General features: G+C 35.8%; 4 protein-coding genes across 4 annotated transcripts; 2 read left to right on the top strand and 2 right to left on the bottom strand.

Annotated features, from left to right (window-relative positions):
- Positions 1–3846: 3846 nt before the first annotated feature.
- On the bottom strand, positions 3847–6256 carry LOC109799270 (transposon Ty3-I Gag-Pol polyprotein). Its single transcript, XM_083067408.1, has 2 exons — positions 5828–6256; positions 3847–5733 (listed from the first exon to the last, which is right to left on the bottom strand). The coding sequence occupies exons 1-2, from the start codon at positions 6254–6256 to the stop codon at positions 3847–3849; spliced, it is 2316 nt and encodes a 771-aa protein (XP_082923534.1).
- A 35845-nt stretch (positions 6257–42101) lies between these two features.
- LOC109806281 (F-box/FBD/LRR-repeat protein At1g13570) lies at positions 42102–44251 on the top strand. The gene is made up of 3 exons (XM_020368654.2): positions 42102–42917; positions 43707–43862; positions 43952–44251. The coding sequence occupies exons 1-3, from the start codon at positions 42102–42104 to the stop codon at positions 44249–44251; spliced, it is 1272 nt and encodes a 423-aa protein (XP_020224243.2).
- Positions 44252–48289: 4038 nt separating this feature from the next.
- On the bottom strand, positions 48290–51390 carry LOC109806732 (F-box/FBD/LRR-repeat protein At1g13570). The gene is made up of 4 exons (XM_020369227.2): positions 51330–51390; positions 49335–50167; positions 48701–48862; positions 48290–48617 (listed from the first exon to the last, which is right to left on the bottom strand). Exons 2-4 carry the CDS (start codon positions 50154–50156, stop codon positions 48324–48326), a joined length of 1278 nt encoding a protein of 425 aa, XP_020224816.1. The 5' UTR covers positions 50157–50167; positions 51330–51390; the 3' UTR covers positions 48290–48323.
- A 14751-nt stretch (positions 51391–66141) lies between these two features.
- LOC145953450 (uncharacterized) lies at positions 66142–67092 on the top strand. Its single transcript, XM_083067407.1, has one exon. The coding sequence runs from the start codon at positions 66142–66144 to the stop codon at positions 67090–67092; it is 951 nt and encodes a 316-aa protein (XP_082923533.1).
- The last annotated feature ends 4997 nt before the right edge of the window (positions 67093–72089 follow it).

Here is a 72089-nt window from a genome sequence, read left to right as displayed (position 1 = left end):
CATCTGAAGAAAAAAGATTTGTTTGAGCAAGTTGCTACTTGTCTCTTTCTACAACTGTCTTGAAGAAGCCTCGAAAAGCTTGTTTCGAGAAACTGGCCCTCGAAACCTTACAAGGCCACTTTGGCTTTTGCAATTATGGCTTAATGCCATTTTCGAGAAGAAACTGAAGCTTCTTCCTCTTCAAGCCTCCATTCGATATTCTCTCGAAGGCGCTCGCTTGACTGCCTTGACTCCCAAGAAAAGATCTGTTGATGGTTTTGCCCGTTATGTCCAAGCAATTCTTGAATTCGAGGAGTTCTCGAATGATTTGGCTCCTTTCATCCGCGCTGATTTGGCAGGGCCTTCCTGGTTAATCGGTAATAATCAGGTAGGACAGATTTCCCAGGAGATGGTCGAAATCTGGATGGGATTCCTATCTTGGGATCTCATCTTCACTGGGATGAAACAAAGGGATGTAAGAGTTTATCCCTATCCGACTCAAATCTTTTCCCGTCAATTCGGGCTTTGTCAGATTAGACCGACACCTCTTTTCCCAAAGGATAGAATTGATTCTGATGTTTGTGTAGAAGATGTTGATTATGATGGCTTTTTGAAGTTTATCCTGACGCCTTCCACCCAATTGAACCTTACCCCTTGTTCTTTTCTTCCCGCATTCTTGGTGTCCAATTGCTACCTTCGATGGTGGTGTAGTTATTACACCGACAAGATGTTCTCCTTCGAGGAATTTTCTCAGAAACTTACGAATTCTCCCTTTTCCCTGCAGGGCCTGAAGATTTCAGGTATTTATGATAATTGCAACATTATTTTCCAGTTCGAACTATATTACAGAGTTTGTTATCGCCCCGAAAATATGTTTCGAACTATTTTCGATGCTACTTTATCCCTGACTAGAATGGTACAATAGAACATCCGTCGAAATAAAGTCATTGATCCTCAGGGTCAAACTACTTTTGCAAAGTTTTGTCCTAAGGACATACCTCCTCTTCCTAATGCCCTTTTCGGCCTTGCGAAACGTCTTGATTATCCTCCTTGGGTGAAAACCCTTGATCCCTCGTATGAGGATAGTAAGAACATTCCTGTTAAGGATCGAGTGACGAGTACGAGATGTTCAGTGTATGATTTTCCCAGGGATAAACAATGGCCTTTATGCTGGGTTGACAATACTGTTGTCTATCTTGGTAATTAAACTTTGCCTTTTCTTTTTATGTTGGCTTTTAATTTCACATCTCTACTCATTTTCCCTTTTCTTCTCGTATAACTACTGTTGCCCAAAAAGTTTCTCAGCATCCCGAGGATACTCAACAACGGGAGACAGCTTCAGAGGATGACGAAGATGATACTTCGTTGAAGCCTCGAAAACGAAAGACCCTTTCTGACCGACTTCGGTCTCGCTCGAAGGTAATATGTTCCTTCTTCCGGAATTGCACTGAATTTATGGCCGCTCATGACTTTGCATTTTGTTCTTGTAGGAGGTTGAAGTTCCTAAGAAAAAACTTCGTTCAGACTCTCAAAGTGGGCAATCTGTAAGTTATCTTTCTGAGCACACTCGAAATTGTCACTCAAATGCCATACTGATCTCTTTGCTCTCTTAACATTTTTCAGGTTTCCACTACTCGAAGATCCTCTCGAGACAAAGGGAAACAAAAAGCAATTTCGACTAGGTCTGTCCCCAGACCTAAAGTTCCCACTGAGAAGCTTATGAAGGATGCGATGAAATCCCCTGTCCAGGTAATATGCTAATTTTCTGGACCTTCCTTACTCTTCTCTTTGATTTGATTTTATCCTCTGTAATGTTTTCTCCTTTTTCCAGAAAAAGGTTGATTCAGAGGCGTCTGAGTCGTCCTCTAAGAGCCCTCGAAGTGCCCCCACTTCTCCTACTGCTGCTCCATCTTCTCGAGATGTTATCAAAATTCGTGAATCGGCCTCTCCTCCTGAACGTCCCGAGGTATGTTCTGTTGACTCTCGATTTCTCACTTTTCTGGCCGCTCTCAAACTTGTGCATTGTTACACTGCTTTTTCACCATAGGTGGTTTCTTCCAATGTTCTTACGGCCACTATTCCTATCACCAAGCCAAATACGGAACCTTCCCCTCCTGGTCCTGTGTAAGGTGGTGCACCTTCCTTCAATTTCGACACAGGGGTGTCCTCTAGACAAGGTAGGTAGTTATTTCTTGGACATCATGGTATTCCACCAAAGAATATTTCATTTCACAAAAATATCCTTTTCGTGCAGGTCTAGAAGTAACTTCTGAGGACAAACAAGCTCCTCCTTCCGGTCAACCTGCGAGTTCTACTGATATTCTCCCTTCCGACACTCTGCTATCTTCTATTCCTCCAAATGACATAGACCTCATAAGCTTTTTTGACGACGAAGCTGCCCAGGATGACATTTTCGAGGTCTTGGAGAATTGGACTAGCGGGACTTCGGCTTCGGGGAAGACCCAGGAAACCGTTGCGAGCTTTCAACCGCTATTATCCTCCTTTCATTCGAAGGCTTATGTGGATCATCTTGACCAAACTCTCATGGACCCTCAATTCAAACTAGAGATTGAGCGGATGGTTGATGATCTAAATGCATATCCCGATCTTCCTCCGGAGGTAACCACAGAGCTGAATGAATATGTGCATACCTTTGCTGTAGCCTCCGAGTTGCATACGAAGTGGTCTACTTCGAATCAGGAGATGGTTCAGATTGAGGCTGATACGGAAGAGGATCGAACTAAATTGGAAAAGCTCAAGACTGAACTTCTTTCGATCAAGGACTCCACTTCTCAGATAGTTCCCGAACGGATGAAGATCAAGCAATCTGAGGACGATGCGGAGCGTACCCTTGCTGCCCTGCAACGAGAACTTGGCTCGATCAAGTCCAAACATGCTGCTTTGAAGCTTCAAAGCCAAGAGATTATGTTGAAGCAAAAAGGTTTGCGGGATGAAGGGAAAGGCATATCTCTTTGACTTTCAAAGTCGTTGGATCAAAAAAGAAGATTGGAGGTATTATGTGCTTCGCGGAAGCAAAGTCTCGACCAAGCCTACCAGGCATATGAAGCACTCAAATCCAAATTCTGCAAATGATCGAGAACCTACGAGATACCTATTTATAATTTAATGTTTATCTGCTTGTACCTTTATTGCTTATCTCTTTGAACACTCTTCTCAGTACATGCTACTTTCATGGAATTTCTTCAAGTATTTTCCGTTGATCACTTTACTTGCATTTCTCGAATTTAACTCTTTGATCAAGTATGCATTGTTCGAGTAGATTCTTTCGATAATGAATGGTCCTTCCCAATTATAGGTCCACTTACCCCGATCTCGAGATTTTTGGTCCATTGGGAGGATAACTTTTAGGACTAAGTCTCCACTCGAAAATTGTTTGCTCTTGACCTTTTTGTTATAAACTCGAGCTATTTTTTCTTTTTGGTGAATGACATTTTGCATGGCTATCATTCTTTCGTCATCCAGTCAAATTAGTTCATCATACATTAAATTCCAATAATCCTCGACTGGTAACTCATTTTTCCTTTGCACGTGAATGGATTGCAAATTAATATCAATAGGCAAAATTGCTTCGTGACCATATACCAACTTGTATGGCGTAGTTTGAGTGGCATTCCTGGGTGAATTTCTGTAAGCCCACAATATTTGCAGCAATGTTTCATGCCAATTTTGAGGTTTCCCCGAAATATGTTTTTTGATCAAAGTTATGATCACTTTGTTAGCAGCCTCGACTTGGACGTTAGCTTGTGCATAGTAGGGTGTCGAAGTAATCATTTTGATTCCTCTCGACTGGGCATACTGGACCACTTTTCGACCTGTGAACACCGTTCCTTGATCTGTAGTTATTGTCTAGGGTATTCCGAATCGAAATATAATATAGTCTTCAATAAAATTTATCACTTCTTTCTGGTCAACCTCTTTTACAGGAATTGCTTCCACCCATTTCGTAAAATAATTGATGGCCACGATTATGTACTTGTGGTTTTTTGCTGACGGAGGATGAATCTGGCCAATTACGTCAATTTCCCAACCTCGAAAAGGCCACGGTTTAACAATCGCATGCAACTCGGTTGCTGGTACTCTATGTATTGGGCCATGTTTCTGGCACTCTTCGCAACCTTTTGCAAATTCGATACAATCTTTGAACATGCTTGGCCAAAAATATCCTTTTCTGGACAAAGTCCATTTCATTTTCTCCCCCGCTTGATGGGCACCACAAATCCCTTCATGTACCTCTGCCATGTCTATGTAGCTCTCATGATTTCCAAGACACTTAAACGAAACTCCATCGAAACCTCTCTTGAATAGTTCATCATTCAATATCACATAATTGAGAGCTCGATATTTAAATTTTCTTTCAGCTTGCGAATTTGGACTTTGCAGATATTCGATTAGCTCTTTCCTCCAGTCTTGAATGGTTGAGGTGTCAATGGTGAGGCATTCGTGCTCATCACTCAACTCATTCCTTATACAAATAAGAGATTCGAGACATTCCCTGCTTATCTTGTACCCGGATGTAATCTGAGCTAGTTCATTCGCAATTTCGTTCTCGTTACGAGAAATATGTTCTAATTGGACCTCATCGAATGAATTTAATAAAGTTGTAGCTCGAGAATTGCATTCGAGTAACTTTTCATTCATGCATTTATATTCTCGAGTTAACTGTTTAATCATGAGTTGCGAGTCACCTCGAATGATTATGTTCCTTGCCCCCAAGTCCTTAAGCAATTTTAGCCCAGTAATCAATGCTTCGTATTCAGTTTCATTATTCGAGCATTTAGATTTCGTTCTCAATAAGAATTTGGTGGGAATCCCACCCGGTGAAATAATCAATAATCCAATTCCTGCTCCTAACTCGTGTTTCGATCCATCGAAAAATAATTCCCATGATTTCGTAGTTAAACAATTAACCTGTTCATTTAAATTCGAGTGATCCACGAGAAAATCAGCGGTTACTTGTCCTTTTGTGGCTTTGAGGGGAACAAACGTTAACGAATACTCGGTCAATGTAAGAGCCCATTTCCCAACTCGAGAGTGCAGGATAGGTTTAGATAACATATATTTAATCACATTATTTCGACAGAACACGAATACATCATAAGGTTTAATATAATGCTTCAGCTTTGTACAAGCATAATACAAACTCAGACATAACTTCTCCAAAGGAGTGTATCTGATTTTTGCCTCGACTAACATCCTACTGATGTAATAAATGGCTCTCTCGATGCCATTTTCATCATCTTGCGACAGCATGCCCGCAATAGTTGAATCATTGGCCGAAACATACAATTTTAGCTTTCCTCCTTCAGAAGGTGGCAACATCACTGGAGGGTTGATCAAATAATTCTTGATCTCCTCGAATGCCTTTTGATGATTTTCGTCCCATCGAAATTCTTCCTCCTTTTTCAATCGTAACAAAGGGGAAAACACCTTAGTCTTTCCTGATAAATTCGAAATAAATCTTCGAAGGAAATTTATCTTACCTAACAAAGACTGCAACTCCTTCTTATTTGAAGGAGGCTTAGTTTCCATGATGGCTCGAGTCTTGTTCTTATCTATTTCAATGCCTTTCTGGTGTACGACGAACCCTAGGAAATCCCCCGCTGAAACACCGAAAGCACATTTCAATGGATTCATTTTCAGCCCATGTTTCCTCATTCTCTCGAAAGACAATTTCAGGTGTTGTATGTGATCTATTTTTCGTTTCGATCCAATCACTATGTCATCAATATAAACCTGCATGAATTTTTCGATCAAGTCATGAAAAAATTAAGTTCATTGCTCTTTGATATGTTGCACCAGCATTTTTCAAGCCAAAAGGCATTACTACCCATTCGTAAGTTCCCAAGGCACCTGGGAACCTAAAGGCAGTTTTCGACACATCATTTTTAGCAATATAAATCTGGTTGTACCCAGAATATCCATCTAATAAACTTAAAATTTCATTACCTGCGACGGCATCAATCATTGTTTCCGCAATAGGCATGGGATATGCATCCTTAGGCATGGCTGCATTCAAATCTCGAAAATCGATACATACCCTCATTTTTTCATTCTTTTTTATAACAGGCACAATGTTTGATACCCAATCAGCGTACCTCGAAGTACGAATGAATTTGGCCTTCAGTAGCCTCTCGATTTCTTCTTTGATTTTTTCGATCACCTGCGGAGCAAACCTTCGTGGGTTTTGTTTCACTAGTTTCTTCCCCAAAATCATAGGAAACCTATGTTCTACCAAATTTCGATCCAAACCAGGCATTTCTTCATAGTCCCAAGCGAATCATTCTTTATATTCGTGCAGGACCTGCACAATTCGCTCTTTAACACTCTTCTCCGCTAGTTTGCTAACATAGGTGATTCTCCTCTTTTCGATTGTACCCAGATTGACTTCCTCGAGAGGATCCTGAGATTCCACTTTAAGCCCATCATTTTCCATTTTCTCGAATCCTAGAGGAGCATCGTCAAAGACACAATCAAGTCTTTCTTCGATTCCTTCCGAATCCATGTTCTGCTCATCCTCGAGTCTTACTCTGGGCGACTCTTTTGCAACTATTTCGATTACCTCTTTTTGGTTTTTTTCTTTTTTGTCGGCCCACAGAGCCGTTATAATTTTGATATTCATCGAATGCGTGCCCCCTTGGGCTCTTTCGACTTCACTACCTTCCTCGGCCTCATTGGCTGTTCTCTCTGCCATGTAGGCCAAAATTTGAGCTAAGAAGCTCGAACAAGGTTCTTGTCTCATCATTCTCGCACTTGAGCCGATTCAATTTCGGCTCTGTGGATAACAAATCCTCTTCGAACATCCCAACAGAATGTCTTCTTAACACCCTCTTCAGCCTCCAAGACATCTGGGTCTGTGGCATCGAAAGGCTTAGTTCTCGCGAATGCAGTAATTTGTTGATCCGCGAAATACATTCCCGTCTCATACTCTTTCTGATCTACATCCAACACTTCCAATTGTTCGTCATCATTCCAGAAAAATATTTTATGGTGCACTACCGAAGGTACTGCTCCCATTCCATGGATCCATTCTCTTCCTAATAGCACATTAAAGTTAGCTTTCGAGGGAGTGACAATAAACATGGTGGTCCTTCTCACACTACCAATTTGCACATTTAACAATATCATCCCTTCTGGTTGAGAAGATTTTCCAGCATAATCAGAAATAAGGATATTGTGAGGTTTCAGATCTTCCAAAGTCTTCCCAAAACGTTTCAGCAATGTCTGTGGGAGTATGTTTATAGCAGCACCTCCATCCACTAGGACTTTGTTGACTTCAATTCCTTCGATCATAAGGGTCAACAATAAAGGTTTCAGATGGTCCTTCATTTCTGGGGTAGGTGAATCGAACACTACTGAATTTAACTTTAGAATGACTCGAGATATTTGATTCACTCATACTATTTTTGACCCATAGTTGGGGTCACCGAAAAAGTCTTCACGGTGTATGTCTTCCTGTTCATTCACAGATTCCATTGCTTCAGCATATTCGGAAGGTAAGATTGATACCACTCCGCAAATATCTTCGAGAGAGTCCTCGAAACCACTTTCAAAACATTCTGTGATCAAATCTTCCTCATCCTCTACGAATTTCTTAGATACCCCACTTTCGTAAGGTACAGGAATCAAAAATTGATTACCTTTGTGTCCCTCAAAATTTGCCTTTCTCATTCTCTGTTGCCTTCTCCATTGAGTCTTGGTAAGGCCATTAAAAGGATATTTAATTCCTCTTCCAGAACCTCCTTGCATGTTTGACCCGAATCGGGGTCCTCCAGAAAATGGATTTTTTGAGTAGTTCACAATTTGCTTTCCTCGACCCATTCCAACATTGGGCCTTTGTGGAGAAGTCCACTTACCAATGGGAACATGCGCATTTAGCAGGTATGTATTACCAACTCGGGAGGAGTTGTACATCTCCATCTTTCCGATGGGAGCCATAGGAGCATTGCCTTGTGGCATGTGAACTTGATGCATCACTATGCCAGTGTTCACTTTCGACTTTCCTCGAGCCTTCTCAGCTTTATAATTTTTCATAATTTCAGATTCCTCGAAAGCCTTAGCCGCTGATCTATCGAACACAGTGCTACATCTCGAGCAAAGCATAACTTCCCGATCATCATCTTTCTTCTTCGAAAGGAAATCAAGCAAACTGTCCCCCTCTTTCGGATAAATGGGCTCCTGTTCTTTCGCGAACTCCTCTAAGAGCTCCTCCAGCTTTTCATCCGTAATAGGTTTGACAACTTCCTCTTCGTTCACAACCAGGTCAACCATATTAATTTCAAGCACATTGATCTCCATAGGGAGAGGTTCCACATATCCTGCTTGTGCAGCGAATGTATCAGTATCAACTTTCATTTCTTTCTCCTCGAAAGCCAAGCGACCATCAGTAATCTCCTTCTCGATTATGACCCTGAAACGTACACAGTTGTTAGTCCAATGACCATACATGTTGTGATACTTACAAAAAAATTTCCCTTTTCTTTGTTCAAAAGGAGGAATTTTGTGATTTTCTGGAAGTATAATTTGCTTATCTTTCAGTAAAATATCGAATATTCTATCAGCTTTCATTATATCGAAACTATATTTTCTATTCGATCCGGCCTCCTCTAGATTATTTTCCCCAGGTTTTAATAATTGGCATTGATAGGTTGGCCCGGGTTGCAATTCAGCTAAGTTCACTTCCATTTCTTCATTTAGATATTCGAAGTTATCATCGTTGAAGTCCATATTGTCTAAATATGCCACTTTTTCTTTTCGAACGAACTTGTCAAATTTTCTCAACCTTTCTTTCTCTACTCGAATTTGTTCGATTCGTCTTACTTTCTCTGCTAGTTGAGCCATGTCTCTCAATTTTTCATTTACAAGTTTCTTTTGAATCAAAAAATCCAACCCAGTGGCTGCAATTTTTACCAACTCATGCTCTGGAATATTCGTGTAACATCGAGACTTTAATTGTCTAAATCTATTCAAATATTCGTCCAACGTCTTATGATGTTGTCTCTTTATATTCATCAAATCAACTATGCTCACCTTGGTTTCCTTTCGAAAAAAGTTTTCGTGGAAACTCCTTTCTAGTTGTGCCCAAGTAATAATCAAATTAGGTGGCAAAGTCGTAAACCACGTAAAAGCATGTTTGGTTAGTGAACTTGGAAAATATTTCATTTTCAAATATTCATTATCCACTAGGTCTCCACACTCGACTAGATATCTCGCTATGTGTTCTACGGTGGATTCACCTAACTCTCCTGAAAATTTTGAGAATTTTGGGACTTTCATCCCCCTGAGTAGCTTGGATTGGGTAATATAGTCAGGAAAGGCAGATACAAAGTATGGGTGCTCATTTTGCCCCGTTTCAAATCTGTGCCTGATCAGTACCCTCTCAACTATATGATCCAAATTTTCCTCGACATTTCTCAGAGGTCCCCCTTGATTGAGATTGATACGATTTCTAATCTCTCGAATATTCGTCTCATTGACGGTTGGATTTTCGAGGCCGTTCAGATTTACACTCGTATCTCTCGAGAGCCGATTATCATTAATTTTATCTCCTATTTTGCCCATCAGCTCGTATAGGGGTGTAAGTATGTTGTGCATTTGTGTAGACAACAAATTCACCATATCGTGGTTACTATGATCCATTTGTTGTCGAAGGGCTATCATGGCTTCATTGATTATACCCGTGGGTATATAATTACTTTGTCGAACCAACGACCCTTCTTGGCTTGTGCCAACATGCTGGTGAGAATCGTGCATGATAAAGCCCATCCCATTTGGGGCTGCATTATACCCATATGATGATATTTGCATTTGAGGATTGTGCCCAGAATATGGTATTGGCATTTCTACGCTCATGGGCTGGGTACTTCTCCAATTCGGAGGCATCCCCATGGGTATTTGCGGGTAGCGTTCACCATTTCTTGTGACGCATTCAGAAATCCCGCGGAGTTTGGAATATTTACAGGAGGTGGAGACATTGCCCCCTGGTCTCATTTGGCACATTTTCTTGATTTGTATTCCAATTTTCTCCATTACCCTGTTCTTCATTAAGCGCATCTCTTCTTCTGGATGTAGACATAGTTCTCCCACTTCTAAGTCTCATAAAAATTAAACACACACAAAACTAGTTCACTTACGAGTCCCACTGGGCGTGCCAATTTGTTTGTGGAGGATTTTGTTCGTAGGTTCTTTTTGTTCGAACTAGCACGAGTTCACGTTTCAATTTATGCGTGTTCGTGACATGACAGAATCGAAGACTTTCCGTGAAAGAATAAATTCGTTCAAGCAACGAATAGAGTTAAATTAGGGAGTTGTTACAGCACGTCAGAAGATCTATGCTCATTGTTTCGAGCACTTCAGAAGATCTATGCTGGTTTGGCACATCAGAAGATCTATGCTCACTATTTCGAGCACGTCAGAAGATCTATGCCAGTTTTAGCACTTCAGAAGATCTATGCTTGTTTCAGCACATCAGAAGATCTATGCTAATTGTAAAATCAAATTCATGCATGTAATAATTTACGTGAATTGAACAGATGACATGTATATTGACTGCAGAAATCATATCCTTCATTAAATGGTAACAGAATTACAATTCGTAAGGATAACGAAACATGTTCAGAATAACTACACTACACTAGGCTAGGCTATGCTACGCTACTCCTAAAAAAGGAAAAGAAAAGTGGTCGAGAAATCGTACCCAAAGTTGTCTCGTATGCACAGTATGCCTTATGCGCAAGCTGCGGAGTGCGTGTGAGGTATTGTGGGAATTAGATTTCTGACCCTTTGCTACGAGCATGGCTTGTTTAATTTATAGACAAAGATTTGGGAAAAAAAATAAGTGTTTCTGACGCACCCCGGAAATGCATAACCGTTCTAAACATCCACGTAGTGGCCTACTCCCGGGCCCGTCTCTGGATAATTCTTGGAATTGCTCGTTAACTTCCCCAAACCGTTCTGCAGCCTTTGACACTTATCCCATGTTACTTCAACCGCTCCTAATTCGTGTCTCCTTTAAGTTCTCCATTCTGAGAGGTTATGAAGTGTATTCGTATATGTCCGGATTCTTGGGATTTCGAGTAACCAACGAAAACTATACTTGAATGTTTCCTGATTCTGCTTGTACTTTGAGAGGTTGCTAGGCTGTGAACCCTTTTCTTGAGCAGCACCCTTCCTGGTTGGAAGATTTCGAGAGTTTCACGAAAACTGTCTTCGCGTATCTCCTAACTCTCTTCAAGCTTCGTATACCTTCTTTAGAAACTTCTCTCGATCATCTAGGATTTTCGAGCACCCTTGTGTTTCGAGTGTCTCCGAATTCATTTTCTGGTACTAACAGAGTTGCTTGAAGAAGAGAGAGAATTGTTTCCTCAAGCAACTGTTCCTTACCAGATTTCAAAAAGATCTTATTGAACATATTCGGGAACGTTTCAGAAATAATAATGATGAAAATTAATTTCGTATAATGTCTATGTATTTACTATTATTTTATTTTATTTTTAATATCTACTTATTGTTTATTTTTTCTCGTAATTTATTTTATTTTATTGTAGTGCAATTATCTTTTTTAATAAATATTTAAAATTGGTTCATAAATGATTAGAAAAAAATTCTAAAAGTTGAATTTCTTAAAGTTTTTTATCATTGGAGTAAATTTGTGTTTGAGTTGCTTAATACTGACATGACACACTGGGAACCACTTTTTTCATTTTTCAATGTATGAAGCAATTCAAATGAGTTGCTTCCATTGAAGATGCCCTTATAGTCTAGAAAATATTAACCTAATAACTTTCCTAATATAAATCCATAATTTAAGGAATATTACAAGAAAAAGAAACGTCACATATGATAATATATATAAAATATCATTATAGATATAATATATATAAGTAAAAATTTATTTAACATATAATTTTAATATTAATTTTAAATGGGATTTAATAATATATATTATGTATCACTATAGTTTATACTTATATTATTTTTTATTAATATTCTAATATATATTGTATTTATAATATAAGTAAAAGTAATTTTTAGTATAGTTTGTAATTGAATGACACATAATACCGAACATGATATGGTGGAACATAATTAGGGATAAAACTTTGGTCCTGCATGATTGCATCCCTATAAATTTCAGTACGCATGCCATCCTACACGAAGCCAACAAAATGAGAAGGTAATTAAAATAATGGACTTCGAAGTCAGTGTAACGTTAGTTTAAAGAGGCTAATGATGTTGTGGTTGCTTTTGGTCACAAATAAGGGTTTGTATGTGGAGGGAGAATGTGTTATTTCATCCTTTGGTTTTTATGATTTCTAAAGAGAAGAGGTTGACTAGAACCTGCAATCACAATTTTATGAAATGTGGGAGAAGTAGATTAAGAGTAAGAGAGACATATAAGTAAGATATGTGAGATTTTGAAACAAATTTTTTTTTATATTATTTATACCCCAAGTAACCATACAAATTAAGTAAGAGAATATAAAATTGTTAAAGGTTAAAACAATATTAAAAATTGTGAAGACATATTCGAAGTATTCCTTTGAATATATATATATATATATATATATATATATATATATATATATATATATATTTATTTATTTATTTGGTGCCTCAAGTAAAAATATTTGTTCATATGAGAATAATTAATGACAACTCTTAAATTAAAATAAATAGCTTATATTAAAAGATTATAAATAAAATTATCATATACTACTACATCATTATTTTTTTTATCACCAAATTACTTCATTGCAACTTTTGTCACTATTGTAACGTCTAATAGTATAAATATTAACCCCAATTTTATACGTTTATATATTTGCAGATAATTTATATATATATATATATATATATATATATATATATATTTATTTATTTATTTATTTTTAGATTGAGAACACAAATAAGTAATAAAAGAAAATTTTCAAACTCACTTACACATAATTAACTTATAATGACCTTAAAATATTTGCAATAATATATACATAATTATAAACTACTCATATCTTACATTATTATTTCTAATATTTACATTACATATTATTCTACTATTATTTAGAGTACATGCCTTACATATTATTTTTTTTCTACTACTACTACGATAGTATTTACATTGGTGGTGAAAATAAGTTTACAATAGGATTTGCATGATTTGCTGGTGGTAAAAAGAAAGTCACTATAATAGGTCCATCTATAACAGTAGAATTTTCTTGATTGGGAAAGAAATCGAACAAAGACAGTCCTATGCCTTATAACGTGACTGAGTTGGAGATAACGTCTACACTCAAATTACCCCCGAGAAAAATGACAGTGATAACTACTATAAAAGGACTTGGAATGGCCGGTAGATCCATCTATTTTATGATATATTAAATTTTTCACAAAAAGAAATAAGGAGTGAGAACACTTATCAAATAAATACAATTAATTAAATAAAGAACAAGATTGTCTATAGTAAACATAAAAATTAAATTTTTATTGTTATAATAAAATTTGAATTATTTTAATAGTGACTAGTCAGGATAAATGAGCATTATCGTAATATCAATCAAATATCAAACAGGATATTTCACCATAAATGCTTACTCATTTAAATCTCCCAAGGTCGAACCTCCAACTACAAATAATTCAAACTTTATCTTCTATGGCCATAGAACAATATTTATCTTCATAAATACGTGAAGAAATAACAACAAGACGAGTCCAAGATATCACAACAATATCATAGTTGATTATAAATATATTTACAATAAATATATTTACGTAAAAAGAATATATCACTACAAGAAAAAGTTAAATTTTCCACGGATAATTTCCCATGGACAAAAATCCGTCGGAAATTTCCCACGGATTTAGATTCGTGGGAAATTTTCGACGGAATTTTCGACGGATTTAAATACGTCTGAAATTTCCGACGAAGTTTCCCACGGATTTAAATCCGTCTGAAATTTCTGAGAGAATTTCCCACGGATTTAAATCCGTCTGAAATTTTTGAACAGAATTTCCCACGGATTTAAATCCGTCTGAAATTATTAAGCCATTTATTTTTCAAATACAACCAATCCTAATCGCATCGATACACACAACAATGCACTATATAATATTTTCATTATTATATGGGTGTTTTCAAAATATAAATAAGATAAATATAAATCAAAGTGTGTGAGGTATGACTTATATTATATTACCTATATATAATTATATGTTTAGGTTATTATAAATTATAAACTAATTAGCATAAATGTGTTTGTTTTACTTAAAATACCAACACATGATGTCCAAATTTAAGAATACCATATCTTTTCTTTAATTATTAAAAATCACTCATCTCTTTGAAAATAACGTTATTAATTAAATAAGGGGAGAAAAAGTTAAATTATGTTCTGCAAATATGATATATATGTATCTATCATTTATTTCTAAATTACACCCAATACTATGCATGTCATTTTCATGAAAATTTTCATTGATCTTCAATTTTGAAAATAAGATTTTTTTCAATTCATTTTCAAAATTATTACTTAAATTTAATATATTTTTTAAATCACAGTGTGCATGATATTTAAAATAAATTTCAAAAAAGTTGAAATAATGAAATAAAAGATCAAATCTCATTTAATTAATGATATTTGTATTAATAAATTATTTTCTCTTATTAGTATATAAATAGTATTATCTTTATGTGCCACTTAAATAAATAAATAAGAAAATTAATACTCACTTAAAAATTTGAGAAGAGATATACGTATGACGTTATTGAGAAAAACTTCAAGTAGGGATTAATGGAATTTTTTCTAGATTAAATCTTCTTTATTTAAAACTTAAAACATTAAAGTTAAAATAATTACACTAAATAATTATTTTTGTTCCTAATAACTGATTAATTTAAAAATCTCTCTTTAAGTTGTAGTAATTTCTTAAATTTACATTTTATTGATTTCTGAATTTTATATTTAAGTAAATTAGTAAAATACAAAGTAACGAGTATAAATATGAGTATTTAAAACTTCAATGAATCTATATATAGAAAGTAGAGATCAAGACAGAGAAAATGAATGGAAGAAAAATAGTTAAATATATAGTTGTTTGATTATCTATAGTAATAGATAAAGGGAAATATACGTCATCTTGTAACTGATTTTGTCTAAAAAATAATAGATAATCATACCCTTAACTGATTTTTATTTTATATATTCTAATTTTAAAATTGATTTCAATTTGTTTAGTTTCACTTCCCTTTTGCTTATTTTAGTTACGTATAGATAACTTGGAGTCATTTGAAATTTATAGATAAGATTTCTGAGTTGGGTTTATCCGTGCATTTATTGCAGCAGATTTTTTTTTTTTGAAATCACTAAAAATTTCAGGAAAAAAATTGTAATATGCGTATAGATAGATATATATATATATATATATAATAATCCAAAAGTTAAAATTTAAAATATATATATATATATATATTGTAATAATTTATATATAACTTATAATTAAAATATTTATTCCAAAAAAATAATATATATTATAAACATGATTTTTTTAATATAATTATATATTTTCATTTTAATTTCTAAAAATTTTATAATAAAAATTTTAATGTATTAAAATTATAAAATATCATACTTATTTTCTATTTGTTCTTAAAATACAATAACAAACAAACAAACAAAAATTGATTACTATTTTAAGAATAATATAATAATATTGTATCTGAATTTTAGGATGTTACAACTATAGTCACCACCACAACATCTCAAAATTGTTGCCTCAACATCACCCTTAGTATGGCAGATGAAACCACCTGTAATTACATTCTTTTGAATGTATTTATTTTATTTTTATAATTTAATTTTCATTTCAAAAAAAAATTTATGAACAATAGTGCTTCAAAAAATAATTTTTAATATAAGGTTAAATTAAAATAATTCATATTAATTTATATAAGTAATTAAGGATAAATATTAAAATATAATTTTTATCAAAAAATGTTAAAAATTAGTAAGTTATATTGGTTGATGGGATTCAAACTTCCTCCCTCCTTATCACTCTAACAAGATATTAGAATAGGCTAAGTCAAACCAAACTTTAAAAAGTCTTATATAACTTAATAGTCTATTTAAAATCCTATTTTACATTAAGAATGTTAAATAGGTAACTTAAACTTAATTTTTTAAAAAGCTAACAAATATATTTTTAAATATGTGTGCAAGTCATTTTTTAATTTGTATGATAAAAAATATTTTAATCTATTATTATTAAATTTTGACTTTAAAATAAAAAATAAAAAAAACTAATATAATAGGGACCACACTCATCTTACACATGTACAAGTGTGGTGAAAGAAAATAATTTTATCTAAAAAAAAAAAAGTTTTCTACATATTTCATATATCTCATTTGAAATATTCTAAATAACTAACCATTCAAGATGAAAGATAAGAACAAAAGAAGATGTTACTGCTAGATTTTCTATTTTTCATGTCTTGATTTCGTATGAACGGAGAAATGTTAAACGTTAAATACAGTGAAAATATCAAAAATATTAATAATATGGTTTTTTTGTATTACAAATTTATTTATTTATTTATATAATTAATAATGTAATATATATAAAAATTATTTTTTTTATTATATCATATAGATAAATAGACTGGCCTATGAGCTCTAATAGATTTTTTTATAAGCTTAAGTTCAGCCTTTAAAATAAATATTTTTTTATAAACTTAAACTTTATCTTTTATTAAATAGATCAAGTCAGATTAGACTTTAAATAGACTGGCTAAGGCGTAGATCCTTATTTTAAGGTCCAACTTATTCTCATTCTTAATGCCAACATTATCTCTCTCTTCCCACACCATCTATACGATCTTATAACTCCCAAAATATATTATATTATATTATTTATACAAAAAGTTGTATATTTTATACGCATATTAAATTTATTAAATCTAATAAATATGTTAGATTTAATAATGGTATTAAATTGAATTATATTTATATTTAATAAATAAAATATTTGATACTTTCTCTAAATTTATATATAAGTAAAAAATACTTCAATTTTTTGGACTCAAATATAAGCAAGTTTCAACCAAGTCAATTTTATTTATGATCTAAGAGATATGAACTTTCAATCTAACGGTTGGATTTTCAAAATTCATATTTAATATAAAGTTATTAAGCGGTGTAACACTTAGTAAAATTTACACCGGTGTCGTTTGAACCCTCCTCATATATATATATATATATATATATATATATATATATATTTAAAATTTTATTGATGATCTTTTTTAATATATGATTGTCAATTTTCGTAAAAAATTCTTACATTTTCGACAAATATAAATTTGTCGAAAATATTCCATCAATAATATAACTTTTCTTACAAATTTTTTTTCCATCAATAATATAACTTGTCAATTTTCTTGTAGTGTTCCGTTTGGATTTGGGTAAGAGAACGACAGTTAGTGCATGAGAGAGAATGAAGATTGGTACGTTTGGGTGAAAATGTATTATAATTTTAATTATAATATTTATTAAGAATATTTTAGTATTTTAATATTTAAAGTAACATATCATAAAATAAAATATTGTACTTATTATTATTTTCATTTATTTTAAATATTGTACTTATTTTTAAATTAAATATTATTAAATATTTTGATATTATTATAAAAAAAATTACTATGTTATTTTTTATTATCATTAATTTATAAAAATAAAAAAATTAAAATGACAATTTTTAATAATATTTAATTTTTATCAAATATTCTTTACATCACTTAGAGCATAAAAAAATTTGTCCTACATCCCGCTAAGGTTATCTATGGAAAATCCGTAGGTAATTTGAATTTTTTCATTACTCACCCACCATATGTTATTTACTGAAAATTTCCGTAAATAACTAAAAATTATCTACAAAAAAAAATTCATAGGTAATATTCTGTAGATAACTAAACATTTTCTACAAAAAAAATTCTGTAAGTAATATTCCGTAGATAACAACTAAACATTATCTACAGAAAAAAATTTTGTAGGTAATATTCTATAAATAACTAAAAATTATCTACAAAAAAATTTTTGTAGGTAATATTCTATAGATAATAACATATTTTCTTGTAGTGACATATCGTTAGAGTTCCCATAGTAACCTACACGCAACTCAGTTCATACCAAAAAGGTTCAATACACGAAATTTTTTTTTTAGGGGAACAATACACGAAATTAATCATATATAATCACAAATTATAGTAATTGATCAAGAGCAATATAATCACATGGGAGGACAACAAATAAGAATATAAAATAATTGAGATTTCTCCCTTCATACAACACATACAACATATAGAGGTTAAGGGTCAACCTTACTACCTATCAGTTATCCCATCCTAGAGTAAGAATTCTCTCTCTCCCTTACCTCTATTAGTAAATAGTAAAGAGTGTGGATCTTCAGGATAATTTCCTCTTGTCTCCATCCCTCTTGGTTTTGAAGAGTGTAAAAGAAAAGTGAGAGCGTCAGTAGAAAATTAATGTGTACCTCTTTTAAAATTAAACCTATCTCATCCTACCTCTATCCCATCCTTAATTACTTATCCATTATCTTGGCTACTAGGGATGAGAATAGGTCAGGTCAGACTTTGAATATATAGGTTGAACCTGTTATACAAAATTAAAGTCTAAGTCTGACCTATTATTTATCATAAACTTTTTTATAAGTCTGGTCTAGCCTTTTTAAAGTCTGGTGTGGCCTATTAGCATATTTAAAAATATAGTTAAATTATTAATGTTAATTAGGCTAATAAACTTAATTTTTAAAATTAAAAAATTTATTTTTAAAATATAGCTTACTCAATATTATTAAAATTTAAATTTTAAATGAAATATAGGAAAAAAATTGAATCATTTTTTTATTGAAGGGACAATTCATACATAATCATGTATGTTGATGTACATTCATGCACAGGTCATAAGTTTATAAACTTATAATGAAAAAAATTATATAAAAAGATATTTTAAATTTTAATAATTTATTTTATTTTATAAATTTATTTGTTTATTTATATTTTTAATAATATATATGTATATTAATGTTTTATTATATTATATAAATAAATAGGTTAACCTATCAGGTCTAATAGACTTTTCTATAAGTCTAACCTGACCTTTTTATATAAATATATTTTTTTAAAAGTCTGAACCTGACCTTTTTATTAAATATATTAGATCATATCAAGTTTTAAAGAGGTGAGGCCATAAGTCCTTTGTTTAAGATCTGATACATTCTCATCCCTCCTAGCTACTTATTCCTTCTCCTCACCTTATAATAATAATAATAATAATAATAATAATAATAATAATAACAATAATAATAATAAGACAATAATAAACATTATATTAAATATAATCTTCATACAATTTAATAAAAACAAATATATAAAAAATATAATTTCAACACTAAAATGTTCTTTAACATCAATCCTTTAAATTTTATAATAAAATATGTTATTAATCTAATTGTGAAAACGTAGGTACTACAAATGACATGTTTCTCTAACATCTATAAGGTATAATTATGAGGATTAGATGATTATGTAAAAAAAAAATTGTTGCATAGATCACTTACAGCAATTGTAACATCCTAGTTTTCATACCTTATATTAATAATGATGCAACTAGTTGAAGGAGATTGATGTTCCTTCAAAACTTCCATGCTTGGACCGTGATGCTTCTTGAGGTTGAAACCTTTAGACCTCTGAAATCTCCTTTGAAGAAACTTCAATGGAGGAGAAGTCTTAGAAGAAGGTTCGGCCACTTCCTAAAGCTTGTGAAGGAAGCTTGAGGAACCAAAGCAAAGTTGAAGAACTTTGCTAGAAACCTAGAGTGAAGGTTCTCTACGGTTTGGAGACTCTTGAGTGAGAGAGAAAATCTGATTTCATTTCTCAATTTGTTCAAAAGTGAGTACAAGAGAGGTAATTACAAATATATAGGGTAGAGGTAGCTTCTAGGAGAAGCTAACCTTAACCATGGTTCACTAGGAACTATGGTAAGGTAGGCTTAACTCCCACGGTTTAGCTAGCTTGTAGGAGAAGCTAACCTTGACCATGGTTCACTTAAGAACCATGGTAAGGTAGGCTTAACCTCCCATGGTTTAGAAGCTTGCAAGGCAAGCTTCAAAAACCAAGAGGTGAAGCTTGAAAAATTCGGCCAAGAAGAAACTCTTTGAGCTAGGCGGCCTTGGTCTCAAATGGCTCCATGATTTAATTTGAAAATCCTTGATTTGGTTTAGTTAGGTTCATCATATGATGATGAGACCTAGCTAAATCAAATCTATGAAAAATTAGGAGCAAAATGAGTCCAATATGCAAAATTTTGCCTAGGCCCAACTCAGGCCCAATTTCTAAGCACACCCTCAAGCATTGCTAAATGCCACCCCTTTTTCCCTACTGAAAAAATAAAAAATGAATGTATCAACTAAGGAGGTTAAATGGAGTTAAACTCTCCAAGTAACCTACTTCAAAATCAATATACAAACACTAGAAAAAGCAAGTAAAGTGCCTCACAAATACAAAGACAAAAATAACCTATACAAAAGAACTACTATATGTATAAACATAAGAAAAAGGTCTTTAAGATCATCCCATTCCTCTTGGTTCTTTTAGTATATCACCTCTTGGATTCCTTGGCCTTGGCCATAGTCTATCAAATAATATTTTAGAAATTATTTTAGTATGTTAATGTATTTATTTTGGAACGTTTGGTACTATTTAAGTATTCATATGAGCATTATTTTGTTATAAAGCATGATTTGTAATTAGTATTTTGATATTTAATGTAATTATTTTAGAGTTTTGATATTTTTAATTAATTATATGAACACTATTTTATTTATGAGGCGTGATTTATAATTATTAGTTTGATTAGTGATATATAGGTAACTTTTATGAAATGTATTTTATTAATTGTACTATCCGTACTGCAAAGCCGAGCTCCCAGCTCGGCATCACAGCGCATGGCGACCTCGGATACGCGCTATGTGACGTCAGCTCGTCACTTAAACAGATCATAACTGATCTCGGGCCCAAGGCCCAACGAAACCCTAATTCACACTAAGGTACGTGCATTACTTATACGAGACATCAACTCATACAAACCCTAACTTTAGCATCGGAGTCTCTTTTGCAGGTACCACCCCCATCTTGGAGCACAAAACGTACCCGTGAAGGAGGCTCACCAATCTTACTCGGCGGATCATCTCTACAGCAGATCTCCTGTAAGAACATTTGGCACCCACCGTGGGGCCGATCAAGACAGCTCTTATCGGCCACGCTAATGGTATTCACCAGAAGCCATAGTAGACGCGCAACAGACGACGCAGATCACACAACTACCATGGATAACGAAGCCACATTGAGGAGACTGATCGACTAGGTCGAACAGATGCGGCAACAACACGATGCCGATCTGCGAAACATGCGTGCCCAACACGAAACTGACCTAGCGACGATGAGGACCGCCAATGAAGCTGACCTAACGGCACTACGTGCCGAAAACGAGCGAATTCGTGCTCAGCTCCCTCGACGCCCCTCTGATCATCAGCCTCAGGCGAGCAACCTCCATGAGGAAGAAGGACATTCAGTCTCCCAACCCCGGACTGTAACTAGGGCACCGACCCCGCGACCTGCCACGCATCGGTCTCATGCACCGACGAACAAGTCAGCCCACGAAGTCAGCAAGGCCCCAACTCAGGCCACGGGGGGTCAGGCAACCTTCCGCCGTCATCTTTTCGTGGATGGCATCATGGAGACACCACTCCCTCAAGGATGGAAACCTCTCCACCTCGATCGCTATGACGGCACGACAGACCCCGATGAGCACATCGACCTGTACACAACACAGGTAAACCTCTACACTAACAATGATGCTATTTTGTGTAGGGTTTTTCCGACCTCGCTCAAGGGGGCCGCGCTCAACTGGTACGCCCAGCTTCCCGTTGAGTCAATCGACAGTTTCAGCACTCTGGTCAGGCGATTCACGGCGCAATATGCAACGAGCCGGCCTCACCACATCACTTTAGCCGCCCTGGCCAGTCTCAGGCAGAACGATGACGAGCCACTCCGGGCGTTCATGGAGCGATTTGCTGCCACCTCGGTCAAGATCAGAAATCTGAACCCTGAGGTCGCCCTGCATGCCATGCTCATGGCACTCAAGCCCGGGCCCTTCGTCTATAGCCTATGTCGTAAGGCTCCTCGCGACATAGACGAGCTCCGAGCCCGCGCTGCGGGCTACATCCAGATGGAGGAACACTCCGCATTCCGTGATCAGGTTCGCGGAAAGGGACCAATGAAGCCAGAACAGGGTCACAAGGAAAAGGTCAAAGTCAATAATGATAGCCAGTTCAAGAAGTTGGCTAGGGCAAACAAAGGGGGGGAGATATGACTTTTAGACTCCCCTGAACACGCCCCGAGTACATATCCTGGAGGAGGCCAGTAACAGCAACCTGCTCACCCTGCCACCGCCAGGTCACACCCCCAATAGTGCCGACAAATCCAAGAACTGTCGGTACCACAGGAATCATGGTCACACCACTGAGGAGTGCCGCACACTCCGAGACCGTATTGAAGAACTCATCCAGGCAGGCCACCTCGGCCAATATGTCCAGCGACAGCAGGGTCACCGAGGAGGCTATGGTGGACGAGGACGAGGCAGAGGTCGTGGTTCAGGAGCTCACACGGACCAACCCTCTAGCTCTCAACAAAATGCCGGCGGAGCAGTGCAAGCCGAGGTAAGCCAAGAAACAGGATCGGCTCCCCTACGGGGAGTAATCAATACAATTGCAGGTGGTTTTGCAGGGGGAGGTGCCACCAGCTCGGCCCGGAAGAGACATCTACGCATTATCAACAGTGTCTATTCCGCTACCTCGGCTTCGCACCAAAGTTCACCGTAGATCACCTTCACCGACAATGACTATGCCGACATCAGTCCCAACCAGGATGATCCCATGGTCATAGTCGTGGAGGTAGCCAATTGGGAGGTGCACAAGACCCTGATAGACCAGGGGAGCTCGGTAGATGTCCTGTATTGGCCGACCTTCCTCATGTTAGACATCCCCCACTCTCTCATCCAACCTCACACAGAGCCCCTAGTCGGTTTTGCAGGAGAGCGAGTGCACACTCGGGGATACGTGGACCTGCTGACCACCTTTGGAACCTCTCCGGACACAAGGAGAATTATGGTCCGATACCTCCTTGTGGAAGCCAACACCTCCTACAACATCATCATTGGGAGGCCGACATTGAATCAGCTCGGAGCTGTGGTGTCCACTCCACACCTCACCATGAAGTTCCCGGGAAGTGACGGTAAAATCATCTCCGTCAAAGCAAATCAGAAGACAGCTCGGCAGTGCTACACCGAGAGTCTGAAGATCTCCTCGTCTGGCGAGCAAAGCAAGAAGGATCCCCCCATCGTGGCTCACATCACCCACGTGGAAATTGCTGACCTCGGTCCGAGATCCGACTCCCATGACGAGCGGTCAAGCCCCATTGACGAGCTTGACGACCTCCAGATCGGGAAACTTCCCGGGCAGTGCACAAAAATCAGCAGGCAGTTGAGCCTGGATTTGCGACAGTAGCTCGAAGCTAAGATTCTCCAGAATGCCGACCTCTTCACCTGGTCCAGCACCGACATGCCAGGTATAGACGCTGACTTCATCTGTCATAGGTTAGCGATACACAAGGAGGCAAGGCCAGTGGCCCAAAGGAAGAGGAAGGTCGGCGGTGAAAGGCGGGAGGCCATCATCATCGAGACACAGAAGTTGCTGAACGCTGGCTTCAACTGTGAGGTCAGATACACCACATGGCTGGCGAATGTGGTCCTAGTGAAGAAGAGCTCGGGGAAGTGGCGCATGTGCGTCGACTACACCGACTTGAACAAAGCATGCCCCAAGGACTCATACCCTTTGCCGAGCATTGACAGGCTGGTCGACGGAGCATCAAGGCACGCCCTGCTCAGTTTCCTCGACGCCTACTCCAGGTACAACCAGATAATGATGTACCCACCCGACGAGGTGCATACGTCCTTCATCAGTGACCATGCCAACTATTGCTACTGGGTGATGCCCTTCAGTCTCAAAAATGCAGGGGCAACCTACCAGCGACTGATGGATAAGGTTTTCCACCAGCAGATCGGGCGGAACACGGAGGTCTACGTCGACGACAGGTAGTCAAGACCACCTCGGCAACAGACCATGCAACCGACCTTGCCGAGGTGTTCGCCCAGATCAGGAGGCACAACATGCGCCTCAACCCGAAGAAGTGTGTCTTCGGCGTCCAGGGAGGTAAGTTCCTCGGTTTCATGATCACTAGCCGAGGAATCGAGGCCAACCCTGAGAAATGTAAAGCCATCATCCAGATGTAGAGTCCACAAACAGTGAAAGAGGTCCACCGCCTAGCCAGACGGTTAGTCTCACTGTCCCATTTCATCCCCAGACTCGCGGAGAAGGCAGGGCCGATCTTCACTCTACTACGGAAGCCAAAAGACTTTCAGTGGACGGATCAGTGCGAAGAAGCTTTCCAAAGCTTCAAAACCTTCCTCACGACTCCGCCAATCCTATAGAGGCCGGATCACAAAACTGACCTCCTCCTCTACTTGGCCGTAGCAGAAAGCGCCATCAGTGCAGTTATAGTACAAGAGCACCAAAAAGTGCAAACACCAATCTACTTCATCAGCTGAGTCCTCCAAGACGCGGAGAAGCGGTACCAAATGATCAAGAAGCTGGCACTGGCACTTGTCACCGCAACTCGGCGCCTCCGACCCTACTTCCAGAGTCACCAAGTGGTAGTCAAAACCGACTACCCCATCAAGCAAATTCTGCGAAAGCCCGAGCTCGCCGGACGGATGATTGCGTGGTCAGTAGAATTGTCTAAGTTCGGCATCCAGTACGAAAGTCACGGACCCCTGAAAGCTCAATGCCTGGCCGACTTCGTAGCCGAGCTCACGCCTACTACCGCCGAGGAACCCCAGGTATAGACTTTACACGTTGATGGGTCCTCCAACTCTAAGGGTGGTGGTGCAGGTATCATATTGGAGGGGCCAAACCAAGTCACTTTGGAGCAATCCCTCAAGTTAAGCTTCAAGGTGACCAACAACCAGGCGGAGTATGAGGCACTCCTCGCAGGACTAAGGCTAGCCCGCGACCTCAGAGCTCAAAGAGTGAGTTGCAACAACGACTCGAAGCTCATGGTGGAGCAACTCAGTGGGACGTACCAGGCAAAGGACACTCTTCTACAGCAGTACTTCCACATCGCGTCCCACCAGATCTCGTCCTTCGACGAGTTCACCATACAGCATGTGCCGCGAGAACAAAACACCCGAGCTGACCTCCTATCAAAGCTCGCCAGCACCAAAAGGCCTGGACAACATCGAACTATCATCCAGGAGACCTTGCACTCACCCAGCCTGGACGATAAAGTCGTCAACGTCAGTAACAGCGAAGACCAGGGGTGGATGACAGGCATCTGGAGTTACTTGAAAGAAGGGATCTTGCCCGAAGATAAGGACGAAGCTCGGAAGATGAGGATGAGATCGGCTAAGTTCGTCATTATTGGGGACAAGCTATTCAAACGTGGCATTTCCACTCCACTACTCAAGCGCTTGACTGCGCCTTAGGCAGCCTACGTCATCGAGGAAATTCACCGGGGCATATGTGGCATGCATTCCGGAGCACGCTCAATGGCGACCAGAGTACTCCGAGCTGGATACTACTGGCCCACGCTGAAATCGGATTGTCAGGACTACGTACAAAGATGCAAGGAATGCCAGCAATTAGGCAACACACACCAGCAGCCACCCGAAGCTCTCCACCCCATGATGTCGGCATGGCCTTTCTCCCAATGGGGAATGGACATCCTCGGGCCTTTCCCCCCTGCGAAAGGTCAGCTCAAGTTCCTCCTAGTTGATGAAACTAGTTGAAGTAGATTGATGTTTCTTCAAGAGTTCCATGCTAAGAACCGAAATGCCTTGAGGTTTACTCCTTAAGATCTCTGAAATCTCCTTTGAAGAAGCTTCAATGGAGGTGAAGTCTATGAAGGAGGTTCGGCCACTCCTTAAGCTTGTGAAGGAAGCTTTAGGAAACAAGCCAAAAGTAGAAGCACTTTGAGAGAATCCTTAGAGTGAGGGTTCTCTTCGGTTTTTGTGACTCTTGAGTGGGAGAGAAATTCAGATTATATTTCTCAAATTTGTCAAAAGTGAGTACAAGAGTAGGAAAATCAAATATATAGGGGAAGGTAGCTTGTAGGAGAAGCTAACCTTAACCATGGTTCACTAGGAACCATGGTAGGGTTAACTTAAACTCCCACGGTTTAGCTAGCTTGTAGGAGAAGCTAACCTTGACCATGGTTCACTTAAGAACCATGGTAAGGTAGGCTTAACCTCCCTTGGTTTAGAAGCTTGCAAGGCAAGCTTCAAAAACCAAGAGGAGAAGCTTGAGAAATTCGGCCAAGAAGAACACTTGGAGCTAGGCGGCCTTGGTCTCAAATGGCTCCATGATTTATTTTGAAAATCCTTGATTTGGTTTAGTTAGGTTCATCATATGATGATGAGACCTAGCTAAATCAAATCTATGAAAAATTAGGAGCAAAATGAGTCCAATATGTAAAATTTTGCCTAGGCCCAACTCATGCCCAATTTCTAAGCACACCCTCAAGCATTGTTAAATGTCACCCTCTTTTTCCTACTGAAAATACAAAATGAAAGTATCAACTAGGGAGGTTAAATGGAGCTAGACTCTCCAAGTAACCTACCTTAAAAACAATATACAATCACTAGGAAAAAGCAACTAAAGTGCCTCACAATACAAAGGCAAAAATAACCTATACAAAAGCCTATGCATAAACTGTACAATATAAACAAATAGAACTAAGGCCTTCTCTTCATGATAGAGCATTCCAAGTGAAGATTATCTTGGCCTGACAAGCCCATTAGTCTTCTCAAGATCCAGCTCTTCCTGTATCCTCCTAGCCATAGCTCTGGTCACTGGGCCCTTGGCCCATGGTCTATCACTAGTGGCGATCGACTACTTCACCAAGTGGATCGAGGCATGCCCACTCGCCAAAATCACCGCTGAAAATGTGCAAAGGTTCACCTGGAGGAATATTATCTGCAGATTCGAAATCCTTCACACCCTCGTTACCGACAACGTCCGGCAATTCATCGCACAAGGATTTGAGGACTTCCTCCACAAGCTCGGTATCAAGCATCTCCCGACCTCGGTGGAACATCCACAAACTAATGGCCAAGCCGAAGCAGCTAACAAGGTCATCCTCCGGGAACTTAAGAAGCGACTTGGGAACGCCAAAGGACAGTGGGCCGACGAGCTTCCCAGCATCCTCTGGGCGTATCATTGCACCCCCAGTCAACAACGCAAGAAACACCTTACAGGCTAACTTACGGGGCTGACGCAATGATCCTAGTGGAAGTCAGAGAGACATCGCACTGACGCCAAGCCTTCAACAACGAGTAGAACGCTCAAGAGTTGGCAGCCAATCTTGACCTGGTTGACGAGCTCAGAGAAGAAGCTCAAATCCACGAAGAAGCCTGCAAGCTCCGAGCCTCCAGAAGATACAACACGCGAGTGCGACCTCGCTCTTTCCGAGTCGGCAACCTGGTGTGGCGTTTGCTAGGAGAAGCTCGGAAAGACACGTCAGATGGAAAGCTCGCACCCACCTGGGGTGGCCCTTTCCGAGTTGTACAAGACTTGGAAAACAGAGCATACCGACTGGAGGAACTCAGCGGAAAGCCCATACCGCGAACTTGGAATGCCACGCATCTCAAGTCTTACTTCAGTTGAATCTTGTACAAATGAGCTGTGCACTCTTTTCCCGCCTCAGTCTTTTATCCCAAAAAACAGAAAAGTGGGTTTTGGCTGAGAGGGTTTTTAACGAGGCACATATATCCAATAAAATAACTTATTCTCTTCTATTCACATTCTCTTATCTCCATCATTTTACTCTAATTTTAGGTCGAGTACGAACCTTAATACGCTTATCCGAGGTCGAGTTCGAACCTTGATAAAATTCATTTTACTCTAATTTTAGGTCGAGTACGAACCTTAATACGCTTATCCGAGGTCGAGTTCGAACCTTGATAAAATTCATTTTACTCTAATTTTAGGTCGAGTACGAACCTTAATACGCTTATCCGAGGTCGAGTTCAAACCTTGATAAAATTCATTTTACTCTAATTTTTGGTCGAGTATGAACCTTAATACGCTTATCCGAGGTCGAGTTTGAACCCTGATAAAATTCATTTTACCCTAATCTTAGGTCGAGTACGAACCTTAATACGCTTACCCGAGGTCGAGTTCGAACCTTGATATAATTCATTTTACTTTGAGGTCGAGTACGAACCTTAATACTCTTATCCGAGGTCGAGTTCGAACCTAGGCACGATCTATTTCACCCTAAAAGTAGAGGTCGAGTTCGAACCGTGGTACAATTTATTTCATAATAAGCTACGAGTCGCGTTCGAACCTCAAGACAAAACATACACATCAGGCCATGTTTGAGCCCCGCAAGAGCGCAAAACACACAAGTCCAAGAGCAGAAGAACCATCGATATATACACAATAATGTATGCTGAGTTCCAAACATGAATTCAAAAGCAATAACCAAATAGGAAAAATAAACTAGGCTATCACAAAAGTGGCCTAAGCAGAGGCATTTTCACTGGAGTTGTCCCCAAGGTCATCCTCCACCACTAGCTTCCCAAAGCGGACCACTTTCTCCACATGCATAGCGGAGAAGTCGAACCCCGGGGCGAGAAACCTCGCCTGGCGAGCTGCCTTCAGAAATCCCCTCTTATGCTCAAAAATAACAGCTCGCTCGGTCTCCTCAAGCTTCCTCTCCATTCTCGCCTTCGCCTCCTCCAGCTTCGCGAGGTCCACCCTCAGAGAGGCGTTCTCCTCTGCTTGGCCACCAAGGAGCACCTCATCGCAAAGGCGCTTCTCGGCCGCCGCCACCAGCTCTGCCTTTTGTGCGGTGACCTCGTCCTCCAAGGAGCGCACCCGAGTCTGGGAAGAATTGGCCTGCTCCCGCAACTCGCCCATCTGAGTAGCATAGGTCTCATTAGACCTCAAAGCAATCTCCAAGGACTTCTGGACCCTGGACCTCGGCAGTGTCCCCTGCCTGCAAAAACTAATGCCATGTCAAAAAAGGAAAAGAAAAACATACAAGATAGAGGAAAAAACGAAAAGCGAGGTACTCACCACAGCGGCCTAGGCGACCTGCTCAGCAACCGGGGCCTCCACCTCGGAAGCTATCCCTGCTTGCAAAGAGCAATAGCGCATCAATAAACAAAGCAAAATCGACATAGAAGAAAAGTTAAAGAAAACAAGACACTTACCTCGGCAGAAGGAGCAACTTTCTCAGCAGTCGCCGCAGCGGCCATTTGGGGAGCCTCCCCAGGTGGAGGGCTCCCAGTGAGGTCAACTACATCGGCATCAGCGGCCTTGGAGGTCACCTCCTCCGTTCCACGAGGGGCAGAGGTCCCCCCGACCTCCTTCTCGCCCCTCTTTCTTTTTCGGTTGACCTTCAAGGGGGAAATCTCCTCCTCTTGAGGCTCGGGGACCTCAATTTCAGCAACATTGTAGCGATGCTTCAGCTCACGCCACTTATTCCTGCCCATTATGCCTACAAGCACAAAAAACAAAGCACATCAGAAAAAGAAGTTTTCACAAATCCTAATAGTCTAGAGAGGACGAAATACTCACTCTCCAGGCCCCTCTCCTTGTACGCAGAATTCGCAAGCGACAGGACGAGCTTGCAATCCAGCGGACAAGGAAGCATGGTAAGTTTATCAATGGCGGCCTTATCCGAAGCCGTCAACTTCAATTGGCCCACCCCGTGAAACCTAGACGGTTTGGGGCACCAATAGAAAGGGAACTTCGGCAACCCGCCGAAATAGAACGCCCCATCCTCCAAGGGATCGACATCCACAAGGGCAACCCAGAAGAACTCTTGTTTATAATTTTTGTATGACTGGGAGTAGAGAGTAAATAAATCCCCATCCCTACTCCCACTCAGGGACAGCACGCCATAAGGTGGAACGCCTATTTCAGTTGGTAGAAATGAAGAAAGTGATAGACCATGGGCCAAGGGCCCAATCACTAGAGCTATGGCTAGAAGAATCCAAGAAGAGTTGGACCTTGTGAAGACTAGTGGACTTGTCAAGCCCAAGGTATTCTTCACTTGGAATGCTCTATCATGAAGAGAAGGCCTAGTTCTACTTGTATATATTGAATAATTTTTACATAGTCTCTTGTATAGGTTATTTTTTGCCTTTGTATTTGTGAGGCACTTTACTTGCTTTTTCCTAGTGTTTGTATATTGTTTTTAAGGTAGGCTACTTGGAGAGTTTAGCTCCATTTAACCTCCTTAGTTGATACATTCATTTTGTATTTTTTCAGTAGGGAAAAAGGGGTGGCATTTAGCAATGCTTGAGGGTGTGCTTAGAAATTGGGCCTGAGTTGGGCCTAGGCAAAATTTTGCATATTGGACTCATTTTGCTCCTAATTTTTCATAGATTTGATTTAGCTAGGTCTCATCATCATATGATGAACCTAACTAAACCAAATCAAGGATTTTCAAATTAAATCATGGAGCCATTTGAGACCAAGGCCGCCTAGCTCAAGTGTTTCTTCTTTGGCCGAATTTTCAAGCTTCACCTCTTGGTTTTTGAAGCTTGCCTTGCAAGCTTCTAAACCTTAGAAGGTTAAGCCTACCTTACCATGGTTCTTAAGTGAACCATGGTCAAGGTTAGCTTCTCCTACAAGCTAGCTAAACCGTGGGAGTTAAGTCTACCTTACCATGGTTCCTAGTGAACCATGGTTAAGGTTAGCTTCTCCTAGAAGCTACCTCTACCCTATATATTTGTAATTACCTCTCTTGTACTCACTTTTGAACAAATTGAGAAATGAAATCAGATTTTATCTCTCACTCAAGAGTCTCCAAACCGTAGAGAACCTACACTCTTAGGTTTCTAGCAAAGTTTTTCAACTTTGCTTTGGTTCCTCAAGCTTCCTTCACTAGCTTAGGAAGTGGCCGAACCTTCTTCAAGGACTTCTCCTCCATTGAAGCTTCTTCAAAGGAGATTTCAGAGGTCTAAAGGTGTCAACCTCAAGAAGCATCACGGTCCTTGCATGGAAGCTTGGTTGAACATCAATCCTTCACCAAGTGCTTCCATCAGAAAGACAGAAAGAGACACCTCTATTCCTAGGGTCGAACACAAGACTTGAAAAGCCCTAAAAAAAACCCAACTGTTTGGGTGCAACTGGCAAGGAGTCGAGTTGATAAAATTCAAAAAGTCACACTCGAATTGTGTGAAGGGAAGACAAACGCCCAAATCCCTGAAGAAGCATTGGTAAACATAGAAATGGGGAGGGTCAGTAGACTTCCCCATATACATGCCCTCACCGGCCTGACAAGGTTCAAGCCGGATCATTCGGGAAATGGAAGGGTCACAAACCCTGTACGATCTCAAAATCGCATTAACTTCAAGAAAGGATCGGAACACACTTTGGGCCTCCCCCATCTCGCGCCGAACCCAGTCGTAGCCAGGAATGCCTGGAACGAGGTCCGTAGGCGGCTCCACCACCTTCTTTTTCCCGGCGACGACCGTCCCGGTAGCCACCGCCTTGCCCCGCGCCTTGCCCTTGCCCTTTGAAGGCGCAGAGGATCCAACACCACTTCCTCCAGCCATGGAGAAAACAAGAAAGACTCGAAGAAAGATTTGGGAAGAAGAAAAAAGAAAATTGTAGAAAGGAAGTACCTGGTACTCTTCCTCAGAAAACAACCCTAACAATGACTGGGTTACCGGAAATGACGGCGAAAACGGAGAAAATGGAGACGGAGGATAAATAGAAACGAGAGAAACAACATGCGCAAGAAGCTGAAAGAGAGAAAAATGAGCAAAGTGAAAAAGGGAAGAGGCGCGAGGGAGAGAAAAGGGTTTCTCCCAAATTCAAAACGGTCACGGCAAGTGTCAGCCAAGGGACACGTCTGACGACACATTAATTGAGAACCATTATGACAAACGCAATCCATCATTACATAACCGTCACTCCCATTAACGCGCCACTTGCACGTTTTCGGAAATGACCAGTTATGACACATGGCATCTCAACAGGCAGGCGTACGCGCGAAGGGTCACAGCCACTTGACGAGCTCGGTCTTAACTCCTCGATCCACGGTCTTCGGAGCTATGGGGGCTAGTGTACTATCCGTACTACAAAGCCGAGCTCCCAGCTCGGCATCACAGCGCATGGCGACCTCGGATACGCGTTATGTGACGTCAGCTCGTCACTTAAACAGATCATAACTGATCTCGGGCCCAAGGCCCAACGAAACCCTAATTCACACTAAGGTATGTGCATTACTTATACGAGACATCAACTCATACAAACCCTAACTTTAGCATCGGAGTCTCTTTTGCAGGTACCACCCCCATCTTGGAGCACAAAACGTACCCGTGAAGGAGGCTCACCAATCTTACTCGGCGGATCATCTCTACAGCAGATCTCCGATAAGAACATTAATAATTATGCTTATGTTATTTGATTAAAAAGGAAGAAGTGTAATTGATTATTTTTAATTATTTTATAAAAGTAGAAGGGAGGATGTAGTGGTAATTTTGTTATTATTATTATTATTATTATTATTTTAAGTAAAAAGAAGTTATCATGAGTTACTTTTCATGTTTTTTATTTCTCGTGACTTTACTCTCTCATTTCTTTTCTATGCGCTCTGAAGACTAAGAGAACCAGGAGGAGGAGATCACCAAGAACCGCTGCACGTGCTTCATCTTTTTCTTATCCAAGTAAGGGGGGAGTGAAAAACCTCACTCGGGGTCTCACTCGGGGCTGTGAAAATAATTGTTGGATAGTCGGATTTGATAGAAAAGAATGGCACAATCCAAGAGGGGAGGTGAATTGGATTCAATGACCCTTTAAAAATTTATCAGAGTATTTTGGATCTTAATTTCAATCAAAACTTTTCTATGACAGAATTTCCAAACGAAGCCCTCCTAAAGACTTGTTATGAGAATATGAATGCAATATGCACACTTGATTACAACATAATGAGGTTCAACAATAATGTTCAATTACAGATTTAAACCATCAAGATTCACATACACTAGTTAATCAAGTTTCATCTTCTTTAATATTCAATTAAGCAATTACTTAAAGTAAGAGATAAGGTTGAAGAAGATTGCACAAGTCTTTTATACTGGTTCAGCCACTCCACATGTGACCTACATCCAGTCCTTAATCAACACCTGATTAAGATTTGTTCCACTATCTTTAATCAAGAAGGTTTACAAGCAAACACACATGCATATACTTCTATACTAAAGATAACCACTTTCTTGACCCCAAGAAAGCACCCCTTGTAGAACCCACTACAAGAAACTTTATTACTTGAGAAACCCTTCTCAAGATTTTCCACAAAGATTCACAAAGAATAAAAGGAACGAATTCACCTGGAATTCTTGAACAAATCTTTATCTTCCCCTTTCAAGATTATGATGATGATGATCTTCTATCAAAGTTTTTCACAAACGTTTTCACTCTTGGATTTCACAAAGAAAACTCTCCAAGATGTCACAAAGACTCACAAAAATGTTTTTCACAAATTGATTATCAGTTCTAACTCATGTCTGAAGTTTCTCATAGTTCAAACTATTTATAAAAGTTTCAGACACAGATAATCGATTATTTTAAAGAATAATCGATTATTTTGTTCTTCAGATTTTCTGGAAATCAACCAAGAACAATATAATCGATTATTTAGCTGGATAATCGATTATTCCAGAGAGTTGTTCCTGGGATAATCGATTATTTTGGCAAATAATCGATTATTACAGCAAGGCATTCCACTTAGCCTATTTGCTGAAATAATCGATTATATTTAACAATAATCGATTATTTTGAGTTAGTTCTTAAAACTTCATTTTAAGACTCAAAATAACTTTCCAATGTTTTTTTTAACTCATCATCATATACTCTCTACTTGGTTTAGATAAGATTTGATTATGCACAAATACTAAGCACACAAAATATAGAAACACATTCACAACAATTTATATCCTAAGTTCTATTACATAGCTCCAACTCATAGCATTTTCTTGACTCTTCTTTGACTTTGTTTTTGTGCTCCAAGTTGTTGTTCTCATGTTGTGATCATCAAAACTCTTTAAGCTCTCCTAAGCTCAACAGGATTGGCTTTCAATCCCTTACCTGATGTATACATATAAGAACATACACTTTATAAAAATTTTCTATTTTGCTTTCTAATTTTTGTGTTGTGTTCCTTGTATGATTCTAAGTGTGAATATGTGTTCAATTTCGAGAATAGATAAGTTTTGATATGGATTAGAGTGCTATATGAGTTACTGCGGGAAATCCTATGAAAAACAAGCAATTTTTGAATGTTTTCTATTTTAGCTTCTGAGTTTTCTGTTGTGTTCTCTGATGATTACTGAGCATGAATGTATGTTTAATTTTGAGTTTGGATATGTTTTGATATGGATTAGAGTGCTCAATGGGTTGATGTGGGAAATCGTATGAGAAATAGTCAAATTTTGAATGTTTTCTATTTTGACTTCTGAGTTTTCTATTGTGTTCCTTGATGATAACTGGATATGAATATATGTTTAATTTTAAGATTGAATATGTTTTGATATGGATTAGAGTTCTTTATGGGTTCCTACCGTAAACCCTATGAGAAACATACATAATATGAATGTTTTCTATTTTTTTGTTTGAATTTTCTGTTGCATTCCTTGATGTTTGCTGAGTGTGAATATGTGTTTAATTTCAAAAATAGATAAGTTTTGATATAAATAGGGTGCTTTGTGGGTTCCTATGGGAAATCCTACGAGAAATAGATAATTTCAAAAATAGATAGGTTTAACCTATGTTTGAAGGTGCTAATGGTGTGAGAATATCTTATTATTGTACTGCCTTATTATTGTATTAATGCAAGTGATGTGTTTCTATGAGCATAATGAGGATGAGAATCTCTTATATGTGACTTTGTGACTATGAGTATGATAATTTGATATGAGAACAAGTGACATAATGAGATAAGACAAGTGAAATGTTGAGTTCATGAACATGTGAATGTGTGACATGCATCATATACATCTATGTGATGGGGTACGATATGGAGTACGCCGTTAGGGAAGGCCCTTTGGGTGAAACATCTCAGAGGAGTCCTAGGGGATAGCGCGGTTTGGAAGGCCTAGTTATGCCCGTTTGTGTGCATGGGATGTTTCTTACACGACCTCGCTATCCCGATGAGACCCTAGTAGTACATCCTTCTTCTAGTTGAGAGTGCACGGTTGAGCCAACATGTACTCCTAAACTACTCCAAGTGTGTTGTTTCGGCAACATACCACGTGATATGTGATTATGAGATACGTGATTAGCGCCACATGCATGTATTTATGAGTCGAGTCCATGACATCATTGCATGATAAGTGATTGTGCATGTGTTACTAGTTTATGTATGGCTTGTGTGTGTGTTATCTGACAGTTATTTTTGCACCTGAACTTGAGTGAGAGTTTCTCAGTCCCTTGTTTTTTCTTGTGTGTGTTTCCCTTTATGCTTGCAGGTGACTTTCAACCTGACGTTGATGAATTCCATGATGATGCTTAGGTGGGAAGCTTTGATTAGGATATGTGACACCAAGAGATAGATTAGGACATTTTATTTGGTGATTTGGATTTCTTATGATATTAACTTCTGATTTTGGATATAGTTATTTATTTACTTTAATTACCTTGATATTTAATTTACTTTATTATGAAAGTGTTGAAGATGTGAATGTGAGCCTTTTACCCTTATGTGCTTGGAGACTATATTTTAATAATGAAAATTTTATGTTATGTTCATTGTATAATTATGTGTGGGGTAAAGGGCGTCACATTTAGTGTTATCAGAGCCTAGTTGATTCAAATCAGATGTGTGTGTTTATGTGCTTATCATGATTCTGTTGTGTACTCTGGCAATGTTTTGCTTGTTGTGTACTTTGATGATGCTTTGCTTTGTGATGATGACAATGATGATGATGATGTTTTCTTTGTGTTGTTGTTGTTGTTGTGCTTAATTAGGTGTTTCTCTTCTCAAAATATGGCTACATGATATATCTTAGCTGATGCTATTTATGATTACTTTCTTTATTCTCATGATTGCTTATTTGTTTTGATACTTCTTGATTATGTAAGAAGTAGTGGTTGGGTGGTATCGCTCGTGTTGTGAGCATATGTGCAAGTAGTAGTGGACGAAGTATCGTGCTAACCAATTAGGAACTATTAGAACCTTGGATTTGGTTGAAAGAGTGATCTGTCGAATTTATTAAGAGTTTATTATTGATGAAGTTTTTGAAATCTATAGTTGTGGGAATGAATCTAGAGAGGTTGTATGTTGAAAAGTGGGATTTTGAGTATTCTTGATGAGAGACTGAAATGTGGGTGATTTCTTGAGTTTCGATGCTTGCATGTTGACCTTTTTATGGTTTGAAGTTTCATGTGGATTTTATTTCAGTTTTGAGTCTTTTGTGTGGAATATGTGAACTTTTTTGGTTTAGGATTGTAGTGAGAAGCTTGGATGTGAGTTTGGGGTAGAAAAGAGTGAGTTTGGGGTAGAAAAGAGTGAGTTTATGGTATCATTGCATGATAAGTGATTGTGCATGTGTTATTGGTTTATGTATGGCTTGTGTGTGTGCCTTGTTTGTGATTGCTTTGTGTCTGTGTTATCTGACAGTTGTTTTTGCACCTAAACCTGAGTGAGACGTTTCTCACTCCCTTATTTGCTCTTATGTGTGTTTTCCTTTATGCTTGCAGGTGACTTTTAGCCTAACGTTGATGAATTCCATGATGATGCTTAGGTGAGAAGCTCTGATTAGGATATGTGACACCATGAGATAGATTAGGACATTTTATTTGGTGATTTGGATTTCTTATGATATTAATTTCTGATTTTGGATATAGTTATTTATGTACTTTAATTACCTTGATATTTAAGTTACTTTATTATGAAAGCATTGAAGATATGCCTATTACCCTTATGTGCTTGGAGACTATATTTTAATTATGAAAATTTTATGTTATGTTTATTGTATAATTATGTGTGGGGTAGAGGATGTCATAACAATGACCCATCTTAGCCTTAATCTAAATTCTTTTGGCATAAACATTGAACTCACAAGAATAAAAAAAAAAAACTAAAATCAATAAGTGGTTGGCTTGATTGATATTAAACTTAAATTTCTTTAAATAAGATTCAATTTGTGTATGAAAAAAACTTGATTGAGAGGAGAAACTACATTAAAAGTGATTAATTAAATTTCTTGACTAAGATTAGTCATTAATAAAATTAGTGAATATTTCTTACCAATAATATAATGATAAAAAAATAAATAAAAGCATACAATGGTACTTTATGTTTTACTAGAATTTAAAATTTTAAAGGTTACAAAGAAATCATTAAGTTTTATAAACATATGTTTTTTTTTGGTAAAGAATGAAAACTAAAAACAGCAAACAACTCAAGACATAGAGTCTTTCCCTAACTGTAACAGGACAAACTCTGGAGGACTCCTCCAAAATACATTGGAACTTATGTTCCGTACACCCCAATTAGCCAGCGTATGTGCTACTGAATTTATCTCTCGAGGTATATGACTCACGTAAACAACCCAGTCCCTAGCTAGCAAGCGCTTAATTCGACGAATCACATCATAGTGATTATGCAGGTAATCCCTATCCATGGATCGCTCTTGAAACAGCATAGCAGCTCCTAGGCAATCACATTCGCACCTCACCTTCCGAAACCCACCTTCCCAACAACACGTTAAACCATCCTCCAAGGCCAATAACTCGGCACGTAACGCATCACCATGTAAAGTTCCACGCGAGAAACCCCCCCGCCACATACCTATCCAATCTCGAATTGCGCCGCCCATCCCCATAGCATAAGATCCAGTCAACCAGCTCCCGTCCGTGTTGAGTTTGACCCACGGATGTTCCGGAGGCCTCCAACGGGTTGACTCATCCCCTAAGCACCTCTTCACGTTATACACATTATTCTCCACCATAGACAGTGTGACCTTCCGACGAACCACCGAAATCGTCCAAGGCTCAGCGGTAAACAACATGTTATTTCTAAACCGCCAAACCCACCATAAAGTGATGGATAACTTAATAGCATCCTTATGCAAAATAATCCCTTTCAACCACTGGAAACAATCCATTACCGAGAAAGCCCATCCCACACTGAACCCACCAGACACCAGCACCTCTCGCGAAAACGGGCAATCACGAAGTGCATGTAAAATGGTTTCGTGAGGGCAAGAGCAACACGAGCATGTACCAGAGTCAGCCAACCTCCTATCAGCCCGAACCTGATTTGTTGGAAGGGCTGAATGAAGGCCTTGCCACAGAAAGAACTTAATCTTCTCAGGAATCTTCAACTTCCAGATCTTCTTCCACACTTCATCCCCCTCCGTTGACAGTACCGTGGTTAGAAAATGATACCCAGACGCCGCTGTGTAACATCCCGAGCTATCCCCCCTCCAAGCGAAATGATCCAGCCCCAAAGAAGAATTGACGATACTCAACTGTTGGACCGAATGTATCAGTTCCGTCGGGAGCGCAGTATACAAAGTAGTGAAGTTCCAAGCACCACTAACCCAGCAATCTGCAACTGTTTTGTTGGTGTCTGCAATATGGACGAATGGGACTTTCCCACACCAAAGCCCAGTACCTGACCAGTCCGTGTACCAAAGGGATGAGGCACCCGACCCCAATTGAGGCACGAATCCCTCACGGAGATAAGGAAGGGCCTTTATAAACATATGTTAAATACAATAAATAGCTTTTATTACAAACTAAAAGAAAAGAGGCACATATTTTTTTATATATATTTATTTAAAGTTTAAAATATAAAATATATATATATAAATCATGTGGATGGTTTTTAATTGAAATGTGAGTGGTTTGAGTTAGTCAAGAGGTAAAATTACCAATAGAAATGTTTACACAAAAATTATGTATTTTTATATATTGTTATAGGTATTTTATTTATCTATCAAAATTATAATGATAATATTAAAAATTGAATCTAAGATTTTGTGCATATTATATTAAACTCACTATTATATAATAAATATTTAAAGAATATTTGATAATTTATTTCTTATACTGGTATATTAAAAAATATAAATATCAAAATATAACATTAGTCATATTTAATACACTTTAAATATTTAGTATAACGTAACTATCAACATATATTGAAAAATTCATTGTAATTAGGTTCTTAATTATAAATGTCGTAGCAAATTGCATGGCTCCATTTCTTCAAGTTTCAATTAAAACCACGAAGCAGTTATGTACACACTACCCCCAATTTCTATCATCACTAGGTCGCTTTAGTGGTTGGAATTCTTATATATCATTCTGATGGTAAAATATTATTGTCCTACAATATAGCTATAACTACAAGGTTTAAGAATTGTGTTTTAATAACTATTAGGAGAAAGCCACTTTAATATTATATTTTTAATGAAATTTTAAGAGAATATGGTTGAAAAAGAAAAAAAAAATATTGATCAGACTGAGAACAGGTAAAAATAGAAGTTAGCAAGAGTTGGTGGATTATTTTAAAAAAAATTATAAAATATGTAATATGATTTCAAAAGTAAAAATATCTAATTAAAATAGAAACTAAACATAGGTTATAAAGAATAATCCTCTTTATAATAGGGATATATAATTTTTTTTAGACAATTAAATAACACCAATAAAGAAAAACTAATAAATTCATTTATTTGAAATCATGAAGAAAGAAATTCATTTAATTTATTGGTTAAAATATTTTTTAGTTCTTAATTATAGTTTCACTAACTATACATTTTAGTTCTTATAGTTTAAAATAAGTATTTTTAGTCACTATACTTTTATTTTTTTAATCACTACAATAAATGTTATATATAGTGACATACAAAAAATGTCATTATAAGTATAATATATGTAAGTATATATCTATTTGGCATATAGTTACACACAATTTTAGTGTTGATTTTGAATGAGATTTAACAACATATTTTGTGTGTCATTATAGCTTATAGTCACACCTTTTAAATATATATCAACATATATTATATTTATTGTGTAGGTAAAAGTAGTTTTTAGTGACACATATTATGTCAATATAGAATGTGTGTCACTATATGACAATTTCCTTGTAGTGAATCTTTTTTAGTCTCTGCCATTAATTTCTTTCTAACATTGTTTCATGTAAATGACACGAGTTTATTTAATTAATCCATGCGATGTATTGGTTTTGAGAACGAAAAAAATGAATAGTATTGATAATTTTGTGAATATTCAATACTTATTATAACTAAATGTGATCTAAATGAACGATCAAATTGTTGATGATTGTATAATAAATCATTAAATGACAAATCGTCATCTAAAAAATCAAATACATCAACATCACATAAATTTAATAAACCAACATCCCACACAAAATGGTTTTACAAAAAAATTATTGGCAACTCAACAAGGACTATAAGAAGGATTAAAAATGTAATTATAGAGATTAAAAATATCTATTTTAAACTATAAAAGTTAAAAAAATAAAGGTAATGAAAAAAGTTATTTTAACATAATTTATTACATTAATGTACTCCAATAAACTAATACCATAAAATATTCATTTAATTTATCCCATTAATACACTCCAATAAATTAATACCATCTTTATTAAAAAAACACAAAAAAGAGAGGCATGGGCCACTTGCTTTTCATCTTTATCAAATGAGAGCATATTTACTCTATTGACTCCCGTCTTCTCCAAGAAGAGCATATTCCCTCTATTGAATTTCTTACTCAACTCAGGTAATTCTTGTCACTCTCAACCTTTCTTCAATTTTTTACATCATGATTTAATTATTCTGTGATTCAATTTGAGTTTAGTTCTTCACTTTAATTAGTCATCAAAATAAGGCTCTTTCAACCAATTCTTTTAGAAAGGTTTTGCTTTTAAGAATTTGGGCATTCTGTCTTCCTTTTCATAATTATATATGGTATAATTTTTTGTTTTTGAATTCACCGCATAACTAGAATTTTTTTTTTATTTTATTAAAGCAATTATTTTTTTTGCTATAAAAAATATTGTTGCTAGATTCGTTTGAACCCGTGAAAATTCTACATCTTTGTATAAGAAATTGAAATTTTTGCCGTCCCTTTTAAAATTATGGTATGATTTTCATTGTTATTAACCATAAGCTATTTAACAAGAAATTATATTTTCTATTTTATTAGAAGGAATGTTTTTTTGAAATTCATTTGGGTTTAATATTAATGGATTATCATCAATACATTTAACATATCATCAAAGTCGATTCAACATCAATATTGATTCAACGTATTATTAGACTTAAAATAAATTTTAAAGTGAGATTTTTTAAAAATTAATAATAATACTTGTTGATAAAAAAATTAAAAATACTTTAAGATGGGGTTTGAAAAAAATTATTATATTTATATATTTTTTAAATATAGACTTTTTAAAGTGAATTTTTAAGAATTAAAAAAACAAATTTTAAGTTATGGAATCTTAAAACTTTATATAAATATTAATATAAAAAAAAAAAATTTTGAAAGGATGATTTTGTTAACCTCATCGGTTTGCATCGCATCCACGTGATATATGATGAATTGTTTACCAACACATATTCACCAACACACACAACACATATCAATTTGGTTCATTAAAGTTATCGAGCAAATTATATGGATGACTTAATGAACTAATTTGGAACTATTAAGATATAATTCTGCATCACGATTCTGTAAAAGAGCAAGTAAAATACTACAAAGATATTTTCAAGCAACTAAAAGTACGAAGAGGTATCAAAACGATGTACTTTTAGGCGTGTGGGTGTAATATGGTTGAATAATGATGCATGTACTTTTTTTTTTTATACTTTTACAATGATAATGATACAATTTACTCTTTTTAAATTTCTAGGTTGGTTATGACTCAGTGCAAGAAAAAGGTTGGTGATGATGACCATATTGATCGAATTAGTGACTTGCCAAGAGATGTAATTGTAAACATATTGGAATCCTTACCCATCCGAGACATAGTTAAAACTAGTATATTATCAACGAAATGGAGGTACAAGTGGACTTCAGTTCCACAACTGAAGTTTACAAATATTTCTTTTGAGAAATGTGAGAATTTTGAAATTCCAAATGTTATTACGAGGGTACTTTTGCTTCATCATAGCTCAATACAAAAGTTTACTCTTCACATCCCTAGAAACTCTCCAATTAGAACTAAATGTCTCAATAACTGGATTCTGGATTTATCCAAAAAAGGGATTCAATTTCTTAACCTTGTGAACCTACAATGTTTTCCTTTACAAGCACCGTCACATATCTTCTCTTGTGAAGGATTGACTCATCTTGATCTTCACAATTTTATGCTATCAACTGTGCCTGATTTTGGTGCCTTTAAGAGTTTGGGGACCCTTTACTTATCTGATGTTAGATTTGAGCCCAATGTTTTTGAAAGCCTTATGCTTGGTTGTCCATCGCTTGTGACACTCGACATTTCACATTGTTCGGGTTTAAAAAGTATCAATGTCTCTTCTCCTGTTCTCGAAATCTTAAATCTACAAGGTGATCAAGCTACTGAGTCAATTTGTTTGGAGAATGCTAAGAATTTGACTGATCTTGCACTCCTGGCTGATAGACCTGGAGATAACTTTGAGAGAGACACAATATCTAATTTGATCAAGGGCTTGTCAAAAATTAAAAGCATTTGTCTCGGAGAAGGTTACTTTAAGGTTAGCAAACCACAACATATTTGTAAGTTTATTTATTATTGTTTATGGATATATGATTTGTTACCCTTTACATCAACTTCATAGATGTTACCCTTTACATCAACTTCTTAGATTTTATTTAAATTTATAGCAATTTATTAAAAGCATTTGTCTCGGAAAAGGTTTCATTAAGGTTAGCATACCACAACATATTTGTAAGTTTATTTATTATTGTTCATTGATATATGATTTCTTACCCATTACATCAACTTGATAGATTTTATTTAAATTTATAGTAATTTATTAAAAGCATTTGTTTTGGAGAAGGTTACATTAAGGTTAGCAAACCACAACATATTTGAGAGTTTATTTATTACTGTTTATTGATATATGATTTCTTACCCTTTACATCAACTTCATACATTTTAATTTATTTAAATTTATAGTAATTTATTAGTTGATATATAGACATATTTTTTTTTAATTATACAACTTAACATGCATAATTGAAGGGAACGGAAGCTATTAAGCTATATATATTTAGCATAGTGAAACTGAGGGCTAATAATAGTAAATCATATTATGGTTTTATTTTTGATAGTTTTACACATCTCTTTTACCTAACTTAACTGTATGATTTGATTTTCTAAGGTTTGGTATCGATTTATCATATGATAGAAAGAGATGGTTGCATTTTTGCTTGTGGATCAACATTTTTAATCTGGTGTCTTGACTTATATTTAGAAAGTTGTGTGTTTTCTAGTTGAACATATACAAATACATTTCAAATTTTTATGTTTGTTTGTATAGATCTTCTCTATAGGTTTTCCAAAGAGGCTGCAAGGCTCACTCAACTGCTTAAAACATGTAGAACTGTATGGTGTGGATTTCACCGAAACAAGGGAGCTTCTATTTGTTATTTCTTTACTTAAAAGTTCTCCTAATATAGAGAAACTTTTAATAGAGGTGACAAGAATACATCTTAATTTATTAGTTTGTTTTTTTTTTAGTTGTCATATCTTGGCTCATTCTATTTTTTTCATTCTTTTTTTCAGAGTCATAGCAATAACTTGGATTTAGGACTGCAACATACATTGGATGAGTCAATTTACGACCGTTGTTGCTTTACTCAGCTTTTGACTGTGAACATCATAGTTAAAAATGCGTGTAACAGTACACTAAAGTTCATAAAGTTTTTGCTGGCAAATTCCTCATCCTTGGAGATCCTTTCTTTTAACGTTGATCTTGGTAAAGATCACTATTTGGTACCACATATTTCAAGGGATTTGCAGCAAATGGAACGAGCTTCACAAAGAGCAGAAGTTGAATTCATTTATGATGACATGATTGATTAGTGTACGTATTTGATATCCTCCAATGCCCGACTCCTCCTAGTGTATTGTTTTGTTTTATTGTAACTTTGAAACAAAAAACAAAACTTCACTAATATTTCCTGTTAAACTATTATAAGTTTGTGAATAGGTATGACTGCATCTATAAGATAAATAAAGTTAATAATAGACTTTAGTGAACACATTTTATTTTTTCCTTTTTATTCTTTATTATTATATAAAAAATATGTTCTATTTCTTTTTAATATATATGAGGGGGAAAAATCCATGTTGAACATTAAATGTCAACAATTATAAATAATTGTGAAAAGTTATAGAAATTGTGGTAGTCAAAAGTTATAAGGATATAAAGTGTTTCTACTTTACTATTAAACATATTTCTTTTTAGCCCATATTTCAGTGATGAATTATTTTGCTTTTCAATGTCAAGAGAGACGTTTTTTTTTTTAATTAAAAAAGTACTTTAAGGATAAAGATGTTGGATAGGATTCATCTAGATGGTTATAAAAATTTGAATTTGATCTTAGCCCAATATTTTGATTAGATCAATTAATTTTATAAGATTTGTGTGATTTGAAAAATATTGAATGTTAAAATTATATATATTATGCTGTGGCTCCTCTCACCAATATTAATATATGTATCACTTTTTAATTTGTGACTTTATCACTCATGCACTACTTTGTTACACCTTGTGTAGAGTTTATAAAAAGGTTATCACGTATTTTACGTGTAGGTAGAAAATTATGGCAGTTTAAAGAAAAAAGATGTCACAAAATTGTTTTAATTGTGACAAATTAAAGGAAAACATGCTTAAAAACGTCTTAATCGTGACAGTTTTTCTATACGAGAGAAAAACTTGTGATATTTTGTAAGTTGGGAGGCAAAATTTGTGAAAAATATTTTTTGATAAAAAAATGTTATATTGTGTAGCTTCGGAAATAAAAAGTGGAATTAAGTCAAAAGCATGTTCCTTTTATTAAAAAATTAATTTTTATAAATAAGAAAATAAAATTTAAAATCATTTCATGATATCAATTTTGAAGCCGGTTATATGAATAAAAATGATTTATTTAAAAAAAATAATCATGATATAAAAAGTATTATATCAAAGTAGAAATTTTTTGTAATTTATATTTAATATTTAAGAATTATTAATTTTATAAAATAATACGCTATGCATTGGCAAAATCATTAGCGTAATTTAGCCCTATCTCAAAAAACGTTTCAAGTATTTTATTTTATCTTTGGAAAACGTTAGGTCCTATTTTGTACCTATGAATATTAGGATGAAAAAATTATTTTATTGGATAAAAATTTGTAATTTTAATTCATTTATTTTTAATTAGAGATATTTAGTCTTCATATTTTTAAAATATGAAATTTTAGTTTTAGTATTAGTTTGATATTCATTAATCATTACATTTTAACATAATCTAATAATGTATTATCATTTAACTGATGTGATACATTGAGATAAAAATTAAAATAAATAATATATAAAAAATCTCTATTTGTAAATATTTTAAATAAAGAGAAATGACACAATAATTTATAGTGATTTAGTCATTATCATTGTGACTTACATCTAGTTTCTAATCAATTTGATTGAAATTTTTTACTATCTTTAGATTCAGAATATTATAATCACACCACACATGCAATAAATTCCTAAAATTGTAAAGATAGACCCATTTCTTGAACCCAAGAAATATCTCTTATAGTCATTGACTATAAAATCATTTAATCTTGAAAAACCTACTCAAGAACAATGATAAAAAAGAGTGTTAAAACAAATTTACCTAGATACAGAATCAATTAAAGAGATGAATTAAAGTCAAAATAACTTAGCCTTTCTCTCTAGTTGGATGATGATAATTTTTGAACCTCTTCTTGAAATTATCTTCAAAGGATCAAAGGATTCTTTCACAGAGAAAGTAGAGAATTTCAAAGAGTCTTTTTCATAAGAGATTTCACAAAGTTACAAGTATTTCAAATCTCTTTGTTTTGAGTTCAAAAATTGATATTTATAGAACTCTTTAACTAAAATAATCGAATATTTTTATGGATAATCAATTATTTTGTTTTTGATAAATTTGGAAATTAGCCAATAATACTTTAATCGATTACTTACAAGAATAATCAATTATTATAGAGTGTTGACTCTAAAATAATCAATTATTGTACATTGATAATCAATTATTATAATGAGCTTCTCAAAATAAGAAAACACAATGTAATTAATTAATAGATTATTACAAGTGGATAATTAATAATTTTGAGTGACAAACTCAAATTCTAGATTTTTCAAGTTTAAAATGAGTTTAAAAATATTTTTCATCATCAATCACCATCCAACAAGAAATACATGACTAAGTTACTCACAAAACATAAGCACACATCGATATAATTTGTACTCTCTTAAACATGAGAGACATTTTTTATAATCATCAAAACATAAACTAAGTCTTCAACATGAACTTGGTCAACAAACTCTCTCATTTTGATGATGACAAATACTTCAAGTTCTTCTTTATGACTTGATCAATACAAATTGTATGATTCAACAATGTAATGTAGCTTCTACTTGTGCATTTTTAATTCTCAACACTCAATGTCATAACTTGCAAACATCATAACACATTTCTCCCCTTTTGTACATCATCAAAAACTAAATAAGAGTCCAAAATTATAGAGAAATGACATGCAAATTGCAGATTTTGCATTCAATCATACATGATAGTGTGAATGAAAAATTTCAAACATACAACCAAACAACCATGTGTAATATATATATATATATATATATATATATATATATATATATATATATATATCAAAAGTTTTAGGATTAGGAACTTGTTCTTTACCCTTGAAGATTCATTGTCCTTCCTATATATGCATTCCCATGTGATGAAGTGAAGTTTTTCCTATTTTGTTGGATTGATACAAGACAATCTTTTTCTCTTCAGACAAATCTACTCCATAAACTTCAAACACCTTGGACAAGAGTAGAGCATAAGGCAGGGGTCCATCCTCCTTCCTTTTTGCCTTAATAATGTAGTTATTCACAACAATCACCTAATCTATTTTTATTTGCCTTAATATGATATTGTCATGTTAGCATATGGACAGTGGTATTATAGCAATTGTCTTAAATGCATGAGATGTTATTTTTAGAGTTCTATTATACATGACTTGCTGTATTAGTTTGTGGCTTTAGTAGTGCGTGAATAATGACTTATTATATGACATCGTGTGACTTATAACATATTGACTATTATGATTAACAAATACCCTATCTCAAATTTGACACGTGCTTAATTTAGGGTATTCTATTATTAATGTTATTTTCTTTTTTAAAATATATTATAAAAACTTATTAATTTTAATTTCTTATTTTTAAAATTATCTTTTTGAAAAAATAATTAATATAATTTTTATTTTATATATATATATATATATATATATATATATATATATTATCTAAATTATTAAGAGTTTATCAAAATCACCCAATCAAAACATTAGACGGAGATCGAATCAAATTTTGTTTAGCCTATCTGATGAGATCCTATATTCAACATGTTTATCCTTTATAAAGTACATTTTTTGTAAAAATAAAATAAAATGGTGCATCCTATTACCATAAAAAATAAACAAATAAATAAATAATAGTTCAACTTAAAGTGGGTACATAAAATTGTTGTGATGGTGCTTAGTTGTTATTTGTATATAAATTGTTATCCATATTTTGGAGTCCTTAATTACAATTGATACTACACAAATTCAAATTAGTTTTAAGCAGGAGTGATACAATCTTCTAGCTATCTCATATATATATATATATATATATATATATATATATATATATATATATATATATATATATATATTTGTTGGCTGATTAAAAAAAAAAAAAAGTTGCGATGGTGTTTAATGTAGTCACACTCATTCATGAACTTGTTGTTAACGAGTCAATATTAATGAAGTCGTTTTGTGAAATAAAATAAAACAAAACATGACATATATAAGGAGGAGTTCTTAGAGCATTGAAGGATATCAAATACAATCACTAATAAATATACTCATAACTTAACTCAACTTCTACTTTTTTTGAAACTCGTGCCATTTGTTGCAAATCTTGTTTAATACCTAATATACTGTGTTCTTGAATGGCATCAATGGTGAAAGCAATGGATTCCAATGATGGGGAATTAGCCAGCAAATATTGTATGAAGTTCAGTGTATTCCTACAGACTTTGTATACATTGATACTCACAGTCTGAAGCTGACTAAGGCAACAACTATTGTATTTCGACACCTCCAATGTGTGTGGTTGTTCCATCACGTTGCTGGTATAACGACTCTAAAAAAAAGAATATGAAGTAAAAAAGTCAAAATATATGACAAATACAAAAACAAACTAATTAAAAGCAGTGGTTGGGTCACCTCTATTAAAAGTTCCTTTAGGTTGGGAGAACTTTTAAGTAAAGAAATAACAAATAAGATCTCCCTTGAGTTGCAGAAATTCACAGAATCTAATTCTAGATATTTTAAGGTGTTGAATGATGTTTGTAGCCCCTTTGGAAGAAAACCTGCTTCAGAGAAGATCTATATAAAAACAAACATAAAATTTGTGAGATGTATTTGTTTATGTGCAACTAGAAAATAAACAACATTCTAAGTAGAAGACAAGCTAGGCACCAAATTAAAATTTGCAAAATTGCAACTATGTTTCTTTTTCAGACCAATGATAGATAACAACCTTACAAAATCAAATCATGTGATCATGTTAAATAGGAGGATGTGCAAAACTATCAAAATAAAACCATATTATTTATTATGTACTATTTACTCATTTGTTTCATTTATGTACATTCCCTTGTAGAAAAATTACTGTGTAGAATTCTCTAACTAGAAAGAAAGGTATATGTATATATATATCAACTAATTAATAAATTACTATGTTGTTCTATAGTTTTAGATAAAAAAAAGAAAATACCAAACTAACATAAAGGCCGACAAATATCATGTTTGATAAATAATAATAAATAATCACACATCAATGTTTTTGGTTTCTAACCTGGATGTAGCCCTCTCCAAGACAAATGCTTTCAATTTTCGACAAGCCTTTTATCAAATTAGTTACTGTGTCTCTCTCAAAGTTATTCCCAGGTTGATCATTCATGAGCGAAAGATGAGTCATATTCTTTGCTTTCTCCAAACAAATTGATTTGATAAATTCATCACCACTTACACGCAAGTCTTTGAGAGTAGGAGAGCAGATATTAATACACTCAAAGCCAGAACAATATGAAATGGTGAGTATTACAAGTGATGGACAAACAAACATAAGGCTTTGAAGTGCATTGGACTCAAATATAATATCATCTAGAATAAGGGTGAACATACTTTTAAACCCACCAAAATTAGGCACAAATGATAGTTTAAAATTGTAAAGTTCAAGGTGAGTCAATAGATTACAAGAGAATATGTGAGATGGTGTTTGAAAAGGCACATTTTGTAGGTTCACAATCTTAAGAAATTTAATCCCTTTTCCAGATAAAAGGTTAATCCACTTGTTGAGGCATTCCATTTTGATTGGGAAGTTTTTAGGGATGTAAAGGGTAAACTTCACTATTGGGCCACTATGGAGTAAAAGAATTTGGGTAATAACACTTGAGGTTTCATGGAATTCAAGATGCTTGCATTTTTCAAAAAAATCATTTTCAAACGCAAGTTGTGGAACTGAAGTCCACTTATACCTCCAACCCCTGGATAATATGCTGGTCCTAATCAAGTCTTGGATGGACAATTTTGATAGGATGCTATCAGTTAAATTACTTGGTAAGTAACTGATTTGATCATTGTGGTGAGCATGTCCTTCCTTCTCGTACCGAGTCATTATACAATTAACTAGAAATTCAAGCATAGAGTAAATTGAATCATTAACATTGTAAAAGTTCAAAAACAATTAATTATGAGAATACTAATACTAGGATGCCAACTTTAATATAGTAATGTAATGACTTAATTGCGTTTTTAATTTCTCAAGTATTACAATTGTGTAATTTTAATTTCCAAGATTGTAATTGGGTAATTTTAGTCTCTAAAAGATTGTAATTGTGTGATTTTAATCCTTTTAATTGAACAATTTTAATCTCTCAAATATCATAATTGTACGATTTTAGTTTCTCCCATTAAAAATCTAATAATTTTAATATATATATATATATATATATATACACAATATTTTAAAATTATACAAATATTTGTCTATTCAAGTTAACGTATATTATATTTTTTTGGTTAATGTATCAAATTATATATATTTATTATTATTAAATAAATAAAATTTATATATTATTATTTTTATAATATTACAGATAAATTAATATCAATAATATTATTAGTATATTTATAGATAAACTAATAATTTGAATAAATATAACTTATTATATATTAATATTTTTACAAAAATATAAATATATTAATTAAAAATATACATATCTTATCTAATATATTTATATTTTGTAAAAATATATTAATATATACTAAATTATATTTATTAAATTATTAGTTTATCTATAACTATACTAAAAATATTATTGATATTAATTTATCAATAATATTAAAATATTAATAATATATAAATTTTATTTATTTAGTAATAATAAATATATATATATATATATATTAAATTTTAAAATTATTAAATTTTTAATGAGAAAGATTAAAATTGAACAATTATGATATATAAGAGACTAAAATTGTTTAATTAAAAATTGAGGGACTAAAATCACACAATTACAATCTTTTAAGGATTAAAATTACTCAATTAAAACCTTGGATTAAAATTATACAATTACAATACTTAAGTGATAAAAACACAAATGGGAAGCCAAAATTTTCTAATTTTTGTGCGGATAGTCACAACTTCTAATAAATCTAGCAACAAATTTCTTTTAAAGTATAAAAAAAACACTAATAAAATGGGAAAGTACATGATTTCTTGTTATGTGATGAATAAATTGAAAAAGAAAAAAAAAATTGAAAGAGACCGGAAGCAATTGATCACCTGATTGATCAAAGACAACAGAGGGAATGTATCTTTTGAAGAAGATGAAAGTCAACAGATGAAATATATTCTCTTTGATATGCAAGTGACCATTGCTACTCCCTCTTATTTATAAAGATGTGGTTCAATTGCATTAAAGAAATATAATAAATGAATTCTTGTTAATTTCTATGTAAAAGAATTTTATTAGAATGTCTTCAATGGAGAGTATTCATTACTAGAATTTCTTTTATTACATGCGACTTTTTCTGCGAATTTTTCATAAAAATTCGTAGGAAACGTTGTTCTTACAAATTTTTTTGCGAAATTTTATCTGCAAGTAATACTTTCGTGGATAATATATTTTTACGAATTTTAAAATTCGTAGGAAATTTTCCTGCGAAATTTCTTGTGAAAAAAATTTGCAGGAAAGTTTCCTACAAAAAAAAATTCGCAGGAAAGTTTCTTGCGAATTTTTTCACAAGAAATTCTACAGGAATATTTTTTATGAAAAAATTAGAGAAATTATTATAAATTCTATTTATAATTCAAATGCTTACAATGAATTCATCTGAAACATTTGTTTCCATGCCTCCAATATGTGATACATAATTTTTTAAATTCTAAGATTGTAGATTATAAGCCTAACACTCAACCATACAAATCAACTTGTAAGGTAAGTGTCGCCCCAACTTATATACTCTTTAATTGTTTTATTTTCAATCGATGTGAGACTTGAATTTTTTTAAAATATTAAATTTATAAATTTAAATATTTTTTTTCCTGTAGATTAAAATTTGCAGGAAAATCCGCAGGAAAAGTTACCTGCAAAATTTTTCTACTATTTAGTAAACATTACTTGCGAATTTATTTTTGCAAGAAAATTTGCAAGAAACAAAATAAAATTTATAATATTTTCTGCAAATTTTTATCATGAAAAAAAAAATTCTATGATTATTAAAATTGCAGCAAAATTTGTAAAAAATATCTATAAATTATTTTTTGCAAATAAATTCGCAAAAAAATTCTGTGAATATTTTTTTGCAGGAAAATTTGCAAAAAAATTCTGCGAATATTTTTTTACAGAAAAATTTACAAAAAATTTTTACAAATATTTTTTTTGCAAGAAAATGGCACTTTTCTAATAGTAACTTTGTGATATATTTTACTCATAAGTAACGATGTTTATTAGCTACTCTTAATAGAGTGATAACATGACACACGAAATTACAATGTTACTAATGAATTAAAAAAATAATATTTTATGTCTTGATTCTTTCAATGACAGGAAACACAAATTACTTTCACAAATCAAAGGAATAGTCATGCACATCAACCATTTATCACCTACAAATCAAAATCAAAAGCTAATTATCCATCATCATTAAATACTTTTTGCTTTTAATATTTAATATTTTATATGCATTAAATTAATTTTATAAATTTTATTATAAATTTTTTATAAATTAAAATATTATTTATTATGTTTAATTAAATTAATATTAGATTATAATAATTACATTAATTTTTTAAGTTGTCAAAAAGTAAAGTGTTAATGAAAAAAATTATAAAAATGTAGGGTTGCTTATAAGATTCCACCATAGAGCAAAACTTGTAAAAATATAATGAGTTGTTTAAAAATGATGTGGCATGACTGGTCCCATTTAAAATAAAATAAGAATCTTAATAATTTATTTATAACAACTACCATTTGAGAGGCTTTTAATTTTTTTAATTAATAAAGAATTTTATTAGTTTAATTGTTTATAAGTGTTTACTTTATCTTTTAAAATAAATAATTTTATTATTATAGCACAATTTTTTTTTTAACTTTTGGTTCTAGTGGTATTTTAGCATATCATATTGTAAAATAATAATTACGGATGTGTGTTTAAATAATATTATAAAATTCAAATGTAAATTATATTTAATAAATGCATAAATTAATATTATAGAATTTCTTTGACTGAATTAATGTTATAGATAAAATTATATATATATATATAGAGAGAGAGAGAGGAGGAATCCATTTTTTTAAGAGTAAGTCTACCTATATTTACTCCGTTCAATAACTCATGCACTGCATCAAATCTCAATGATCCAACCGTTAAATTTAAAATTTTTAATGCAAATTTTTAAAAAATTTGAAAACTATTTGATACTTATTCATTTCATTAATTCAAATTGATGGATAATCATACAAATATTTTATACGTCACTTTGAATTAATGAAACGAAGTATCAAATAGTTTTCAAGTATTTTAAAAATTTACAGAATTGATCTATACGTTAAGAATTTTAAATTTAATAGTTAAATCGTTGACATTTGATATAGAACACGAATTATTAAACAGAATAAGTGTAGGTAGACTAACTCCGAGAGTAAACATATAAATTCTCGTACATACATATATATATATATATATATATACATGAGAGAGAGGGAGGGTGAGTGTGTGTTTTCATGATAAAGTTAAATGTAAATGTGTGTAAATAAACAAGTTTTATGTTTATTGCATTTAATTAATATTTAATTTAATTAATGTTATTAAAGTCAAATGTAAATTACATTTATTAAATACAATAATTAATATTATAAAATTTCTTTGACTAATATTATCGAATAAAAATTCTATATATATATATATATATATATATTAGGGATGACAAAAATATTCGCACCCGCGAGTATTTGCGGGTAAAATCCGTTACGGATAATAAATGGATAGGCTAATTGGGTACCCGCAGATAATGAGGACGGATAATTTTTTACCCGTTTATAAACAGGGCGGGGGCGGGTATGATGATATCCATACCTGCAGATACTCGTTTAATAATCTTTCTTCCTAATTATTCTTGTACCACATAACCCTAAAACTACACTCTCTCATCTTTGTGATATGAGACTTTCACTTACTTGTGAGATTGATGTATTTTAAGTTAATGATTATCTTGCATTTTTATTATTATTTCAACAAAATTAACGTTAAATACAAGTTCAAAATTAACATTAAAATTTTATTTTTAATATTTCAATGACATTAAATATAAAATTATTTGTAATATAATTTTTTTAATTTCTTAAAAAATTTATAAATATTCATGGATATTTGTGGGTATTCAAGAAGTTCATGGATACCTGCACAAAATATGGGGTGAATATGAGGTCAATTTTCATCTAGCTGGGCGGGGATGAATTTACTATTACTCGCCCTATGAAACCTCATTGTCATCCCATATATATATATATATATATATATATGTGTGTGTGTGTGTGTGTGTGTGCGTGTGCGCGTGCGTGTGTTTTCATGATATGAAATATGTGCGTGTTTGAAATGCATTTTTATTTTATAATATTTATAATTTAATTTTTTATAAAAAAAAGTATTAAGAAAAAATTAAGTTTAATGTAAATGTGGGCGTAAATAAACAAGTATTATATTTATTACATTTAATTAATATTCAACTTAAATAATATTATTAATGTCAAATGTAAAATATATTTAATAAGTATAATAATTAATATTTAATTTTTTAATAGAATTAATATTATAGAATAAAAATTGTGTGTGTTCATGTATTTCAATTAATTGTATATTATATTAAATAAATATTTAAGTCTTGAAAATTTACAAATTTTTAAATGTTTAAAGAGAAAATTTTAGCATCTTGGATGTGGAGTAAGATTATCTTTTAAAGGATGCCTTTAATGTCTTTTTTTCAGTCCATAGATATGTCAAATATAATATTTCAAAACTTTTCTCTCAGAAAAAATAATATTTCAAAACTTACCATTAAGAATTAATTTACATTCACGTTATATGAGTTTTACTAACTAGATCAACCCCCCATGTCTCATAGCATGCTTGAAATGTATACAAAATGAATGTGATAATCTATACATTTAATAAACAATAGACTTATCACATTTAATTAAAATTTTAAATTTAATAATATTATTAAAATTAAATATAAATATATTTAGTAAATAAGAAATTAATATTATATAACAATATAATCAATTCTTTATAAATTATAATAATATATATTTTTTGTTTAATAATAATAATAATAATAATTACAACAACATTGATAATTTACAACAATATATAAAAGTGATAGTCTCTTTTTCATACATAATTTTTTAGACAATTTTATCCTTTTAATAACTACTAAACTTCTAAATCACCCTCAATCATTAATTCACTATCGTAAAGTGGTCACTTTTTATGTTTCTTTTTATGTTTTTCTATAAATCTCTAATTAACTACTTATTCTATTGTTTCATTTTTTTTATCTTTTTAAAATAACAAAGACATGTAGTGTTTCTTCTCTACTAGTAGTATTAATAGTAGTGCGTAGAAACTATTCTTTTACGAATTACAATTTTTTATTCTTTTTATATAATATTTATTACAATATATAATTGTATATTATATATAATAAAAAAATCAATATTATTGATATAAATCCTAGTGGAGAAAGAGTTACTTTATATATTTATTCTTGACATGTTTTAAAAGAAAGTAATTGTAAAAAATAAATATTAAGATTTTAAAGTAAATATTTGTATTGGGCTTTTTTTCATTACAAAGAGTGAGTAGTATACATTTAGAGTAAATAAGTCTAATTAAAAATAGAAACTAATGAGGTGATTATTAAATTCTATCTTCTTTATAATGTATATATATATATATAATATATATAATAGTAAAAGTGAGAGTTTTATCAATTATATTAGTCATACTTATGATCAAAAGAATTAGTGTTCTTACCAGAATCTCTAGGTGCTCTAAGAAAGTTGACATTTTCCACACTCCATTTGTTAATGGTAAGGAGGGACACCTGTAAAGACACTTCAATGCACAAGTTAGAGAAACGTCTAGGATAAGTGTAAAATTAGGGTTAAAATGATATTTGATTCCCTTATATATAAGTGATTGATCTTATCTCTAGGTTTGAAAATAATAATTATATGATATCCTATAGATACGTTTTAGTGATTGTGTAGATATATTGTTCTTGATAACTTGATCTTTAATGGGATTCGAGATTTCTAGAGATATGGTGCGAAAATTATCCCTTGATCATTGGAGATATAAATACCTAGGTTATCTCTTAGATTTAGCATAGGTCAACTGATGAAGTTGTTTGGCCAGCCCAAGCTTACCATAAGCTCAACTCGGCTTGTTCAAGTTGAGTAGTACATATCCCCTCAATTCCGAGCTTTATAAGGAGTGAAGGAATTAGTAATTAATAAGCTGATTAACTCTGGTTGATCGAGTGATGGGGCCGTTGGCATATGGCTACGCTTTGATGGTTTCTCGCATGCTTTAATGAGTAATTAATGCTCTTTTAAGTAAGAAGATATGAGTTATTTACTTAGTGGTAAATTTGAATATAGGTTTTTGATTTGTAGAGAGTAACTGGTAGTTATCTTTCTTTCTATTAAAAGTAGGGATGACAAATAAACTCGTACCCGTGGGTAATACCCGAACCCGTCTTAACTTTGACGGGGAATACCCGGTTTGACCGAGTACGGGTATGGGTACGGGCATATACATACTCGCCCCGTACCCGTACCCGTCCCTAATTGAATTATGTTAAAAAAAATTAATATTTTATTATGTGTAATTATTTATTATAATGTGAAACATTTATAGTTGTTTAATTATTAAGAAATCTCTTGATTAAAATATGAGGTAGAGAAACAATTTAATTATAATTATAATATAATGTAAAAATAATTTAAAAATATTGTGTATTTTTTTTGCAAAAAAAAAAATAATAATTTTTTACGGGTACGGGTACGGGTATACCCAATACTCGACGGGGACGGGGATGGGGACAGAAATCATATACCCGGCGAGTACGAGTACGGGTACGAGGATGGGTATCATGAAACTCGTACCCAACCCGCCCCGCCCCGTTGCCATCCCTAATTAAAAGGGTTGTCTTATTGACTATGCATTTCACACCGTTCCTCGTTGTTTCATCTTGTTTGTGACTCCTTTGTTTACATTCACACATTGTGTTGGAGACTTGTAAATTTTTAGGTACCTTTATTTTTCTCTTAAACCCTAAATCCTAAACATGAAGTGGACTTGTGTGATATTCATTTGTTAGTGGCTTTGATGGAAAATTGTGTGTTGTTTAGGCCTTCATAGCCAAACTTGTTTTCCTCTCGCCTTTGCACAAAGGAGGACCGCATGTATTTGAGTGAAGAGACATATTCTCGCCTATTTATGTACATGTATTCTTGCATGTCCTTTTTATGGTATAGGAATTTGATGTAATTTGTTCTTTGTGTAGGTTTGGTGGAGAAAAAAACGTGGAAACAAATTAAGACTAAATTCAAAGTTAATAGTAGCAAGCAAAGGTTATTTGATGTGTTGAGACCAAGTTGGAGCGGTCGAAGAGGAGCTAGTGTCTCTGTTAGTGTGCAAGAGGAAAAATTCAACCCTGTCAAGGACTGTTGATAGCCCCACTTGTTAGTCGTCGAAGAAGACCAGCTTGGTGGGGATAAATAGAGCTTTGCGAGTTGTTGTATTAAGATTTGTATTTCCACTTTTGAAGAGGTGGAGGATGGAGAGCTCGACTCAGGGGTCGGAGATGGAGAGGAGGGATAATTCTATTTTTCATGTTGTTGCTTACTTAAAAGGACGAGGAAATTAGAAATGTTGCAGGCTTAGCTGGAAACTAGCTGTACTGAGAATTAGGACCTCGCAATGCAAATTATCTAAAGAAATGTGTGATGCTTTGCAGCTAAGTATGAAGGAACTAGTGATGTCAAAAGATTTAGGAAACATACACTAGTTAGACAATATGAACTCTTATGCATGAAGTAAGGAGAAAATATTTTTGATTTTCAAAAACGCTTCACACATTTAATAAATTATTTGATTGATCTTGGCAGAAAATTTGATAAGAAAGAGTTTAATCTAAAATTGTTGTAATGCCTAGATAGCACTTGGTAAGCTAAGGTGACTATAATTGAGGAACTTATGAAGTTTTCTTTTCAAATTTCTTGAGGTCCTGGAGTCTTTTTGTCTAACTTGTCTTTCTAGAAATTTTAAAATTGAAACTTATGAAGTTTCCTTTTCAAATTTTCTTTATATACCTCATCCCTCTCTTTGCAACTCTACTCACACTTAAGATATAACTAAATAAATGTTATACTTTTGGCTAGCATACTGATTGTCACAAGAAATAAAATGAACAGAAGTCTAAGTATTGAATTCATGGAGACTTGTGCTATGATTAATTAATTTAATAAAATTTTAATTAAGGAAAACTATAAAAGATTTGTTTGAAGAATGAATAAAAGTAAAGAATGTGTTTTTAGGGTTTCAACATCAGAAAGCAAATTAAAAAGATAGCTGAAAATTTATAATAAAATATACTAGGAATTGGTTTCTCTAACCTTTCCCACATGTATCCTCACCAATTATCATTAAATTTCAATAATTATTAGGTTAATCCAACAACCAATGAAAGCATTTTAACATTAATCCCTTAGGTGAGAAATTATAGGTTCCTTAATATAAATCTCAATTTCTTGATGAAGTTAATTAAGCAACCTACATTAAGATCAAAACTCTAAAATATTGACTCCTAGTAATAAGCATTATTAGTGATCTTATCTGGATCATAGTTTTAAAAGAGTTTTTCCAATCTCAGATAAATCTTATGGGATCATGCAATGGGTGATTAAATTAATCTAAACAATTAACTGAATAATATTTAATTCAATAAATATAGGAATAGTTACATGGATTGAGAGCCATCTACATCAAACCTAAAAAATGGGTGAATTAGTCGCTCATGGCTAATGGGATTGCACAAAGAACCAAAGGAAGGCTTTCAAGAACTCTATGATGGTTAATGCTAGTCACTATATTCTCTCAAATATTTCTAAAATATACAATTTGTGAAGTGTCTATCTCTATGTGTTGAATTCCCTTTTATAACATTTTAGATAGGTTTTTTCTCGTCCTAACTCACTTAAGCAGCCTAAATGGCTCACTTGAGAGAGCTTGTTGATAAACTTGACAAGTGCTTGCAGTGTTGACTCGCTCTAAGCAAGATTTCCTAATACTTCTTGGTTGCTCTAGGCCTCGTCTCACTCAAGCGACCAAAATTGCTCACTTAAGTGAGAGTTGACGGTTTAGTTCTCTTTCTCCGAGTCTTTAACTAGTCTCATCTTCTTCCTTTCTTTTCTCATACCTAAGGCACTAATAAAAATATGAAAAATACCTAAAACTCTAAGAATTCTATTAAATAAGCAAAACTAATTTTTAATGCTTATTTTTTTACAAGAACGAGACTCTAAAGTATAGAATATGCTTAATAATTGCCTAAATTGATTAAAAAATAACACAAACATGCAAGGATCACTAAGGACTTTTAAGCTTGTATTGTGGCTAGGCTACTAAGGAATTCATTATTTTTTTGGATTTACAAAAAACACCTAAGACTAAGAGAACATTCGGTCATGACATTCAAGTCTTTCTCTATTTTTTCATTCTTCAACAATTTATTTCAAACATCCTAAGACAGTCATTTTGTTTCTTTTTTCTATTTATATTTTTTCCTATTTTTGAATTTCTCATAATAGAAGGGGCATTAGAATTTTTTTACTTTTTTATTTTTGCTTGGAATATCTAGCATTCCAAAACTTTGTGGGTATAATGCATACCCACACCAAACTTAAAACCTTTTTCTCTATCATGACTAAATATTCTCCTGATCCCTAAGGCATAGCTAACAATTGTTTTTCTTGTGGCTCGGGTTTCTAATGAAACAAGACAAATTCAAGCATTTTGCCTCAACGGAGTAGCAAATGTTAAAACCAGTGTTTAAAAAACCGGACCGAACCGGCCGGTCGGACCGGTTGGACCGGGAACCGGTGGTCCAGTCGGTCCGAACCTTAAGTTGGATCGGTTATGCAGTCGACCCGTTTTAAACCGGATTGAACCGGTCAATTTTCCGGTTCAACCGGTGAACCGGTGGGTCAAACCGGTTCAACCACTTTTTTTTTTTTCTTTTAAATTTTTTTTAAGGGACCATAAACCACAAAAATAATAATGAAAATTGAATCTTTTAATGGAAGAACAAAGATTCTTATTAAATATAACAATGACTACTTGTTCTAATGTATTTGTTTATATAATATACAACTTAAATAACTTTTATAGTATATTATTAATTTTATATTATATTTAATAATATAATATATATGTAGATATTACATATATTATTTTGTGATATCAATTGCAAACATATTATATATGTACATATTATTTATATTTTTTATTTGTATTAATATACAGTTTAACATGTAATTTTTTATATATTTTTTACAAAATAAAAATAAAAATAATTTTAAATAAGATAGAAAAATTGAAATTTAAAATAAGATGTGAATTTATTAAAATTTATAAGTATAAAATATATTTAATATGAATATTTTTTTAATAAAAATAAATAAAAACCGAGTCATGCGGTTCAACTAGTGACCCACCGATTCAACCTTTGACCCACTGATCCAGTACCTTAACCGGTTCGATGACCGGTCTGATTTTTAAAACTATGGTTAAAACATTTCAATTTGGCTATTTTGCTCGATGGCTTAAAATTTCCAAACAATGTGTTGATCTATCCAAGAACACAAATGAAATCATACAATTGCAAGATTGAAGTAAATCACAAACTTCATGCCATAATTATTAGTCTTAAAGAAATAAACATAGACATCAATCAAATTCACTTCAAATTTTTACAATAGAGGACTCTACTTTTACCAAGTATAAAGTTAATTACTAATTAGTAAACATTAATAATGTTTAATATGAAAATATCTCAAGTAAAGTCCAACAAATATTAAAAAGGAATAATAATTGATCAAAAAGCATAAAAATAGAAAATGAAAACTTGGCCTCAATCCTCCATATTAGTGCTCTCCTCATTCGTAGCTTCACTTCCTCCTTGGCAAGCATCTCGTTGGTCCCTAAAGCTTGTTGGTCAAGCCACATGTGTTTCATAACTCTTAAAAGAATATCAGTACTATTTTTCTTCTTGTCTTTTTTTTATATTTATTTTAGACAAAAAATGACTTTAAAACATAGAATGTGCTTAACAATTGCCTAAATTCATTAGAAGATATAGACATATTTGACAATTATCAATAACTTAAGCCTAAGGTTACCTCAACACTAACCCTTACCCACAACAGGTTAAAACATAAATAAAACATTTACACATATATAATATAAATATGCATAAAAGGAAAAGTGTGTTGTTGCATCATTTTAACTTTTCAATATAATAATAATTACTTATTTCAATTTACACCCCCCAAATAATATCTTTTAAGAAGTTGTTATTATGCTTGTAGAGCACACACAAGAAAGGGGAGTTGAATCATGTCTATTAAGAACTTCAACAACACTATGCAAGCAATGTAGTAAAGAGACAAGTTAAGGGATTAAAACAAGACAAGGACACAAGCTTTTATGCTCATTTGTCTCTATTGTTAAGACTACGTCTAGTCTTTCGTATGTCACCATTGATTCAACCTAAGTAGCCTTTGATTTACCTCTTCAAGTAACTACCTATGTATTTTTCACACAAAGCTTTTCTAGCTTTCAAAGAAACCAAGTATTTTTTTAAAATGAAATTCCTCTATGAATCCTATCTAAAACACTTGGTTAAAGCTTGCAGGACAAAGCAAATGAATATCATCTTCTTTAAGACATGATATAACTATTTAGTACAAAAGAGAATTTTATAAAGAGAATGCTATAAGAGAAAAACATGCAAACATTTCAGATTATGTAACTTGTTTCTTTGTTGATCAAACTTTGTATTTATAATTAACCTTTAAAAATTACTATTGCAAATCCTTTGAAGTGTGCTAGTATATATGCTTCATTTTTCTTCTTTGTGTTTCAAAGTGTTTGTTGATGTCATTAATATTTTCATTAAATATATTTCACCAGATTGTCACTTCTTTAAGACATGATATAACTATTTAGTACAAAAGGGAATTTTATAAAGAGAATGCTATAAGAGAAAAACATGCAAACATTTCAAATTATGTAACTTGTTTCTTTGTTGATCAAACTTTGTATTTATAATTAACCTTTAAAAATTACTATTGCAAATCCTTTGAAGTGTGCTAGTATATATGCTTCATTTTTCTTCTTTGTGTTTCAAAGTGTTTGTTGGTGTCATTAATATTTTCATTAAATATATTTCACCAGATTGTCACTTCTTATATTATTCAAGGAGTCACTTGTAAACTTTTTTTTTGTTAAAGGGAATAGAACATTTTGTGTTTTTTTTTTTTTATAGTGAAACTAAGCACATTCTTCCTAAGGAATAGGTTTTATCTTTTCTATTTGAAAAATGGTCTTCATCCTTAAAAGTGTCACTTATCCCTTATAAGCTTGAGTGTGTTTATTCTATTAAGAAAGATGATAAAGATAGATAATGAAATATCTAGAAATATTAAATAATGCATTTTAAGACATACAATGGGCATCATTGATTCATTTCCTTATAAAACATTGTCTTGATATGTATTTGAGATAAAACCATGAAGCTTTTCTGTAAGCGTTTGGTCTTTCTTCTTCTGAAAACATATGTTTGTTATTATAAAAATATAAGCATTTTGGAGGTCTTATTTCGTCCTTTGTTCTAACAATTTTGTATGTTTCCAATAAAAAAGATGAATAATAAGGTTAGTTTTTTTTTTAATCTTTGTAAACTAACTTAGGATTAAACTTTTTATAGAGGTTGGTCCAACTTATGACTAACCTACCTCTTTAGTAATATAACTACTATGAATTTATTTATAACAAGTCCTAGATAAAAATTGAACTAGAGCTTTACATCAAAATAATACACTGGACGCGTATAAATAAATGATAATAATAGTCATGTGGCACAACTAACGTAATAAGGTTTTACATATTAATGACTTTATATTAAATACGCTAAGGTACACCTTCCCCCTAATTCTTGCATATACATGAGCTAAATATTGATTTTAGCATTGGAGTTCTTGTAGATAATGTTTTAAAAATTGGATTGCTTATCAAACAAGTCAAGATATTAAGTTAATAGGTTAGAAGTTATTTAGAAACTCATTCTTAAGTTGCCAATAAACTATTTAGAGTCAAAATATTTTGGTTTCTAATGAAAAATAATTAGAAACCAACTTTTAGTCTCTAATAACAATATAGAAATTTGTTTTCTAGACTATAATTAGAATGATGTTAGACTTTTTTAACCCGCTTTAGAGGTCTTAAGATCACATGTAAATGTCTCAAAACAAAAGATCATGTATAAAATTGATCTTTCTTGTATATTATTTTATTATATTTAATCTTAAAACTAATTGATTCTATTAAGTTGTATCTTGTGTTTGTTTTGTCTATAAATTTAATGTTTAGGGTTTGTGTTAATTTGGTTTTCCATTTCTTTGTTTGATTTATAATTTAAGGAAGTTAAACCTACACAATGAGGAAGACTATAAATAGGCACAACAATAGTTATTTACTTATAATTAATGATGTAGAAGAATTTTTGCAAGTATGGTACATTATATTTATGATTTAAAGATGATATCTCTTCATGGATTTTTAAATTGATTGATTGACTTTGAAATGATATTAACAAATGAATTTTATTATTGTCTTCTTCCATGTATTGAGTAATATTTTATAATTTGGACTAATGATCTACTCGATCAAAGATTACTTTCTATACCGTATGGTGCCGACTAGGCCGAACAATCCGAACGCTTTGCGTACCCGAACACGCCGAGTACCCGACACCACCGACCCCACACGAATGTACGGAACTTATCGGTACGGTCGGCCAAGGTCAACGTCATTACCGGCTTAATTACGGATAAATTAATTAGCATAAACTTCGGATCAGTCCCCTAATTTCCCGGGGCCCAACCCATAATCACGGCCCAACACGAACACCTATAAATAGAACTCCTGAGAGGTACGTAACTACTTTCGACCTACCGCATTTATTACGCCGAGTACTTACTTGAGCGTTGGAGTGTCTTTGCAGGCACCCCCCTCTCGCTTCGGACCGCCCGGATTGAACGAGAAGACCGAGACCCAAGACCAGACCTACTGCAACAAGGATAATTGGAGTGTGTATCCTAACACAGGAACATTTGGCGCCCACCGTGGGGCGGAAGAGACGTTTTCAGCCCCTTTCTTAACTCTACGACTGAGACCGAGATATGGTAGTGACCCGTAAAGGACAATCAACAACGACCCAACCGACTCACAACGTTAATACCGAAGCCAATCCCGCCATGACTAACCAAGAGCGTTACCCGTACGGAATGCCCCAAACTCAACCGGAACCCATGATACAGCAGGTCCAGCCGAATACTGATCAAACCCAACCAAATTTACAAGACGACCTCCGCGCGTTGCGGGAAGAAATGGCCACCATACGCAGGCAAAGAGAAGCCGACGCCCGGGAGCTAGCCGAGTTACGGCGGCAGAATGCCGAACTCCGGAACCTGAACCAAACTTGTGTGCCGTCCACCCCCACAGTCGTGGAAGAATCTGCCTATCACGCCCCGACTAAGCCGGTAACTCGAACGCCGAGCACCTCATTGGTAGCCAACAGGGCCGAAACCACCGTTCATTCCCTAAGACACCCCTTTTCACGGAGAATAATGGAAACAACCCTCATGGATCATTGGAAAAACCTCCCAATTGAGAAATATGACGGAACTTCCGACCCCGATGAACACCTGAATGTTTTCCTGACGCAGGCAACTCTCTCCACCCAAGACGACTCGGCCCTGTGCCGAATATTTCCCACCTCACTGAAAGGAAGAGCTCTAAACTGGTTCACCAGGTTGTCGAATTCTTCCATCGACTCGTTTGGCGAGTTGTCATCCCAGTTCACTTTGCAATTTGCGACGAGCAAGCCGTACAGGACGACCTCGTTGGCTTTAGCGGGAGTGTGTCAGGAGAAGAAGGAGAGTCTGAGATGTTTCATGGACCGGTTCAACAGGATTGCCATGGAGATCGGTGATCTCAACCCAGCCGTGGCGCTGGACCGATTGAGCACTGCCCTCAGGCCGGGACCGTTCGTCAATAGCTTATGCAAAAAGCCACCTGTGGACATGAATGATCTCCGACGCCGAGCTGAAAAATACATGCAAATGGAGGAGTTGGCCGAAACAAGAAATCAAGCTAGAGCCGAGGAGAATTACACTCGGAAGGAATCTAGCCGGGAACCAACAAAAAAGATCAATGCCGACCCCTCAAATTCCCGCCCCCCGAGAGGACCACGATACACAACGTACACTCCCCTCAACGCTAACAGGGCTAAGGTATTGGAGCAAGCCCTCTCGTCGGAAATCTTGGTAATACCAAAAAGAGCAAACACGCCCCCAAGAGCGGACAAAGCGAAAGCGTGCTGATTCCACCGAAACCGGGGGCACTCGACGGAAGAATGCTCGGCGCTAAAGGACAAGCTTGAGGACCTTATCAAGCAAGGTCACCTGAAGAACTTTGTCTCACCGCAAGACCACTGGCCAAGAGGGAGAGACGAAGAATACAGTCGGCGAACGTCACCACCAAGAGACCGACGTCACAGGTCCCGTTCGGCCGAAAGGAAAGACCATTCACGAAATTCAAGAGAAGACAACACTCGGCCGAGAAAGATAATAAACACGATCGCCGGGGGTTTCGCCGGAGGAGGCTCCACCTCTTCGGCTAGAAAGCGGCACCTCCGGGCAGTCCGAGATGTAAATACCGTGAACCAACAGAAAGCACCGAGGATGCCGACAATCACATTCTCGGACCGAGACTTTCGTGGTGTCGACCCCATCCAAGACGACCCTATGGTGATTTCAGTCGAGATGCACAACTGCATCGTGAAGAAAACCTTGGTCGACCAAGGGAGCTCCGCCGACATCTTGTACTGGAATACTTTTGTGCAGCTAGGGATTCCCGAGGAGAGCTTAGAGCCATATCACGAACCCCTGGTCGGTTTTTCTGGCGAAAGAGTGATGACGAGAGGGTGCATCGACCTGTATACCCGTTTCGGGTTCGACCAAAAGACTTCCCGAGAGATCAAGATCCGATACATCGTGGTACACGCCAACACGTCGTACAACGTTCTATTGGGCCGACCCTCGATCAACACGTTGGGGGCCATTGTTTCGACCCCCCACCTGTGCATGAAATTTCCATCGAGGGATAAGCAGGAGGTGATCACCGTGCATGCCGACCAAAAAACTGCAAGGGAGTGTTACCTCTCTAGTCTGAAGGTGCAGCCTCTGGCCGAGCCACCCGCGACAGCAAGAGGGGTAAACGTGGTTAGACAGGAGACAGCCGAGAGCATCGACCTCGATCCTCGTTTAGGGGAAGTGGAACGAATTGAGGCCGCCGAAGACCTCGTCCCTTTCCAGCTCGGCCGATCACCCGAACAAATCACCCAAATAGGATCCCAGTTGAGCGAAACTGATGCAAACCGAGTCAAGCAAACTGTCCGAGACAACAAAGACTTGTTTGCTTGGACGGCGTCAGACATGCCTGGGATAGACCCTGGTTTCTTGTGTCACCGATTAGCAGTGTGCCGAGACGCCCGACCGATAGCCCAAAAGAAAAGGAAAATGGGAGACGAGAAACGAAGGGCTGCAAATGTTGAGGTGCAAAAACTATTGCAAGCAAAGTTCATCCGAGAAGTTACCTACACCACGTGGCTGGCAAATGTAGTTCTGGTCTAGAAGTCAAATGGCAAATGGAGAATGTGTACCGACTACACCGACCTCAATAAAGCCTGCCTGAAGGATGCATACCCGCTCCCTTGTATTGATCGGCTTGTAGACGGTGCGTCAGGGCACGCAATCTTCAGCTTCTTGGATGCATATTCAGGTTATAACCAAATAAAAATGCACCCGGCCGATGAGGAAAAAACGGCGTTCATCACCGAAAGCGCCAATTTTTGTTACAAGGTAATGCCGTTCGAGTTGAAGAACGCTGGGGCAACCTATCAGAGGTTGATGGACAAGGTATTCCGAGATCAAATCGGTCGCAACATCGAGATTTACGTGGACGATATGGTGGTGAAATCTAACTCCATGGAAGATCACGCGGCCGATCTCGCCGAAGCATTCGGAGCATTGCGTAAACATAACATGCGACTCAACCCCGAGAAGTGCACTTTCGGGGTTAAGGGAGGTAAATTTCTTGGCTTTATGTTATCACCGAGAGGCATAGAAGCTAACCGAGACAAATGCCAAGCTGTAATAGATATGCGGAGCCCGAGCAGCCTGAAGGAATTGCAGCGCCTCTCTGGAAGACTGGTTGCCCTGTCCCGATTCCTCCCTCGGCTAGGCGACAAAATCAGTCCGATGACGAAGCTCTTGAAAAAGGCGTCGACTTTCGCCTGGAACGAATCATGCGAAGAGGCCTTCGCAGCATTGAAAACAGCTTTGGCGACCCCTCCGACCCTGACGAGACCGGACCGTTCGAATCCGCTGTTGGTATACTTAGCCGTATCAGACGAAGCAATCAGCTCGGTTCTGGTACAAGAAAAGGGAGGCTCTCAGGTTCCCGTCTATTTTGTTAGCCGACTTCTTCAGGATTCCGAGACCCGATACCAACTGATTGAAAAAGTCGCTCTCGGATTGGTACATACCTCCCGACGTTTGAGACACTACTTTCAGAGCCACCGAATGGTCGTGCACACCGATTGCCCGATTTCCAAGGTCCTAGGCAAACCCGAACTCGCCGGGAGAATGATGGCATGGGCTGTCGAACTCTCGCAATTTGACATTGCGTATAGGCCGAGAGGGCCGATCAAAGCGCAATGCCTGGCCGACTTCGTGAACGAATTACACCCCCATGGCCGCTTCGAAGAACAATGGTGGACCCTCCATGTGGACGGCTCCTCAAACAGCCAGGGGAGCGGAGCATGTGTAATCTTAAAGGGGCCGAAGGGCATTACATTGGAGCAATCCCTGCGTTTTCGATTCAAAGCCTCCAACAATCAGGCTGAGTACGAAGCCCTGATAGCCGGGCTCAGATTAGCCGAAGACATGGGCGCGACGAGAATCAAATGTCTGACCGATTCTAAGGTTGTGGCCGAACAAGTAGGTGGAAATTTCCAGGTCAAGGACCACGTGATGATGAAATACTACCACACTTATCAAGGGCTGAAGTCAAACTTCCAGGAGGTGTCGGTCGAGCACATCCCACGAGAGAACAACACTCGAGCCGACCGGTTGGCTAGGCTAGCCACAACCAAAAAACCAGGTCACTTGAGAACCATCATCCAACAGGAGATCGACCACCCCAGTGTTGACACGGAATTGATAGCAAATGTCGATGCCGACCACACCGCACCAAAAGATCCCCCAGACTGGCGAGCCGAAATCAAAGCTTTCATCATTGACAGGGTCACACCAGACGATCCGGCTGAGGCCAAACGTTTGCGAACTCAAGCCAGTAGATATACTATCATTGCCGGGCAACTGTACAAACGTGGTTTCTCTACCCCGTTGCTAAAATGTCTCGACCTCCATGAAGCCGATTATGTGACGAGAGAGGTGCACGAGGGAATCTGCGGCCTGCACTCAGGAGCGAGGACAACTGTCTCCAAGCTCTTACGGGCCGGATACTACTGGCCGACCATGAGCACCGACTGTGCAGCGTTTGTGAAGAAGTGTCTACCGTGTCAGAAGCATGGGAACCTAATCCACCAGCTGGCCGAGCAACTACATTGCATCCCCCCCGCATGGCCATTCGCTACCTGGGGAGCTGACATACTAGGACCATTTCCGATCGCCAAGGGGCAATGCAAGTTCCTCATTGTAGCTGTGGATTTGTTTACCAAGTGGATTGAGGCCGAACCCCTGGCATGCATCTCCACCCTCCAGGTTCAAAAATTCCTATGGAAAAACATCATCACCCGCTTCGGTGTCCCTCACACACTAGTGACCGACAACGGCCTTCAATTCACCGATCGAAAACTCAACGAGTTCCTGGCTGGTCTAGGAGTACAACACAAATTTACCTCGGTAGAACACCCACAAACAAACAGGCAGGCCGAGTCGGCCAACAAGGTCATCTTGGCAGAATTAAAGAAACGGCTAGGGGAGGCAAAGGGAGCATGGGCCGAGCAACTACCCGAGGTGCTCTGGGCATACCGATGTACCCCCCAATCGACTACGCGGGAGACCCCTTTTCGCATGGCTTATGGGTCCGATGCGATGATCCCAGTGGAAATCGGGGAACCGTCATTCCGCCGAACCCACTTTGATGAGGCAAACAATGAAGCCGAACTCCGAACAAACCTAGACGCGATAGAAGAGGTTCGAGACCAAGCGCTGGTTGTGGCCGAGGCCACCAAACAACGATACAAGAGAAGGTTCGACAGCAAGGTGAAGCCTCGAGCATTCCGAGAAGGAGATCTCGTTTGGAGAGCCACGGGCGAAGCGAGGAAAGATCCGAAGCAAGGGAAGCTCGCCCGAAACTGGGATGGGCCCTTCCGAGTCCGACACAACCTGAATAACGGAGCATTCAAGCTGGAGCACCTGTCCGGAAAGCCTATCCCTAGAACTTGGAACTCAACTCACCTAAAGATGTATTACAGTTGATGTACTAGTGCACTCTTTTCCTTGACCGACTCTTTTGTCCCTAAGGAGGGTTTTGGGTCGGCAAGGTTTTTAACGAGGCACTTAATTAATAAAAAACTTATTTCATTATCTTTCCTCATCCAATATTATGCATGTGTAGACCGTAATGATGCAGAATTCGATCTCGATCGACACGCACCAACGCTGAGCAACCCTCGGCCGACCCCTTCGACGTTCGACCGAGCCCGACAGGTTTCCCTGCCGAGTACCCTCCTCGGCTAAGGATGCACCTAGGCCGAACGTTACTCACGTACCAACGCCGAGCAATCCTCGGTCGACCACTTCGACGTTCTACCGAGCCCGACAGGTTTCCCTGCCGAGTACCCTTCTCGGCTAAGGATGCACCTAGGCCGAACGTTACTCACGTACCAACGCCGAGCAATCCTCGGTCGACCACTTCGACGTTCTACCGAGCCCGACAGGTTTCCCTGCCGAGTACCTTCCTCGGCTAAGGATGCACCTAGGCCGAACGTTACTCACGTACCAACGCCGAGCAACCCTCGGCCGACCACTTCGACGTTCCATCGAGCCCGACCAAGCAACCCTCGGCCGACCACCTCGACGTTCTACCGAGCCCGACAGGTTTCCCTGCCGAGTACCCCCTCGGTTAAGAACGCATCTAGGCCGAGTAGCATACACCACCAGCATTTAAACCCAGCACAACGCCCCGACTCCCAATGGGTCGGGCCCATCACGCTTTGGCCAAGCTACCTCCTACTCGCGTAAGTAGAACAAGAACCCGCTACGCACCATACATGGCGGCGTCATCACTTATGGCCGATCTAACCGACCTCTCACAAAAGAAAACCCTCGGTTAAGCCGAGGCCGATTCATTTTAACTTAGCATTCAAATGAAGTCTCATTATTAATAATGGCAGATTGAGCCGATCGCTCGCAAAGGTTTCGTTTCTATCGCGTTGTGAAAAAACCCTCGGTTGAGGCGCGTTCGCTTCATCTTAACTTGAAATAAAAATTGTCTATTTAATCAGTGCCGATCAAAATGGCTACTTACAAAAAATTAAATCAGCCTACACCCCCGACACCTAAGGCCGAGCTAACAAAAGGCGCTACCGGCCAAATTACAAGTAATCCCTAACCCTAGCAGGCCATACAAGTCGATCCTATTCAACCGCCGGCTCCACCGGGTTCCCGTCTCTGACAACATCAATTATTTGGTCATCCTCCCCAGTTGATTGCACCGGGGCCCGACTGGACACATTTTGGTGCGGGGCCTCGGCATCTGGCTCGGCCCCCTTGGGGGAACTCGGCGTAGCTCATAAACTTGCCACCCAAGAAGTCCCGACTAACATCAAACTGAAAGTCAGCCGGGACGTCGCAAAAGTGGTAAGCCTGCCGAACAGCATGATTGAAGCCAGCGTCACGTTGGGAGAGAATTTGCTCGGTGGCCTCGGCCTCGAACTGCGCAGCCGACTCCTTAAGCCGGGTGATCTCGTTTGCAGCAGCGGCGGCGTCGGCCTTCATCTTTTGCACGGTCAGCTTCAGGTCATCGGCCTCTCTGCGATACGCATCGGCGTCCTTCTTCAATTCCTCAGCCGATTCAGTGGCCTTGGCATTAGCACTCAAGGCATCTTTCACCGTCGCCTCAGCATCTTTCAAACGGCTTTGGAGCCTCTCGGCCAAGACCGCCGACCTCATCATCACATGCTTGGCCACGAGGGAAGTCCGAGCATCAAGCTCACAGAATAGCTTGTACTCGGCCTCTGTTGACATCCCCTCCAAGTATTGAAGTCCTCCCCCGGTAGTAATGTCGAGACCGACCAAGTTCTCGACCTGCACGTCCGAAGCCAGGAAGTTGGACCCCGCAACAACAGCAGGAATGGCGAAGGCCCCACACCCTGCTTGATCCAGTGATAGCTGCTTCGGCCGCTTGGAGGAAGAGCTCGGTCGTTCCGACTCAAGGTTTTGTTTGGCAGCCCGAACCCTAGACGAACCCCCTTTCTTTTTGGGATCGAACATCGGAATCAGGACGTGAGGAGGCTTGTCTCGTTGTGCCTTGAGGGTCGATCTCGCCGGCGGCACCTTTCCGCTCTCCTTTGCTTCCTTCGCCCTCTTGGCGAGCATCG

This window comes from Cajanus cajan, chromosome 11, assembly GCF_000230855.2.
Source record: "Cajanus cajan strain Asha chromosome 11, NIPB_CcT2T_4, whole genome shotgun sequence".
Lineage (NCBI taxonomy): Eukaryota > Viridiplantae > Streptophyta > Magnoliopsida > Fabales > Fabaceae > Cajanus > Cajanus cajan.
This window is presented reverse-complemented; position numbering and strand designations above follow the sequence as displayed.

Coding starts and splice junctions, on each gene's coding strand:
- LOC109799270 (XM_083067408.1), bottom strand. CDS start 6,256: ATGCCTGGTTTGGATCGAAATTTGGTAGAACATAGGTTTCCTATGATT. Junction 5,734..5,827: donor CCTTGGGAACTTACGAATGG/GTAGTAATGCCT, acceptor AAATTCATGCAG/GTTTATATTGATGACATAGT.
- LOC109806281 (XM_020368654.2), top strand. CDS start 42,102: ATGACTCAGTGCAAGAAAAAGGTTGGTGATGATGACCATATTGATCGA. Junction 42,918..43,706: donor TCGGAGAAGGTTACTTTAAG/GTTAGCAAACCA, acceptor TTGTTTGTATAG/ATCTTCTCTATAGGTTTTCC. Junction 43,863..43,951: donor TAGAGAAACTTTTAATAGAG/GTGACAAGAATA, acceptor TCTTTTTTTCAG/AGTCATAGCAATAACTTGGA.
- LOC109806732 (XM_020369227.2), bottom strand. CDS start 50,156: ATGACTCGGTACGAGAAGGAAGGACATGCTCACCACAATGATCAAATC. Junction 48,863..49,334: donor TTGGAGAGGGCTACATCCAG/GTTAGAAACCAA, acceptor GTTTTTATATAG/ATCTTCTCTGAAGCAGGTTT. Junction 48,618..48,700: donor TAAAGGAACTTTTAATAGAG/GTGACCCAACCA, acceptor TCTTTTTTTTAG/AGTCGTTATACCAGCAACGT.
- LOC145953450 (XM_083067407.1), top strand. CDS start 66,142: ATGCCGACAATCACATTCTCGGACCGAGACTTTCGTGGTGTCGACCCC.